Source organism: Patiria miniata, unplaced genomic scaffold (assembly GCF_015706575.1).
Source record: "Patiria miniata isolate m_02_andy unplaced genomic scaffold, ASM1570657v1 HiC_scaffold_20, whole genome shotgun sequence".
NCBI lineage: Eukaryota > Metazoa > Echinodermata > Asteroidea > Valvatida > Asterinidae > Patiria > Patiria miniata.
Genome location: NW_024037059.1, coordinates 4,754,651 through 4,806,327, shown reverse-complemented (window position 1 = coordinate 4,806,327; position 51,677 = coordinate 4,754,651). Strand labels below are relative to the sequence as shown.

At 39.3% G+C, this 51,677-nt stretch overlaps 5 protein-coding genes across 5 annotated transcripts; all 5 read right to left on the bottom strand.

Moving 5' to 3' along the window:
- Positions 1-821: 821 nt before the first annotated feature.
- On the bottom strand, positions 822-1,802 carry LOC119727252 (beta-1 adrenergic receptor-like). Its single transcript, XM_038199113.1, has one exon. It carries the CDS (start codon positions 1,800-1,802, stop codon positions 822-824), a length of 981 nt encoding a protein of 326 aa, XP_038055041.1.
- Positions 1,803-3,707: 1,905 nt separating this feature from the next.
- Positions 3,708-4,929, bottom strand: LOC119727251 (adrenocorticotropic hormone receptor-like). Its single transcript, XM_038199112.1, has one exon. The coding sequence runs from the start codon at positions 4,927-4,929 to the stop codon at positions 3,955-3,957; it is 975 nt and encodes a 324-aa protein (XP_038055040.1). The 3' UTR covers positions 3,708-3,954.
- Positions 4,930-15,054: 10,125 nt separating this feature from the next.
- Positions 15,055-16,029, bottom strand: LOC119727248 (adrenocorticotropic hormone receptor-like). The gene has a single exon (XM_038199109.1). It carries the CDS (start codon positions 16,027-16,029, stop codon positions 15,055-15,057), a length of 975 nt encoding a protein of 324 aa, XP_038055037.1.
- A 1,913-nt stretch (positions 16,030-17,942) lies between these two features.
- Positions 17,943-19,752, bottom strand: LOC119728874 (octopamine receptor beta-2R-like). The gene has a single exon (XM_038201305.1). It carries the CDS (start codon positions 19,173-19,175, stop codon positions 18,189-18,191), a length of 987 nt encoding a protein of 328 aa, XP_038057233.1. The 5' UTR covers positions 19,176-19,752; the 3' UTR covers positions 17,943-18,188.
- A 5,387-nt stretch (positions 19,753-25,139) lies between these two features.
- LOC119728868 (kappa-type opioid receptor-like) lies at positions 25,140-27,733 on the bottom strand. The gene has a single exon (XM_038201300.1). The coding sequence runs from the start codon at positions 26,247-26,249 to the stop codon at positions 25,260-25,262; it is 990 nt and encodes a 329-aa protein (XP_038057228.1). The 5' UTR covers positions 26,250-27,733; the 3' UTR covers positions 25,140-25,259.
- Positions 27,734-51,677: the final 23,944 nt, after the last annotated feature.

The following is a 51,677-nucleotide window of genomic DNA, read 5'->3' as shown; positions in this document are numbered from 1 at the left end:
GTACATTTCCGCGTCGTTACCAGTGTTCCTAGAAATGCGCATGAGAGACTCCTTACACCTGCAAATATTCTTAAAGTCCGTTGCTTATCCCGCTTGTTCATCTTCAGATCTCGACCGTCATTTTTAATGATGTTGTCATCTTGATTGTATTTAATCATTTACAATTATACCTGTATATGTACAAGTTTATCGAAAAAGTAGCATTTACGTAACCATTATTGAACAGCCTTCTTAATTATATTGCAAATTATAAGCAGTGGGTGATACAAAGTTATGCGCCTTACAGTACTTAGAGCTAATTCAGGGGCACTTGAATAATGATGCACTCACTAACTTTAAATATAAACAGTTTATAGGACTGGTGTAATTGCTAAGAAACTTTGGGTCAATACTTCAATAGATATAGAAGGGGCTGGTACTATGGTACATGTCTTTACAATGAACAGGTGTATTTAAATGAGGAACTTGTGAAATATGACACATTTTTGACCCACAAATTTCAGAGTTACTTGTATTAAAAATTTAAATAGTACATGCATGCACCCTTATGTACTGCAAATCATAGTACTCTCCCTGCAGCGAAGGTCTTCCTTGTAAATTGTTTATAATAAGACACAATTGAAACAGTGCGTAAAGACATTACAACATGGATAAAGCCAGTATCAGCTCACGGTTACGTGGTGGCACCATTTTATTCAGCTGATGCATCAGCTGTAGCAAAGGGTCATCTGATTCTACAGTGTTCTTTGACAATCTAGAGTCTCGTTGAGCTGGCAAATAGTTGTAAGCATTCTGTAATGCATTCCAACTGTGTTGTAAAGTTAATGCAAGAATCTTTGTTGCAGACTTTGATGCCAGTCAGATACTAAAGTGCGCACTGCCTGACGAAGATCCCTATTCCTCAGGTAGTAAATGATAACATTCAGCCAGCCATTGCACAACAGCAGAACATTCGTGAACATCATGGCCAAGTAACTGTCATAAGGCTCCCATTGGTTTTGTGAATCGATCACTAACCTGATCACTGATGGAATCCAGGTGATGATTAAAGTCCCTGTTATGATGATGATGGTGGTGGTTGATCTGGTGTTTATTCTCTGCCCACCTTGACCATTGCCTGCTTGGTTTTCAGCAGCAATGCGTCGGGCTTGATTGCGAGCTATCACAGCAATGTGTGCATACATGATGAGTATTGATAGAATTGTGAAAACAAGTAGTGTAAAACTTAGATATTGTCTCCAGTCAAATCCTGCCAGGCAAATGTGATAACGGGTATCCAGTGAGACAATACGACTCCCAGGAATCCCAAATCCCAAAAGGCAGATAATGCTCTGTGCTGCCCATGTGCTAAACACAATTATTTTTGATCTGAACTCAGTCATGATTGAAGGGTATCGCAGAGGATGGGAAATGGCAATATAACGATCCACAGTCAGAATGAGCAGACAAAACATAATCAAACCAGGAAAGAGGTAACTAGTTACAATGTATATTACACAAAGAAAATCCCCCAGCAACCAGGATCCAGCAAACAATTCTGTTAAAGGAAGGATCCAGCATAAACTGTTGCACAGATCAGACAGGGTGAGAGAAGCCATGAATATTTTGGTTGTTGGCTGGATGCTGGTGACACGGCGTAAGGTGACAAGCATCAGTGGATTCAGTAAGACACACAGAAAGATTGCAAGTACTGCCAAAACTTTTACGAAAATCAACAATGTTGTTGAGGTAAATTCATTCTCATCTCCTGTTGTGTTGGTAGTGACGGTTATTCCTTCGGTGGATGACCATGTAGTTTCCATGATGAGTAAGGCGTTGGGTCAAAAATGGAAGTCTTGTTCTTCTTTCCTTTTCAAAAACTCAATATGATGAAAAGCCACTAAAAAGTTTGTTTCCAGCAGATTTTGTCATATATGTCAACTCTTGCTTGAGTGATGTCACCGCATGTTTTGTAGAAATACATCATCTTCAAGGATTCACCATTATCTCTTGCTACCGTACATGTTATTACTTTTTATTAGTCACACTTGTTTGTTGATTGTCCAACTGTCATCAATTTCTGCCTCAAACAGACATGTAGCAAGATTGCCGACATAAACATTAGGTGATGTATATCTAACCATCAGTTGGCTTTTAACTTGGCTGTTCACCAATTGCTGTCATTCTGAACAGTATACATATATTGTACAATACTCCACAGGCATAGCCAGGAATTTTAAACAAAGGGGGGGGGGTGAGTCAAGTCCAGCTAGCCTTGTAAACTCCTTTGTGTACGGTCTTTGTGATTAATAATTTCGTATTGGAGCGATATTGTTCATCATGTCATGGCAACAAATTATAGTCAATGAATGAATTTTGCGGAAGCTGTTTAAACATTCAACAGTGCTTCCTCCATGTACATGCAAATTATTACTGATGCTTTGTGCCTCGGTTTTCATCTGTGCATCTATGTACATAATTATCATGTGCGTAAATCGACGGGGGACAGCTGGAACCCCCCCCATTTGAAGCGGGGGACATTGTTTGGTCCCCCACTTTTTCTTCCCCGAATAAAAATTGTAGCCTACAATAATGATTCTATTGCTCAGAATACATGTACCATAGCTGATTCAATTACTCCAAACTCGAAACTTTAAAAGATGATCTTTTGCTCAAATTGGTTTTAGTGGTCAGAAATTGCCTCAGATCACACCACAGAAATTGCCTTTCCATAACTGCATGTCTCCCCAACTATATCCCCCATTTACATTTAACTCCCCACATTTTCATCCCCAACACTACGCCCTACCCGATCTATGATCGGGTAAATCAGCTTGTTTAATATAGTTCCACATATTCTGAAAATTCTGGTGAAATTACAGCATAGGGGCAGTTGTTCGTCGAGGTCTAATGCGAGCGTGGAGAACGAAGCCCTTGTGGCATGGGAATTCCAGATGCTCTGTGGTGCAATCTGAGGCGTTTCCTGGGCACTTTCCCTCGACTTTTTTTAGCAAAAGTTTTCAAAGTTATCAGGAGAATTCCTTTCATTGGTTTACACTTACTCTTATAAAGTTTTTTATATGTACTCAAAGTTGAGAACCATGTATTTCCATCTCCATATTAAAAACAAAATGGAAAAGGGATTAAATATGTATCACATGATTTGTAAATTGTTGCAAGGATGCTTCTGATGTTTACTATCCCTTCTGCAGTGTTTTTTCCCTTCAAAATTGAAAGTTTAAGTTGCTCAATATCAGGTACGAGTAGAACAGAACCATTAGGACGATGAAATAAAAGTTGAACCCTTAGGGCGATGAAATAAAAGTGTCATCCATTTACATGTAAATAATCGTGATAAAAGCTTCAGAGCTTCATTCGAAAAGTGTCGCATATTATAATTGAAAGCATACTAAGTTAATATAAAGGAATTAAAATAAAAATCGGTCATTTTGCTGAAAATGATGACACTTGGGCTATTTATTAATGGTACTAGGATCATTCGCTCTTTGTCCTTTTTTTTCCATTTGAAGCAACAAAACTGCTCAATATCTTTAGTAGGGTGCATTTTAATAAATAACCTGATGAACTTTTACAAAATATAGCTCACTGGCTACCATACACTTTGAGAAAACATGTACATCTATCCACAATCATTGTGGCTTGTATCTGGAATCCGTTGTTAATGCACATAAAAGTGTGCCCGCGGGCAGACTTTTTAAACCACCTTGAACAGGCATGCAACTTTGCCTCTGATCAGCTTTTAGTGCAGTTCCTTGATGGAGTGCAATTGTTTCTGTTGAAACTCAAATGCAAAGCAGATGTCGTGTATCCATTTTTCCTTCTATTCTTTCAGAAAACATTGGCAATTTGTTTTTATGGTACTAGCAGAAGACGCAAAGGGAATAACATGTGTTTTTTTTTCTTTTGCTCTCAGCATCCAACCAAATGGTTTTGTCTTACGCATATTTTTACTGCTTAATGCAAGAATCTTTGTTGCAGACTTCTATGCCAGTCAGATAGTAAAGAACGTATTGCCTGACGAAGATCTTTATTCCTCAGGTAGTAAATGATAACATTCAGCCAGCCATTGCACAACAGCAGAACATCCGTGAACATGCCTGCCAGGTACAGCGTCCGTGTGTTTTGTTGTATCAGCATCCCGATGACTGTTGGAATCCAGGTGATGATTAAAGTCCCTGTTATGATGATGATGGTGGTGGTTGATCTGGTGTTTATTCTCTGCCCACCTTGACCATTGCCTGCTTGGTTTTCAGCAGCAATGCGTCTGGCTTGATTGCGAGCTATCCGGGCGATGCATGCATACAGGATGAATATTGATAGAATTGTAATAACCAGAAGTGTAAAAGGTAGATAAAGTCTCCAGTCATATCGTCCTAGGCAAAGGTAGTAAGGGGTATCCAGTGAGACAACACGACTCCCATCAATCCCAAATACCAAAATGCAGAAAATGCTCATTGTAGCCCATGTGCTAAACACAATTATCTTTGATCTGAACACAGTCATGATTGAAGGGTATTGTAGAGCATGTGAAATGGCAATATAACGATCCACAGTCAGAATTAAAAGAGAACAAATGCCCAGTCCATTAAATAAGTTAAAAGTCACACCATATACAACACAGAAAAAATCCCCCAGCAACCATGATCCAGCAAACAATTCTGTTAAAAGAAGGATCCAGCATAAACTGTTGCACAGATCAGACAGGGTGAGAGAAGCCATGAATATTTTGGTTGTTGGCTGTATGCTGGTGACACGACGTAAGGTGACAAGCATCAGTGGATTCAGTAAGACGCACAGAAAGATTGCAAGTACTGCCAACACCTTTACCAAAGTCAACACAGCTGTTGATGTGAGTTCCTTCTCAACATTGTCTTCTGTTGAGTTTGAATTGACAATTATCCCTTCATCAGATGACTGTGTGGTTTCCATGATGACTAAAAGCAAGAGATGGTTTGCTCTGAAGATAAGCGTGCAATTTTTTGTGCGAAAAACACACACAAAAGTGTTAGTGAACTGTAGAATTTGTCATTAAATACCAACTTGTTTTAAGGTGATCTCATCGCTCGTCTTTAAGTAGAACAAATTCTCTTCCAGGATTCAGCAAAGTCTCAGGCTATGGCACATGTTGGCCACACTGTTTGCTGATTGTCCAACTGCCATAGTTTTTTTTTCAATCAAAATCTGTAGCAAAACTGCTGACAAAAATATTACATGTATGTGCTGAATCTGCCGAACATCTGTTGGCTATTAATGTAGCTGTTCACAAATTGCCGTCTCAGGCCCCTTGTGCTGCTTGTCATTCTGAGCAGGTTACATAAAGTACTCAAGCATCTTTGTTTTTAGGAGTGGGTCCTGCGTGAATGAAGTGTAATGTTTCCGCACAGTGTAGACACCAGTTGTCAATTGTGCCTTTTATTCATGCAAACACAATTCACTTTCTGCGCCAGACACGTAGGAGTGAGGTACAGTATCAACTTTGTCTCCAAGCAATTTGTCTCCAAGCAGATTTGATAAAGAAATACACATGACGGTCCAAATATCTTTCTTTCCTTTTTGATTTACCACCATCAAATGACCCATGTTTCTTTATGCCTCAGTGAAAAGATCCAGGGTTATAGGATGGAGTTGTAATTAAGTCACACATACCCCTTTCTTATTGCCAATGATCATCCACGCTCACGTTTTCAATAGCACTTAATTCAAATATAAGTACATGTTTGTGCCTGTCAATACAGTCACAATGCAAGAACAGTGAAGATGAGAGGTTTACTCTATTTCTGATTATTGAACCATTAGGGCGATGAAATGAAAGTTGAACCATTAGGGAGATGAAAGAAAAGATCCAGGGTTGTTTGATTGGGTTGTTATTAAGTCATGTACATGTATTTCCCTTCTTATTCCCGACAATGGTCCACGTTAACATTAACAGTGTCTCCAAGCATATTGCACATGACAGATCTAACATCTTTCTTTCAGTTTGTGAACTTGATTTTCTTTTTCGTATTCCCAATGGTTGCTCAGCACACTCACGTTTTCTGTAGCACTTCATTAATTATGCATGTATGTATATGTGCATGTGCCTGTCGAATCAGTCGCTATGCAAGAACGAGGAAGATGAATTGTTTACTTTAACTTCTCTTGTTGAACCATTCAGTGAATGGCATAAGAGAGTCTTTCCTTGAACCAATCTTGATCAAAGTTTCAGGGCTTCATTTCAATAACTAGCGTCACTTACATAACAACATACTAGCTATTACATTGTGCATCAAATATAATGGAATTTAAAAATAATTGATTATATTATGTCAAATTTATGAACTTGAGCACCTTCATTGGGGTCGCATCTTTGCTAACTGAGCACCGTTGATTTCAAAACAAAAAGCTAAGAACCTACTTTTGCCATGTTAAGCATGAGCTGTTGATAATGTGTTGTTGCTGAGGACTGTGTGTTGACAGGAGATGTGTTCAAGATGCCAGAAGCATTAGTGTATTTTAGACGGAATCCTTCCACCCTATTTCTTTCATTTGTTTCTTTCTAAATTAGCCATCCCATGTCAACATGCAGCAAGATGTGCATACAGTTTGGTGTCCGTTTGAACCTTCATTTGCTTCGTTGGGTGGAACAGGAGAATACCTTCTTAAACACGTCTGCCTCCCCTTTGCAAACAGTCTGAGTGCCGTGAAGGAATAAAAACCATGAAATTATCTATGCCCTCTCTTTGTGTTTGGTTATCTTTACAGAGCTTTGAGTTGCCGCTGGTCCTCGATGCACTTCAGCCAAATCAAAGGGACATCACGTACCAATACAAGCCGGACACAGGTTGTCCTGGATCTAGAGAACTACACAGGTTACTGCACCTGATGTGCGGTGAGGTGGTGAACTGGAGCCAGTGTTACTGATGGACAATTATAGTCAGCTTGGAAGCTTCAACCGGTCGAAGAAGGTGAGACATTTCGCAAATTCAAGCAAATCACAATCTGCTTTAAACAAAGTTGCCTGCTTTACATAAACCTGCATGAGATCTTGGGTTTAAGTCTTTCCCACGCAGGGTAGTGAATTGTTTCTCAACATGCTCAAACATTTCAGAGTATTCAGTGCTTATCATAACAAAGAGCCAGCGATTGCACTGTTAAGAGCTGAGTGTTCAAGTGTCAGTATTGATATTTGAAAGTTTCCTTCGAAACTAATGCACAAATCTTTGGTTGAGACTATGATACAGTACCAGTCAGATAGGAGACCTCGTAGTGCCTGGCGAAGATCCCTGTTTCTCAGATAGTAAATAACAACATTCAGCCATCCATTGGACAACACCAGAGCTTGTGTGAACATGGCGGCCAAGTGACTGTCATAAGTCTCCGATTTGTTTTGTGAATTCATCCCTAAGCAAATAACTATAGGAATCCAGGTGATGGTTAAAGGTCGTTATAAATAATGAAGCAACAAAATTGTTTAAAATCTTTAGAAGGGTGAATATTAGTAGCTGACTTGTGAAAGTTTTAGCTCACTAGCTGCTAGTACCGCACACATTAAGGCTCAATCTGTTGGGTCTTGTATCTGGATTCCAATGCTAATGCACAATGTAAAAAGTGCGCCAGTGACTTTTTAAGCCACCTTAAACAGGCATAAAGCAAGAACAGCAAAGATGAAAGGTTTACTCTATCTCCTCTTGTTGAACCATTAGGAGGATGCAATAAAAGTGCCATCCATTAAAATAATCTTGATAAACACTTCAGGGCTTCATTTGAATAGCGTCACATATTTTAATCAACTACCACACAGTTTGAGAGAACATGCACAATCTTTTGGGTGTATATGAATTCGGTTGCTAACGCACATGTTATAAAAAGTGTACCCTCGGATAGTTTTAACTACATGTACCTTTAACAAGCATGCAACTTTTCCTCAGATCAGCTGATATACTCATTTTTAATTTCACTTGTATGCCATTAAAACTTGAATAACACTGTATAAAAGTCTAATAAAGATTGGATTTTTCTCTCTTTTTTTGGACTACTTCCCAGTTGCACGCCTCCTTTAATGATTGTTCTGGTTTGGGTGATAATATTTCAGACTGAATAATGCGATTGGATACTTAGTACCAGTCCTTTTTTCACTGTGAGTAGGGTTTTTCACATTACATGTAAATCAGGCCAAAAAAGTATAGTTCTGCTTCCGATTACATGGATTACGAAATTAAGGTAGGTAGGTAGGGAATTTTTTTTTTTATTTGGGCATTTTTGTGTGTGTGTACAATCATTTTGAGGCGTCTGCGTGTAGTTGAGGGTAAAAGGCAGTTTTTTTCTCCTTTTTCCTATAAAAAAAATTAGGGTAGGGGCTGTCAGAATAGGCTAGGTAGAGAAACTGGAAGCAGAATTTTTAATTTTTTTTTGGCCTCAGTTTATCTCCGTAATTACTAATGTTTCTAGAAATGCCATTAATCCTTACTGTACATGGGTGACTACTTACACGGTACTGGCCTTGAACCACGACCTCCGGATAACCGTTCCGGTGCTCTAAGTACCAACTGAGCTATCCTCAGCAACTTTTCATTTTTCTTTTCAATTTTCTTTCATCATTTACACACTTTATATACATGCACATGTTTATCAATTTACGTAATTCATGATTGAACATCTTTCTTAATTATTGCAAATTATAAGCAGCACTTGGGTGATATCAAGTTACATTGTACATACATTTTATGTACGAGCATTGGGGCTAATTCAAATTAGCACTAAAAAAATGATGCACTCACTAACTTTAAATATGAACAGTTTGTAGGTCTGGTGTTTTGCTAAGAAACTTTGGGTCAATACGTCAATAGATTTAAAAGGGGCTGGTACTATGCTATTTACAATGAACAGGTATGTTTCAATGAGAAACTTGTGAAAAATGTTTGGTTTTTTTTACCCACAAAATTGCAGAGTTCATTTAAAAATTAAATATTACGTGCATGCATTGCACCAACTTTTTGAAGCTGATGCATTGGCTGTAGCAAAGGGTCATCTGATTCTACAGTGTTCTTTGACAATCTAGAGTCTCGTTAAGCTGGCAAATAGTTGTAAGCATTCTGTAATGCATTCCAACTGTGTTGAAAAGTTAATGCAAGAATCTTTGTTGCAGACTTCGATGCCAGTCGGATAGTAAAGCATGCAGTGCCTGACGAAGATATTCCTCAGGTAGTAAATCATAACATTCAGCCAGCCATTGCACAACATCAGAACATTTGTGAACATCATGGCCAAGTAACTGTCATAAGGCTCCCATTGGTCTTGTGAATCGATCACTAACCTGATCACTGATGGAATCCAGGTGATGATTAAAGTCCCTGTTATGATGATGACGGTGCTGGTTGATCTGGTGTTTATTCCCCACCCACCTTGACTATTGCCTGCTTGGTTTTCAGCAGCAATGCGTCGGGCTTGATTGCGAGCTATCACAGCGATGTGTGCATACATGATGAGTATTGATAGAATTGTGAAAACAAGTAGTGTAACACTTAGATATTGTCTCCAGTCAAATCCTGCCAGGCAAATGTGATAACGGGTATCCAGTGAGACAATACGACTCCCAGGAATCCCAAATCCCAAAAGGCAGATAATGCTCTGTGCTGCCCATGTGCTAAACACAATTATCTTTGATCTGAACACAGTCATGATTGAAGGGTATTGCAGAGGATGGGATAATGCAATATAACGATCCACAGTCAGAATGAGCAGACAAAACATATTCAAACCAGGAAAGAGGTAACTAGTTACAATGTATATTACACAGAGAAAATCCCCCAGCAACCAGGATCCAGCAAACAATTCTGTTAAAGGAAGGATCCAGCATAAACTGTTGCACAGATCAGACAGGGTGAGGGAAGCCATGAATATTTTGGTTGTTGGCTGGATGCTGGCGACACGACGTAAGGTGACAAGCATCAGTGGATTCAGTAAGACACACAGAAAGATTGCAAGTACTGCCAAAACTTTTACCAAAATCAACAACGTTGTTGAGGTAAATTCATTCTCATCTCCTGTTGTGTTGGTAGTGACAGTTATTCCTTCGGTGGATGACCATGTAGTTTCCATGATGAGTAAGGCGTTGGGTCCAAAATGGAAGTCTTGTTCTTCTTTTCTTCTCAAAAACTAAATATGATGAAAAGCCACTAAAAAGTTTGTTTCCAGCAGATTTGTCATATATGTCAACTCTTGCATGAGCGATGGCACCGCATGTTTTGTAGAAATACATCATCTTCAAGGATTCACCATAATCTCTTGCTACATGTTATTAGTCACATTTTTTTGTTGATTGTCCAACTGTCATCAATTTCTGCATCAAACTGACAGAGCAAGATTGCCAACATAAACTTTATGTGATGTATCTGCCCATCAGCTGGCTATTAACTTGGCTGTTCACCAACTGCTGTCATTCTGAACAGTATACATACATTGTACAATACTCCACAGGCATAGCCAGGAAGTTTAAACAAAGGGGGGGGGGGCAAGTCCAGCTAGCCTTGTAAACTCCTTTGTGTACGGTCTGTGTGTTTAATAATTTCGTATTGGAGCGATATTGTTCATCATGTCATGGCAACAAATTATAGTCAATGATTAAATTTGCCGGAAGCTGTTTAAACATTCAACAGTGCTACCTACATGTACATGCAAATTATTACTGATGCTTTGTGCCTCGGTTTTCATCTGTGCATCTATGTACATAATTATCATGTGCGTAAATCGACGGGGGACAGCTGGAACCCCCCCCCCCCCCCCCCCCCCATTTGAAGCGGGGGACATTGTTTGGTCCCCCACTTTTTCTTCCCCGAATAAAAATTGTAGCCTACAATAATGATTCTATTGCTCAGAATACATGTACCGTAGCTGATTCAATTACTCCAAACTCGAAACTTTAAAAGATGATCTTTTGCTCAAATTGGTTTTAGTGGTCAGAAATTGCCTCAGATCACACCACAGAAATTGCCTTTCCATAACTGCATGTCTCCCCAACTATATCCCCCATTTACATTTAACTCCCCACATTTTCATCCCCAACACTACGCCCTACCCGATCTATGATCGGGTAAATCAGCTTGTTTAATATAGTTCCACATATTCTGAAAATTCTGGTGAAATTACAGCATAGGGGCAGTTGTTCGTCGAGGTCTAATGCGAGCGTGGAGCACGAAGCCCTTGTGGCATGGGAATTCCAGATGCTCTGTGGTGCAATCTGAGGCGTTTCCTGGCCACTTTCCCTTGACTTTTTTTAGCAAAAGTTTTCAAAGTTATCAGGAGAATTCCTTTCATTGGTTTACACTAACTCTTATATCACGTTTTTTATATGTACTCAAAGTTGAGCACCATGTATTTCCATCTCCATATTAAAAAAAAAATGGAAAAGGGATTAAATATGTATCACATGATTTGTAAATTGTTGCAAGGATGCTTCTGATGTTTACTATCCCTTCTGCAGTGTTTTTTTTCCTTCAAAATTGAAAGTTTAAGTTGCTCAATATCAGGTACAAGTAGAACAGAACCATTAGGACGATGAAATAAAAGTGTCATCCATTTACATGTAAATAATCTTGATAAAAGCTTCAGGGCTTCATTCGAAAAGTGTCGCATATTATAATTGAAAGCATACAAAGTTAATATAAAGGAATTAAAATAAAAATCGGTCATTTTGCTGAAAATGATGACACTTGGGCTATTTATTAATGGTACTAGGATCATTCGCTCTTTGTCCTTTTTTTTTCCATTTGAAGCAACAAAACTGCTCAAAATCTTTAGTAGGGTGCATTTAATAAATGACCTGTTGAACTTTTACAAAATATAGCTCACTGGCTACCATACATGTACACTTTAAGAAAACATGTACATCTATCCACAATCATTGTAGCTTGTATCTGGAATCCGTTGTTAATGTACATAAAAGTGTGCCCGCGGGCAGACTTTTTAAACCACCTTGAACAGGCATGCAACTTTGCCTCTGATCAGCTTTTAGTGCAGTTCCTTGATGGAGTGCAATTGTTTCTGTTGAAACTCAAATGCAAAGCAGATGTCATGTATCCATTTTTCCTTCTATTCTTTCAGAAAACATTAGCAATTTGTTTTTATGGTACTAGCAGAAGACGCAAAGGGAATAACATGTGTTTTTTTTCTTCTTTTGCTCTCAGCATCCAACCAAATGGTTTTGTCTTACGCGTATTCTTACTGCTTAATGCAAGAATCTTTGTTGCAGACTTCTATGCCAGTCAGATAGTAAAGAACTCATTGCCTGACGAAGATCTCTATTCCTCAGGTAGTAAATCATAACATTCAGCCAGCCATTGCACAGCAGCAGAACATCCGTGAACATGCCTGTCAGGTACAGCGTCCCTGTGTTTTGTGGTATCATAATCCTGATTACTGTAGGAATCCAGGTGGTTAATAAAGTCCCTGTTATGATGATGATGGTGGTGGTTGATCTGGTGTTTATTCTCTGCCCACCTTGACCATTGCCTGCTTGGTTTTCAGCAGCAATGCGTCGGGCTTGGTTGCGAGCTATCAGGGCGATGCGTGCATACAGGGTGAATATTGATAGAATTATGACAACAACTAGCATAAAAGCTAGATAATTCCTCCAGTCATAATGTCCTAGGCAAAAGTAATAAGGGGTATCCAGTGAGACAATACGACTCCCATTAATCCCAAATACCAAAATGCAGAGAATGCTCATTGTAGCCCATGTGCTTAACACAATTATCTTTGATCTGAACACAGTCATGATTAAAGGGTATTGCAGAGGACGGGAAATTGCGATATAACGATCCACAGTCAGAATTAAAAGAGAAAAAATCCCTAGTCCATTAAATAAGCAAAAAGTCACACCATTTACAACACAGAAAAAATCCCCCAGCAACCATGATCCAGCAAACAATTCTGTTAAAAGAAGAATCCCGCATAAACTGTTGCACAGATCAGACAGGGTGAGAGAAGCCATGAATATTTTGGTTGTTGGCTGGATGCTGGTGACACGACGTAAGGTGACAAGCATCAGTGGATTCAGTAAGACACACAGAAAGATTGCAAGTACTGCGAAAACCTTGACCATAATCAACAATGTTGCTGATGTGAGTTCCTTCTCAACATTGTCTTCTGTTGTGTTTGAAGTGACAATTATTCCTTCATCAGAAGACTGTGTTGTTTCCATGATGACCAAAAACAAGAGATGATTTACTCTGAAGACAAGCGTGCAATTTGTTGTGCGAAAAACACACACAAAAATGCTAATGAACTGTAGAATTTGTCATTAAATACCAACTTGTGTTAAGGTGATCTTATCACTCGTCTTTAAGTAGAACAAATTCCCTTCCAGGATTCAGCAAAGTCTCAGGCTATGGTACATGTTGGCCACACTGTTTGCTGATTGTCCAACTGCCATAGTTTTTTTCAATCAAAAGCTGTAGCAAAACTGCTGACAAAAATATTACACGTATGTGCTGAATCTGACGAACGTCTGTTGGCTATTAATGTAGCTGTTCACAAATTGCCGTCTCAGGCCCCTTGTGCTGCTTGTCATTCTGAGCAGGTTACATAAAGTACTCAAGCATCTTTGTGTTCAGGAGTGGGTCCTGCTTGAATGAAGTGTAATGTTTTCGCACAGTGTAGACACCAGTTGTCAATTGGGCCTTTTATTCATGCAAACACAATTCACTTTCTGCGCTAGACACGTAGGAGTGAGGTACAGTATCAACTTTGTCTCCAAGCAATTTGTCTCCAAGCAGATTTGTTAAGGAGATGCTCATGACGGTCCTAACATCTTTCCTTCCTTTTTGATTTACCTCCATCAAATGACCCATGTTTCTTCAAGCCTCAGTGAAAAGATCCAGGGTTATCTGATGGAGTTGTAATTAAGTCACACGTACTCCTTTCTTATTGCCAATGATCATCCACGCTCACGTTACAATAGCACTTAATTCAAATATAAGTACCGGTTCATGTTTGTGCCTGTCAATACAGTCACAATGCAAGAACAGTGAAGATGAGAGGTCTACTCTACTTCTGATTATTGAACCATTAGGGCGATGAAATGAAAGTTGAACCATTAGGAAAATGAAAGAAAAGATCCAGGGTTGTTTGATGGACTTGTTATTAAGTCATGTAGTTCCCTTCTTATTCCCGACAATGGTCCATATTAACGTTTACAGTGTCTCCAAGCATATTGCACGTGACGGATCTAACACCTTTCTTTCAGTTTGTGAACTTGATTTGCATTTCTTATTCCAATGGTTGCTCAGCACACTCACGTTTTCTGTAGCACTTCAATAATTATGCATTTATTTATTTATTTTCATGTTTGTATTTGTCTGCTTGCTTTTCAGTAAACTGCATTCTAGCTGCCTGTTTATGTACATATACACATAATGATAAAAAATAAAGAACATTTATAATACACCAGATCAACCGCAATGGGATGTTCAAGGCACAGAGAACCAAAGTGCAACACCAAAAAGGAGGAAACAATATTAAGATACACACAAATCTAATTTGAGCATGTAATTGTTTCTGGCTGCATGCGTGTAAGCATACCATTCTACATTCAATAATCTAATAGAATATTCATCAAACTCTAAAACTCTCAAGTCCCTTGTCAAGTTATAATGGCTAGGCTCTATACCTAGGTTTACAACTAAGGTACATGTTCACTGTACATGTACATGTAGCAACTACTTGTACTTTGCCATATGCCCTGTTCCCCTCATTCCTTTGTCATGACTGCTTTGGCCCATCTTCCAATTGTTTGTGCTGTTTAGCTTACCGGTCAATGACTTATATATTTGATATTAGTACATGTAATAGGCACAAGAGACTCATTCATGGTCATCACCAAAAAATTGATGTGCAGTGCAATGATGATGCTGCATATGTGGTTAATCTGGTGTTTATTCTCTGCCCACCTGGACCATTGTATGCAAAGGGTGAACTGATTCCTCTGGTGTTCTTTGACAATCTGAAGTCTTGTTGAGCTGGTGAATTGGTTGTAAAGCGTTTTGTATAAAAAAGTGTTTTGAAACGTATTCTTACTGCTTAATGCAAGAATCTTTGTTGCAGACTTCTATGCCAGTCAGATAGTAAAGTGCGCATTGCCTGACGGAGATCCCTATTCCTCAGGTAGTAAATCATAACATTCAGCCAGCCATTGCACAGCAGCAGAACATTCATGAACATGACTGCCAGGTACTGTGTCCATGTGTTTCGTGGTATCAGCATCCCGATGGCTGTTGGAATCCAGGTGATGATTAAAGTCCCTGTTATGATGATGATGGTGGTGGTTGATCTGGTGTTTATTCTTTGCCCACCTTGACCATTGCCTGCTTGGTTTTCAGCAGCAATGCGTCGGGCTTGATTGCGAGCTATCCGGGCGATGCATGCATACAGGATGAATATTGATAGAATTGTAATAACCAGAAGTGTAAAAGGTAGATAAAGTCTCCAGTCATATCGTCCTAGGCAAATGTAATGAGGAGTATCCAGTGAGACAACATGACTCCCATGAATCCCAAATACCAAAATGCAGAGAATGCTCACTGCAGCCCATGTGCTAAACACAATTATCTTTGATCTGAACACAGTCATGATTGAAGGGTATTGTAGAGCATGTGAAATGGCAATATAACGATCCACAGTCAGAATTAAAAGAGAAAAAATCCCCAGTCCATTAAATAAGTTAAAAGTCACACCATATACAACACAGAAAAAATCCCCCAGCAACCATGATCCAGCAAACAATTCTGTTAAAAGAAGGATCCAGCATAAACTGTTGCACAGATCAGACAGGGTGAGAGAAGCCATGAATATTTTGGTTGTTGGCTGGATGCTGGTGACACGACGTAAGGTGACAAGCATCAGTGGATTCAGTAAGACGCACAGAAAGATTGCAAGTACTGCCAAAACCTTGACCAAAATCAACAATGTTGTTGATGTGTGTTCATTCTCAACATTGTCTTCTGTTCTGTTTGAAGTGACAATTATTCCTTCATCAGATGACTGTGTAGTTTCCATGATTCATAAGCAAGAGATGATTTGCTCTGAAGATAAGCGTGCAATTTTGTGTGCGAAAAACACACACAAAAATGCTAGTGAACTGTAGACTTTGTCATTAAATACCAACTTGTGTTAAGGCGATCTCATCGCTCGTCTTTCAGTAGAACAAATTCTCTTCCAGGATTCAGCAAAGTCTTAGGCTATGGTACATGTTGGCCACACTGCTTGCTGATTGTCCAACTGCCATACTTTTTTTCAATTAAAAGCTGTAGCAAAACTGCTAAAAATATTACATGTATGTGCTGAATTTGCCGAACGTCTGTTGGCTATTAATGTAGCTGTTCACAAATTGCCGTCTCAGGCCCCTTGTGCTGCTTGTCATTCAGAGCAGGTTACATAAAGTACTCCAGCATCTTTGTGTTCAGGAGTGGGTCCTGCTTGAATGAGGTGTAATGTTTCCGCACAGTGTAGACAATTGTGCCTTTTATTCATGCAAACATAATTCACTTTCTGCGCCAGACACGTAGGAGTGAGGTACAGTATCAACTTTGTCTCTAAGCAATTTGTCTCCAAGCAGATTTGATAAGGAAATGCTCATGACGGTCCTAACATCTTTCTTTCCTTTTTAATTTACTACCATCAAATGACCCATGTTTCTTTAAGCCTCAGTGAAAAGATCCAGGGTTATTGATGGAGTTGTAATTAAGTCACACATACCCCTTTATTATTGCCAATGGTCCACGCTCACGTTTCAATAGCACTTAAATCAAATATAAGTACCAGTTCATGTTTGTGCCTGTCAATACAGTCACAATGCAAGAACAGTGAAGATGAGAGGTTTACTCTACTTCTGATTATTGAACCATTAGGGCGATGAAATGAAAATTGAACCATTAGTCACGTAGTTCCCTTCTTATTCCCGACAATGGTCCATGTAATGTTAACGTTTACAGTGTCTCCAAGCATATTGCACGTGACAGATCTAACATCTTTCTTTCAATGGTTGCTCAGCACACTCACGTTTTCTGTAGCACTTCAATAATTACCGTATGCATAGTATATATGTGCATGTGCCTGTCAAATCAGTCGCAATGCAAGAACGAGGAAGATGAATTGTTTACTTTAACTTCTCTCATTGAACCATTCAGTGAATGGCATAAGAGAGTCTTTCCTTGAACCAATCTTGATCAAAGTTTCAGGGCTTCATTTCAATAACTAGCGTCACTTACATAACAACATACTAGCTATTACATGGTGTATCAAATATAATGGAATTTCAAAATAATTGGTTATATTATGTCAAATTTATGAACTTGAGCACCTTCATTGGGGTTGCATCTTTGCTAACTGAGCACTGTTGATTTCAAAACAAAAACTAAGAACCTACTTTTGCCATGTTAAACATGAGCTGTTGATAATGTGTTGTTGCTGAGGACTGAGTGTTGAATGGAGATGTGTTCAAGATGCCAGAAGCGTTATTGTATTTTAGACTGAATACATCCATCCTATTTCTTTCATTTGTTTCATTCTAAATTAGCCATCCCATGTCAACATGCAGCAAGATGTGCATACAGTTTGGTGTCCGTTTGAACCTTCATTTGCTTCGTTGGGTGGAACAGGAGAATACCTTCCTAAACATGTCTGCCTCCCCTTTGCAAACAGTCTGAGTGCCGTGAAGGAATAAAAACCATGAAATTATCTATGCCCTCTCTTTGTGTTTGGTTATCTTTACAGAGCTTTGAGTTGCCGCTGGTCCTCGATGCACTTCAGCCAAATCAAAGGGACATCACGTACCAATACAAGCCGGACACAGGTTGTCCTCGATCTAGAGAACTACACAGGTTACTGCACCTGATGTGTGGTGAGGTAGTGAACTGGAGCCAGTGTTACTGATGGACAATTATAGTCAGCTTGGAAGCTTCAACCTGTCGAAGAAGGTGAGACATTTCGCAAATTCAAGCAAATCACAATCTGCTTTAAACAAAGTTGCCTGCTTTACATAAACCTGCATGAGATCTTGGGTTTAAGTCTTTCCCACGCAGGGTAGTGAATTGTTTCTCAACATGCTCAAACATTTCAGAGTATTCAGTGCTTATCATAACAAAGAGCCAGCGATTGCACTGTTAAGAGCTGAGTGTTAAAGTGTCAGTATTGATATTTGAAAGTTTCCTTCGAAACTAATGCACAAATCTTTGGTTGAGACTGTGATACCAGTCAGATAGGAGACCTCGTAGTGCCTGGCGAAGATCCCTGTTTCTCAGATAGTAAATAACAACATTGAGCCATCCACTGGACAACACCAGAGCTTGTGTGAACATGGCGGCCAAGTGACTGTCATAAGTCTCCGATTTGTTTTGAGAATTCATCCCTAACCAAATAACTATAGGCATCCAGGTGATGGTTAAAGCCCCTGTTATGATGATGATGGTGGTGGTTGATCTGGTGTTTATTCTCTGCCCACCTTGACCATTGCCTGCTTGGTTTTCAGCAGCAATGCGTCGGGCTTGATTGTGTGCTATCATGGCGATGTGTGCATACAGGACGAATATTGATAGAATAGTGATAACAAGAAGTGCAACAGCTAGATGATGTCTCCAGTCATATCCTGCTTTGCAATGGTAATAATGGGTGTCCAGTGAGACAATACCACTGCCATCAATCCCAAATACCACAATGCATATAATGCTCACTGCTGCCCACGTGCTCAACACAATTATCTTTGATCGGAACACAGTCATGATTGAAGGGTATTGCAGAGGACGGGAAATTGCAATATAACGATCCACAGTCAAGAGTAAGAGGGAAATAATGCCCAGCCCATTAAATAAGTAAATAGTCACACCATCTACCACACAGAGAAAATCCCCCAGCATCCAAGATTCAGTAAATAATTCCGTTGAAGCGAAGATCCTGAATAAACTGTTGCACAGATCACACAGGGTGAGAGAAGCCATGAATATTTTGGTTGTTGGCTGGATGCTGGTGACACGACGTAAAGTGACAAGCATCAGTGGATTCAGTAAGACGCACAGAAAGATTGCAAGTAGTGTCAAAACCTTGACCAAAATCAACAATGTTGTTGAGGTGAATTCATTCTCATCTTTGTCTCCTGTTGTGTTGGTAGTGACAGTTATTCCTTCACTGGGCGACCATGTAGTTTCCATGACGAGTAGAGTCTTGTTTTTGTTTACTTGTCCGTATCATCAGTATGATCTGAAGCCTCTAAAAAATGTATATCCTGCGGATTTTGTCATCAATGTGAACTCTTGCTTGAGTGATATCCTCACTAGTCTTGTAGAAATTTAACGGCTTCAAGGATTCACCAAAATCTCCTGCTACATGTTAGTCACACTGTTTGCTGATTGTGAAACTGCCACGAAATTTCTCCATCAAGCACTGTAGCAAAACTGCTTTGTCTGGTCTCTTGTGCTGCTTTCCATTCTGAACAAGTGATAGAATTATCATCTTGTTTAGCATTATCAGGAGTGTGATTGAATAAAGTGAACGACAGTGTAGACACCAGTTATCAATCGTGCCTTTTATCCTTGCAAACACATTGGCCACACAGGATCGAGATACTGTATCAGCTTTGTTTCCACGCAAATTTGATGAGGGATATGCAAAATGACAGTCCCTAATCGCTTTCTTTCCTTTTTGATTTACCACCATCAAATGACCCACATTACTTTATGCCTCAATGAAAAGATCCAGGGTTATTTGATGGAGTTGTTCCTGTCTTATTCCCAGTGATGGCACACGCTGATGTTTACTATAGCAATTAGTTTATACATGTTTGTCCTGTCAATGCAGTCACAATGCAAGAACAGTGAAGATGAGAGGTTTACTCTATCTCCAATTGTTGAACCATTAGGGAGATGAAATAAAAGTGTCATCCATTTAAACAATCGTGATAAAAGCTCCAGGGCTTCACTTGAAGAGTGACACATATTTTAATTAATTTACCTGGTACCATGCATTTTAAGAGAACGTATGCACAATCTTTCGGGTGTCATATCTGATATTCTGTTGCTAATGCACATAAAAACCACTTTTTAAACTACTTTCAACAAGCATGCAACTTTTTCTCAGATCATCTGATTGAATTGTTTTGCACTTCACTCGTACGGTATGTCATTAGAAATTGAAAAACACTTTATAAAATCTCGTAAAGCTTGGCATTTCCTCTTTATTGTTTTTGCACAACTCATTTATTTAAATTTGTTGTCATTTGGACGATACCATTTCAGACGTAATAATTTCATGGGATACTTAGTATTAGTACCTGTCCTTTTTTCACTTTGAGCAAAGTTTTTTACATGAAATCCGTACATTTCCGTGTAATTATCATTGTTCCTACAAATTCTGTTCATCCTTTTTGTTGAAGGAAAACAACATGCAACGATGACTCTGGGTAACATGTAGACCACAAATATGTATTAACAATAAATGCAAACCGCTGTTACATGTAGATAAAAGAAGTGTTATAGCCCTTAGCAGAAGGAAGTGTGACGTTATGGTGGTGGCAGTTTTAATAGTTTTTCAAATAATAGCTTTGTGGATTAAAGTTCATACAGTATCATTTATTGAAATGTTAATTATGTAAGAATCTTTGATTGAGACGGTGATACCAGTTAGAAAGTGGACCTCGTAGTGCTTTGCGAAGATCCCTGTTCCTCAGGTAGTAAATAACAACATTCATCCAGCCATTGGACAACACCAGAGCTTGTGTGAACATGAAGGCCAAGTGACTGTCATAAGGTGATTTGTCTTGTGAAACTGGCGCTAACCTGATTACTGTAGGAATCCAGGTGATGATTAAAGTCCCTGTAATGATGATGATGGTGGTGGTTGATCTGGTGTTTATTCTCTGCCCACCTTGACCATTGCCTGCTTGGTTTTCAGCAGCAATGCGTCGGTCTTGATTGCGAGCTATCCGGGCGATGCGTGCATACAGGATGAATATTGATAGAATTATGACAACAGCTAGTGTAACACTTAGATATTGTCTCCAGTCATATGATTCTCTGAGGCAAAGGTTATGTTTGCTAGCTAATGAGACAACACTTCTCCCATGTATCCCAAATCCCAAAATGCATATAATGCTCACTGCTGCCCATGTGCTCAACACAATTATCTTTGATCTGAACACAGTCATGATTGAAGGGTAACGCAAAGGACGGGAAATGGCAATATAACGATCCACAGTCAAGAGTAAGAGGGAAATAATGCCCAGCCCATTAAATAAGTAAATAGTCACACCATGTACCACACAGAGAAAATCCCCCAGCAACCAAGATTCAGTAAACAATTGTGTTGAAGAAGTTATGCAGCATAAACTGTTGCACAGATCAGACAGGGTGAGAGAAGCCATGAATATTTTGGTTGTTGGCTGGATGCTGGTGACACAGCGCAAAGTGACAAGCATCAGTGGATTCAGTAAGACGCACAGAAAGATTGCAAATACTGTCAAAACTTTTACCGAAATCAACAATGTTGTTGAGGTGAATTCATTCTCATCTTTGTCTCCTGTTGTGTTGGTAGTGACAGTTATTCCTTCATCGGGTGACCATGTAGTTTCCATGACGAGTGGAGGTGTTGACCAGTTAAAAATAGAAATCTTGTTCTTCTTTTCTTGTCATAAACTCAGTATGATCAAAAGCCACCAACGAAATTGTGTCCTGCAGATTTGGTCACAAATGTGAACTCTTGCTTGAGCGATGTCATCACTTGTCTTGTAGACATTTATCATCTTCAAAGATTCACCAGTATCTCTTGCTACATGTTAGTCCAACTTTTTGCTGTTTGTCCAACTGCCGTCAGTTTCGATCAAGCGCTGTACTGAAACTGCCAGCTTAAACACAACACAAATGCGATGTCTGCTCAAGTCAGTTGGCTATGAACTCGGCTATTCACAAATTGCTGTCATTCTGAACAGGTTACATTCAATACCCCAGCTGGTATGCTATTATCAGGAGTGGGTTCTGCTTGAAGGAAGTGTAGTTTTTCCTTTCTAAAGTGAAAGTCAAATCTGACCGTCCGACAGTGTAGACAACATTTTATCAAATGTACCTTTTATTCTTGCAAACACAATTCACTTTCTGTGCCTGACAAGCAGGACAGAGGTGCACGTGTCAAATTTGTCTCCAAAGATTTGTCTCATAGCAATTTTTTTTTTTTAAGCAAAGTTGATTAAGGAAGCGCATATAGATGGTCCGACATATTTCTTTTGTTTGTAATTTACCACCATCAAATTAATGGCCAACTTTTATTGCCGCGCTGAAAAGAGCAACACTGGGTTATTAGCCAAAAATGTTATTCATTCACACATATACATGCTTTCTCATTCCCAATGATGGCTCATGCTCACATCCAACGGCACTTAATTCAAAGAAGTGTGGCGGTTAGCGTTTGATTCAGTCACAAGGCAATAACAGCGAAGATGAAAGGTTTTTTATCTCCTATTGTTGGGCCATTAGGGGATGAGACAAAAACGTCAATTGCTGATCCACAGTCAGAAGGAACAGATACAAAATATTCAATCCGACAAATAGGTAGCTAGTCCTATACTGAATCATACATGGGTGTGTGGCACTTTTAAAATGAGGAACCGGACAATGTTCTTGAGTAGATATCGGCAACAAATTTATTCTGTATTGGCAAAGACAGAAAATGACAAGACAATGTTAGCTGGTCTTCGACAATGAGTGAATGACCTTTAAATATTTACAAAGCATTAATAAAACTAAATGAAAGGTAAATAAAGTGCTTGTTACATTAACTTGACTACTTAATCATCGTTCTGGACAAAAAATGATAACGATATGTCTAAACAATTACCCCATATTTCCCGCCAAAACTTTTTCGGGATCCGCCATATTGGATTTTTGCCCGTAGACAAATCCAAGTTTCAAAACATTGTAAAATTAAATGAATGCATCATCTACACTATAACTAAATCTAGTAAATGAAAGTTTGACGTCAGTGTCAATGATTAAAGACTATGGATCCGCTAAGTTTTGGGCTTTAACTTATAAGCCAATCTACTGGAATTAGAAAAATACAACATTTACGACCTTTTAGGCAATGGAAATATTAATCAAAAATAATGATGAAATACTAATGGAAAAAAGGAATACAAGAAATCGCAGTGTAATCTTAAACTATTTTTAAATTAAGATAAAATGGATTAAACGTAATAATTACCTGTATTGGCGAAGACAGAAAATGACAAGACAATGTTAGCTGGTCTTCGACAATGAGTGAATGACGCAGCAAGGAGTGCCCGAAACCTGACGTTGAGGGCGCTCAGCTAATTTGAATATAAATAGCCTAAAGAGTCAAACCCAATAGGGATAAACCAACAAAATAGAGGGGGGGGGGTATTTTTACACTCGTCACAGGTGCATAAAAAATAAAGGAATTTCACAAATAGTTGGTTTGTACATGGGCAATTCCACATTAAAGTTTATGGATTGCATACTAGTAAAGGGTACAAGATGAGCAGTGTTTTAGACTAAATCTATTTTTTTACCCTATCTTTTGTCCTTTTAAATAAGCCATCCTATGTGAAAAATGCAATTAAGATTTGCATACAGATTGGCATCGGTCCAAACCTTCTTTTGCTGACTTGGGCGGAACAGGTGATTATGAAAAAGGGGCCATTCAGAATAACCAATGTTTAAAAATGATTTTTTTTTTTTCAAATTGTTTTGACCCCCAACCCAAACTTTGATTTTTAACATATTGAATGACTTCTCAATAGGCCTATATGCTATACACTGAAGAACAAATAAATGCTTCAAATGCAGCAGATATTTCAGCTCAGTGCTCTCCCACTTTAGGGGTTTTCAATGGCTTTTCTAGGCTTTTCCATGAAACTTTGTAGTTAAAACAGAAGAAGAAATTGCCAAGCACACAAAACTATTGGAGAGTAGACATGTTGTACAAACGAAATGACAGTGTGTTACGGAACAGCACCGACATGACAGATGATCTCGAAGAGGCCCCTGGGTATTTTGGGGGTTTTTCCCCTTCCTCTTTTATAATTTTGTTTCTATTACTTTAATTGAAAACTGATTTTCAATGTTGGATATTCAATTTTGAGTCCTTCCCATGCAACGTTGTTAATTGTTTCTCAAAATGCTCAAGCACTTCAGAGTATACAGTGCTTATAAGGTAAAGCCATCGTCTTCAATCTCTGTATCAGCAAGGCTGACAATGGAAGGCAACCTGCCAACGTTGTTGCGCCTGTGCCCCAATGTGACCAGGCTAAATCGTGCTCATCCTCAAAAGGTTCCAATCAGTGGCATAGCCAGGAATTTTTCAGTGGGGGGGCGCGCTGGGGGGCTGGAACATTTCATGGGGGGCGTCAATCGCTTCTCAAAAGTGGGGGGGGGGACATACCTTGAACATAACTGATGCAAGCGCGAAGCCCTTACGGCGTGGGGTTCGGGCCCCGAAAAAAATTGGATTCTAGATGTTCTGTGGTGTGATTTGAAGCAGTTTCTTACGACTTTCCTCCATGCTTTAACTAATATTTTCTTGGCAAAAGATAACTATTTGAACATCGTTTTCGAGGTTGGAGACATTGAATCAGCTATCGGTATTCTGAGCTATTGGCGTGGGGTTCGGGGCCCGCTTAAGGGCCCGAAAAAAAATGGATTTTCGATGCTCTGTGGTGTGATCTAAGGCAATTTCTTACCACTTTAACCAATAATTATCTTAGCACAAAAGATAATAATTTAAACATAATTTTCGAGGTTTTTTCTCAGCTAAAGGCATAAGAAAATTTTGTGAACATTGTTTTCGAGGTTGGAGTCATTGAATCAGCTACCAGAATTCTGAACTATAGGCGTGGGGTTCGGGGCCCGCTTATGGGCCCCGAAAAATTTTGGATTCTAAATGCTCTGTGGTGCTATCTGAGGCAATTTTTGACCACTTTAACAAATATTTTCTAAGCAAAAGATCCATTGTAGTACATAATAGGGCCCATGGCATCATGTAGATCAATGATATTTTTTTTAGAAACTCAAAATCTCAGTGGGGGGGGGGGCGACTGGGGGGGCGACAAGGTTTTATGGGGGGCGGTCACCCCCCACGCCCCCCCCGGTGGCTACGCCACCGGTTCCAATGCAGTCACATGGCAACCGCAAAGCGCCAGCGTTTGCACTGTTAAACGCTGAGTGTTTAAGTGTCAGTTAAAGTGCATACTGAACAAAGTGCTGATATTTTGAAATTTTCCTTCAAAACTAATGCACAAATCTTTGGTTGAGACTATGATACCAGTCAGATAGTAGACCTCGTAGTGCCTGGCGAAGATCCCTGTTTCTCAGATAGTAAATAACAACATTGAGCGATCCATTGGACAACACCAGAGCTTGTGTGAACATGGCGGCCAAGTGACTGTCATAAGTCTCCGATTTGTTTTGTGAATTCATCACTAACCAAATTACTGTAGGCATCCAGGTGATGATTAAAGTCCCTGTTATGATGATGATGGTGGTGGTTGATCTGGTGTTTATTCTCTGCCCACCTTGACCATTGCCTGCTTGGTTTTCAGCAGCAATGCGTCGGGCTTGGTTGCGAGCTACAAGGGCGATGTGTGCATACAGGATGAGTATTGATAGAATTGGGATAACAACTAGTGTAAAACTTAGATATCGTTTCCAGTCATATGATTCTGCTATGCAATGGGAAGAACGGCTATCTAGTGAGACAATTTGACTACTATTAATCCCAAATATCGAAATGCAGAGAATGCTCATTGCAACCCACGTGCTAAACACAATAATCTTTGATCTGAACACAGTCATGATTGAAGGGTATCGCAAAGGACGGGAAATGGCAATATAACGATCCACAGTCGAGAGTAAGAGGGAAATAATGCCCAGCCCGTTAAATAAGTAAATAGTCACACTATCTACCACACAGAGAAAATCCCCCAGCAACCAAGATCCCGCCAACTCTTCTGTTAAAGCAAAGATCCTGCATAAACTGTTGCACAGATCAGACAGGGTGAGAGAAGCCATGAATATTTTGGTTGTTGGCTGGATGCTGGTGACACGACGTAAAGTGACAAGCATCAGTGGATTCAGTAAGACGCACAGAAAGATTGCAAGTACTGTCAAAACTTTTACCAAAATCAACAATGTTGTTGAGTCGAATTCATTCTCATCTTTGTCTCCTGTTGTGTTGGTAGTGACAGTTGTTCCTTCATTGGGTGACCATGTAGTTTCCATGACGAGTGGAAGTGTTGACCAGTTAAAAATAGAAGTCTTGTTCTTCTTTTCTTAACTCAGTATGATCAAAAGCCATTAAAAAGTTTCTGTCCTGCAGATTTTGTCTTAAATGTCAACTCTTGCTTGAGGGATGTCATCAATAGTCTTGTACCGTAGCAATAAATCGGCTTCACGAAATCACCAAAATCTGCTGCTACATGTTAGTCACACTGTTTGCTGATTGTGAAACTGCTACCATTTCTCATCAAGCGCTGTAGCAAAACTGCAGATAATAAGCATTATTGATGTCTGCCCAACGTCAGTTGGCTATTACATGTAACTTGGCTGTTCTCAAATTGCTGTTCCATGGTCTCTTGTGCTGCTTGCCATTCTGAACAAGTTACATAGAACTCAAGCTTGTTTTGAATCACCAGGAGTGGGCTTGAAGGAAGTGTAATGTTTCCGTTCTCAAGTCAAAACTAAAGTACAGTGTAGACACCAGTTATCAATCGTGCCTTTGATTCTTGCAAACACAATTCAATTTCTGTGCCATGAATCAAATTTGTCTCAAAGCAATTTGTCTCCAAGAAAATTTGACAAGGAAAATACACACGACGGTCCTAATACAGTATTTTCCTTTCCTTTATGATTTACCACCATCAAATGACCCACAATTATATGCCTCAAATCAATGAAAAGATCCAGGGTTGTTTGATGGAGTTATTATTCAGTGACACAGTACTTTCTTATTTCCAACGATGGTCCACCGTGACGTTCCTAGCATCTTTCTTTTAGTTTTTTATTTAATTACATTTCGTATTCCCAATGGTTGCTCAGCACACTCACGTTTTCTAAAATGTTTACTCCAACTTCTCTTGTTGAACCATTAATTGGATGACATAAAAGTGACTTTCCTTTAAGCAATCTTGATAAAAGTTTCAGGTCTTCATGTCAGTGACTAGCATCACATACACACTGTAAATTAAATTAAACTAACTAAATTATACATGATGCATCAAAAATGATGGATTTCCAAAAATAGTTTGTTAGTTTGTCAAAATTATGAACTTGAACACCGAAATTGTGGTTGCATCTGTGCTGACTGAGCACCATTGATTTCAAAACGATTGACAATTGATTTTTGAAAACGTTGATTTCAAGAGCTAAGAACCTACTTTTGCCATGTTGAGCATGAGCTGTTGATAATTGCCGAGCAGTGAGTGTTGAAAGGAAATGTGTTGAAGATGCCAGAGTGTAGCGTGGAAGTGTTCATCATTATTGTGTTCTAGACTAAATCAATCCTTCCATCCCATTGTTTAATATTTTATTTTACAATTTTAAATCAGCCATCCCATGCCAAAATGCAGTCAAGATTTGCGTACATATTGGTATCAGTCGAAACCTTCTTTTGCTTACTTGGGTGGAACAGGAGGTTTTGAATAATTCGTAATCACGTCCTCCTTTTCTTTCCAAACAGTCCGAGTGCCAGGAATGAATGAAACCATCCAATTATCTATGCCATCTCTTTTTGTTTGGTTATCTTTACAGAGCTTTGAGTTGCCGCTGGTTCTCGATGCACTTCAGCCAAATCAAAGGGACATCACGCACCAATTCTAGTCGGCATACACAGTGACAGGGAGTCAAGAAATTTCAGTGGCATCGCTGATGAAAGTTTGGAGTCACTTTGATTGACAGGGACATTATATCCATGGCATTGGCTTGGCAATCGGAATCATCTTGGCAGGACGCAAGCTGCTCTTGGTCTGAAGAACTACGCAGGTTACTACACCTTCTTTGGTGTGAACTGGAGCCAGTGTTACTGATGGACGACTGTGGTCAGCTCGGAAGCTTCAACTCATCAAAGGAGGTAAGACGAGTGACAAATTCAAGCGATTCACAATCTGCTTTAACTTAAGTTTCCTGCTTTACATTCTCATGAAACCTGCACTTGTGGTCTTTGGTTCGAATCCTTCCCAAGCAAGGATTGATTTTTTTCCCCCACAAAAAATGCTCAAACAGTTCTGAGTATCAGTACTCATAAAGATTACGTCAGGGAAAGGTCAAACCATCATCATCAATCGCTCTTTATCCTTTGTTGGAACATTGAGCCAGCCAGGCCGAGGATGGGATGCAGCCTGCCAAAGTTGTTGCACCTGTTCCTCAGTGGTCTCAAAACCCATGAGGGGTACAGCCTACCATTAGAATAGACCATTATCATGATGCCACCATTTCAGTCATGTTCCCTGTATCCAATAACAGTACGGAATGATACTTTTTTTGTGCAAAACGGAACCAAACTATTTTTCCTTCCATCCTTGCTTTGATTACATTGATTTGAATGGGACAAAAATCCAAATGGCTGCAATATGATAATGATCTATTGTCGCAGTTCTGGAGGTTTATGTACAAAGGGCAAGTAATTTGCAAAAGTTAACAGTATTCACATGCAGTTACAGTGTGTGATACACTGTGAACAATTGCTGCAGTAACTAAGGTGGTTCACCTGTTTCTCTGTGTTTCCTACAGGGCTGTTACACCTGAAATACATGTACTACTGGCAGCAGGCTATCAGACTTACCTGGAAAACTCCCATTGAAGTTCAAACCTGGATACTGCAACTCCAGTCGTGGATTGGTTGCTTGATGTGATTGAAAACTACTGACATTGATTGAGCCATGAGGACCATATACATCCATCCAGCAGGAATGATCTGATGCACATGAAGCTGGCACAGGATACCGCAACAAAGATACAAGAAACCCATTTGATTGATTCCTGTACATGGATGCCACTGGAACCGACTTCACCAATTGACTTTTTCAAGTGCAATAAACTTACAACTCACTCTGCATGGGACAGTTATTATTTAACTGAAGGAACTCTCGCAGTTATTGAGGTCGTTCTGATGACCACATTTTATGAACTGTTTTGTGTGTTGGACACTAATGTGATGAAGGACTCTGAACTTTTGAGGACAATTTGTGCCACAAAATGTGGCCAAAACATCATGCAATATCATAACCAGGCCCCTGCAGAATGTCTGACCTTTTAAAAAGCTGGATTTTTTAGAAGCTTTTAAGAATCGAACGTGCTGAAGATCACGTTTTTAACTAGAATTCATATAATGCAAATGCTATTAAGTGTTGAAGGATTCATATTAGAAAAGTTATTGAAAAAAAAGTAGTGTAGTGCTTTTGTAAAAATATATAATAACAGACAAATGCGCTAAGTATTGCCTTCAGAAGACCTTCAGAAACAACCTCAAAAGTAACAAAACAGATACCCAGCATTCTAGTAGGGGCTGGTTGTTCTTAGGGTATTTACTGTTTACTCCATTTTTTTTCTAGTCTTGTGGGATGCCTGTTGGGATCTGGGTACTGGATTGGTAAAAACCTCTTCATTGTCGGCAGTCTACTGTCACAACAGTTCTTAAACTTCCTTATGGAACAAAAAATCGTCACAATTTTATTCAAGATAGTAGTTGTTTTCAGAGTTGCGCGCTGTCAATTCATATGCACTCATTATTGTGTCAAAGCTAACCCTTTTAATCAAAACGCCATGTCGTTCCACCAATTTTGTAATATTTTGGGCTTGTTTTGTTTAAGACATGCATATCCGAGCATTTAATCTATTCTTTGGTTTTGGCAATAGCCCACTCAAAAGATGACAAGTTACTTCACTATTCTGTATTTACCAATCCTGTACCTAGTATCTTGAGTATAATCAGCACTGGCACACTAGAAGCAGTTTTGTTTCATTAGAATTAGGCTTTGAGAAACGTCAGACCTTTAAAAATTTCATGAATTTATTCTCAATCTTCTCTCAAATGTTTTAAGCAGATCAAGTTAATTTAAAAAAACAATCGTTTAAACCCCGTACCCATACCATTTTGATTTTATGACAGACTTTTTGACTAGCAACATTTTTTTATGTACAGTTTTTAATTCAACTAAGTTAGATATTTGATCAAGTTACATGCAAAATCAACAATTTAACCCGTGTTTAGGTACGGGATAATTACTTAACAACTTTCACATTTTTATCAGCCTTACAATAATTCAGGCATATCTTTTTATTGATTTACGGATGCATAGCATTCTTTTATCTGTTTATATAAAACATTCAAATTCGAAATTTGTTTGAAGAAAAAAACTGAATACGTTGATGAGCATAGGTAGAGCAACTTTCACTTAAAAAAAAAACAATTTGGTGCCAAGTGCTGATTATACATGTACATACATAAAACCACCCTGTGTATTAACGCAACATTATAATTGTTGTTTAAACCAACAGGCAATGTAAAAGAAAACCATTCTAAGCACCCCGGTGCATACAAGTCCTCCCTGGTGTGGGCTGCGTGTTCCCCGTCCACGGGCGCCGACAGGTTCCGGTGGGTTGCTCCGCTGCATTACTCATGATCAGTGTGTTTGGGATGTGTACAGCATCTGGATCATAGATGTCTAAGTCGACTGCAACATGGTAAGGATCCTCTGAACTTTGACAATCGGTTTATTTTCTACGAAGCAGATGTCGATGTATCCACAACTCCAAAAGTTGCAAATCAAAGGAACTGTTTTTTGCACCAACTCAAAAATGCTCGCTTGATACTTTGGAAATTCGCAGGAGATCATGGTGTCTGATCCAAAAAAAATGAAAATGTTGACAAATGGTCACTTTTGTGCGATTTCTTGGACATTTTGTTTGAAGATTTTAGGGCGGTTTTCTGGGTCCCATGTTGTGGGTACCTTCCGCTGTATAACTTGACAATCTTTTGCCATTGGTTGTATTTACTTGTTCCACAGTCAGATCTCTTTTTTAAAAGGTTGACATTTAATCAACCGGAAAAATTTATCAGCCAAAGTAATTGAATTCATGTATGCCAGTATATCAGTGACAATCTGCACCAGATCAAGATTATAGATAGGAATTAAAATTACTCTACGATATTTTTCTTGAAAAGTGACAAAAACCACTTCATAAAAATAAAAAGGGAAGAGATAATTACCAAGACAATAGAAAAACTTGCTCCTTTTTATAGAAAGCAAGTTCTTTAAATGAAAAAAAAAGTATTCATGCTTCCTTTTAGAAAACCATAATAAAACCTTTATGTGAAAACCAAAAGACAAATAATTGAGTTTTTAGAAACGAAAAAAAAACTGTACAAAGAAGTCGGAAAGAAGAGACGAAAAAAAATAAAATTATAGCTAAATTTTACATGTGAAATAAGAGATGCTGTTGTGCCCAGTTTGGAAATCAAGGGCTCCTAATAAAAACCAGCAAACTACCATTTGCAGTTGATGCCTTGCTATCTAAAGACAGAAATTTGTCAGTCATGGAAATCAGGGAGAAATAATCTGTCCTGACATTTAATTATTGAATCCTGATTTTGAAGCAACTCTCACTAGTATCAAACTGAACCTTCAAAAAAAAATTAAAAATTCAAATATTTTGCATTCTCTCAAAATTCCAAATCGGAAAAAATTAATTTAGTAGCAGTCAGTTGAAAAGTTTTCATTGTTTCAGCACTTGTAACATTGCATAATAAAACCTCGGGTAAAAACATGTACAAAAAGATGGAGCCCAACTCTTGAAACTGTTGGAGAAGTCCTGTTGTGCAGAGAAGGGAGAACCATTCCGATGGGCTACTCGGTGGACGATGGATTCAGGCCATTCACTCCAAACAGAAAGGAGCCTCACACTCGCTCAAAATTTGTCCTAGAAAGAAGGAAATTAGAAGGTTTGGGGAAAATACTGTACATGTTCATCCATTGGAGGTTTCAGTGTGTGGTTTGTAGGCAAAAGTGTCAGAATGTTATAAAAAAATAGAAGAAAGCTTTCATGGCCCTTTCTAAATCTGAGGAAAAAATCAGAGTTTTAAACCTTTGCAGCAAAATTTGATTCTTTGCTAGCAAGGAGAATACTCACTGGACCACTTTTAGGAAAATGGCACTTTCAAAATGAAGTATTTCATTCAGGAGATTGTGTAGACGTGTCTCCTACTCTATTCCTACTCCCTAAAAGGGGGACAGTATTTTGTGGGACAAACTAGAAAATGGTGTGTGGCCCTATGAAAAATGGAGTGAATGGCCAGGAAAATTGGGTCGTAATCTGCCTGTGAGTGTCCTACCCAGAAACTGTGGCATCAGGCACGGGGGGCCAGTCCCGAGAACTCGTTCCATGGTAAGTTTAATTGAAGTTTGTAGAATTAATTCATGCACTTTTGATACATCCTCAATGTGTTGCTTGATAAACCCAGGGTATATATCTCATGGCTAGATTTGTACGCCGTCTACATAAACCAAAGCAGTATTGCACAGATAGTCTTCAGTCTCAGGCAATATCAGTACACTTGATCAAGGCATTGACCCAAAGGGAAATCATCTCAGATTTTTGACTGAAGCTTGCAAATATTCTTAGTTGCTGTGAGTGAGGAACTATGGTTGCCAGAAGATAGTGGACAGTGCCTTAAGTGACATAGTTTAGTTATCAAAAATAAGCAAATATTTCAGTTGCTTGCCATCAAAGATGGCATAACACTTGTAATCTTAGCCAGCCTGACCCATGAGGATGATGTCAGAGACAACGAGATTGTTAAGTCCCGTCCTTAAACCACAAGCAGGCATAACCCCTACAGATACCCACTGCAGGTTGGGTGTTGCTCTGGTGCCTGTCGTTAGACCACCATTTTACAAAATAGCAAGTTGTTAAGTGATATTAACTTAACTATAACCAGGAAAAGTAACCACTGTATTCCACATATGGAGAAAGGTAACGTTGGTCTAAACAAAAAAGAGGGTCATTTGACCAAAAAAGAGAAAGCCACGTTGCTGGCTGTTTTGCCCATTGGCAATCAACATACAAATATTCATTCTGATACTCAGTGTGCAGCTATTTGAAAGAGGTCCTATTTGAAAGAGGTCCATGAGATGACACATGTAATTCGTCCATGAGATGACACATGTAATTCCACAAGACAAAATATGGTTACCTCCTGAAACTCTCCACACTTGAGCATCGCAACCTCACAGCTGTCCTGTTTTTTTTCAAGTTGAGTGGATAATCAGCAAACTGCAGTCTTAAAGCCGTTAAGTTGAAAATCACTCCAGCCTTACAAGGGCGGTGTGTATGCAGGTCTGTAGCTGTAAAGCAGGTGAAGGATTGGTCAATGCCTTGATCAAGTGTACATCAAAATATCATTAGTGTACCAGTACGTGGATACAATTCCATTCCTACCTTTCTTTAAATTAAAAAACTTCAAATTAGCAGGTTGGACAGTCTAAAGCAACAAATAGAAAAGGTATACTTACTGGGAAAAAAAGAGTCATCTGCAATTCAGTGTTGTTTAAATTGCACACCGTGGTGGAGGATGTATACGTTGTTTTCATATCCACCTTTTGTAACCACACGCAGAGAAAATATATTCTCTCCTCTCCCTCCCCCCCCCCCCCAAAAAAAAAAAACTAGCACTCACGTGGAAAATATTGTGAGAAATGGAAATATGTCAGGTGTCAATTAAATGAATGCTAATGAATGAATTGAAAATGAATTTTTCGTCAGAAAAAAAAGACTTGGGATGCCAAAGTCCCTTACTTCTTGATGCAAATTCCCATATTTCCTTCAACTCAGTTGGCCAGAGTGGTCACTTTAAATCCATGAACGAGAAGATGTATAAAACACATACTTTGCCACACTCACACATGGAGGGATTCAAACAACTTGGCTTATGTGGCAGGAGTAGACAGTTCTTACTCCTTGGCCTGAGAATGCCAAAAATGCCAAAAAGTCTTGAAAACATCAAGATCATAGTAAATCTATGGTTGATCTGTATGTCAAACCTTTCAGTGGCCTGCATTTAACATGCACATAATCTGTGAAAAGTCCTTGAAATTGAGTCCTGTCTTCTTAATCTTCTAACAAACCCTTTGCCATGAGGTATCAAAGATATGCTTTGTATCTGAAAACAAAATTGGCCAACGATAGTTCTCTGAAACGTTCTCGTCTGTCTCGATGTAGGAAAGTTTGAGTTTCGCTGACAGAATATTTGGTATTGCCTGAGACTGAAGACTATCACGCTCCATGCATAATTAAATTGTCGTTTCCCGTAAAGGTTTGTGTAGGAATCACCTGGTTTTGTCCAGTATTTGAAGTCAAAGGTTAAAAAACCAACAGAATCCACCTCTGTCAAGATATTTCAAGTGTTTATGTTTGTGATTACTAAAGTGCAGGGCTTTTAGTTAAATTTGCTGAAGTTGTGGGCTTTTAATGTGGAGTTCCATGATAACTATGCTGACCAAAGTAGTCTGCAGTGTGTCCAAAAGACACCCCATTTGTAGAATCGTAGGACAGAAACCTAATTTTTAAACCCTATTTTGATTATTCCACAAAATGAAAGCCAACGAACGTTTTCCGAGCCTTAAGATGTAGGAAAGAAAAGTGCTTCTTAGCAAACCTGCAGTATATTCGTTTATATCAATAAGAAATACTTAAGAACAAGTAACCATTTCATGTTAATCTAAAGCTGTAATTAAGAATGATTAAACATATAATCATTGGTGAGGTGGCAGATTTCAAGCATACTTCCAATATTTTGGAACCAAAAAATAAAATTTGTTTAGAAGTGATTACATATTTTTTCTTCAAACACTTTCTCTTTCTCAAATTTGACACAGAAGTCTTAGCACGTCTTGCTTTCTTTGTAGGATTCGCCCTCTCTTAGCAAATTTATAACCAGGAAGATTTCAATTTATACACGTAGACAAGTGATTTATGCACACAGCTAAATAGGAAAGGTGCAGCAATCAATCAAGTAAATTGAGTGTTCTGTCCTCGCTAGAAATGATAAGCTGCAGTTCACGTCTTAGAGATAAAATGTGCTTCTACGCTAATAGGAAATTCAATCTTGTAATCTTCTAAGGACTAATCTTCGAGGCAGTAAATTCATTGGCATGAGTCACTTTCTTGTCAGCACTTCTTTTTGATATACGAGGAGTAGGAACCTACACGTAACATACATGTACATGTATGTAGATCAAGGTTTTTGTCTGCCACTGATAAAAAATTTGTTGTACGAATGTATAGCCCATAGCCATAAGCAAATTAGTTAGGCATCGACAGGGTGGATGCTCTTACATTATTTTTTTTTAAATTGGTCTTACCATTTCCTAGAGTATTCATAAATGAAACGTTGGACTAAAAACAAAGGTGTTATTGGTCAAAATGCGGCAATGTCTGATTACTTGAGCAGGGCCCAGGAAAATAAAACAACGAAAAAGAAATCCATTTCAATTGTTTCTTAGCACGTGGGGAACTGCATGTTTCGACAACTGAGCACTGGTTTAGTCCAAAACATTCTTAGTGGCTTTTTGGTTTTGCATCCCTTTATCCTTCAAGGATTAAATTGACATTCAAATGTACATGTACAAGTACATGTACACGTACATGTACACGTACATGTACACGTACATGTACACGTACATGTACACGTACATGTACACGTACATGTATGTACACGTACATGCACACGTACATGCACACGTACACGTACATGTACACAAGTCAAGTCCTCACTGCGCATGGTTAACGCTGTAATAAAGATACTTATAATTTAGACTTATATCTTGTCGTTTGGTTTACACAAAACAAACGAACAATGATCGCCATTCAGTTGGTAATTTGTATCAACACGTTTCCCTGATGTGCAGTTTTGTGGAATGTAAATAGCTGACCAGCACATACAGATACGTGCCAGCTCGTCTGGTTATTCATAGGTTTTAAACGTGCATGGTAAATTCCCGAAACCTTCCAAATCCAACGTTTTTGGAGTTGAGATCCGACTCTGTAAATACCTCTGTAAAACACATTAATGAAAGCGAAATGAAGCCATACTTGTGTGTCTGAACTTGGACAATTTCTCAGGCATGATACCGTATTGTTTTTCCTGGGCCCTGCTTAGGTTAGCATGTGAGCATGTGCAATATCTGTGATTATGTAGACTAGCGTACACCAAACTGCCATGAGAATATTAGGGTTTATCTGAGCAACACATGAGGATGTAATTGTATTTGTGCATGAATTAATGAAAACTTCAATTAAACTTAGCATGGAGTACGGGACAGGCTGACCCGTGCAGCATTGGATGGTCACAGTTTCTCTGGATGCTGACAGGCAGATTGCTACCACATCGTCCACCGGGTTAGTGAGCAGAGTGGTTCTTCAGAAGGGCACGCCAGGACACGACAGAATATGCTGCTCAAACATTGCGAGGCACAAACATCTGAAAGCAAATCTACGGCGTCACACCATTTTAAAATTTCACGAACCTTTAAAAGGTTCATTGCATAGTATCAATGCATTGATTTGGTCTCTGACAAATTGTGTTGATGTCACTAAAAAGATTTGCCTCGCATTGTTTGAGCAGTGTGGAAGAGTTTGGCCATTTTCGGTTAACCCAAACGTTCAGGTTTTGGGACGAAAAGCAGAGGAGCTGCACATCAAATTGGAGCCCTTGGGCTAATCACTTGACAATTTCCGAGGCAAGCTACTCAAGTACAAGTCAGCTGACTTGCCACTTAAAAGATGTAACCATAAGAAAATGGTTGCCCAAAAAAGACGCAATGTTGTACAAGTGCTGAACTGTGAATAAATAATCTAAAAATTGTGCAGGCTGTATTGAAATGTACTTTTCTGCTCATTAAAAAAAATCAGACACGTTGTGTTTGTCCTACTTAGTTTGTAGGTCTTACAGTATTGGGCGTTTGTCTAACGTCTCAACCCTTCCGATTAAAATGTTATTCAAAGATAACATTGATAAAAACTTTAAGGATGTCTTTGATGTACAAAGTCACATGTTCACGAAAAGTGTTCAAGGTGTGACACCAAGGATTGATTTGCAGCGCAAAATTTTTAGACAGTTGCTTCAAAATGGGAATTTTTCAAACACAAGGCATGAAAAACAAGTTAAATATTTGCATCTGAGATAACTTAAGGTTTGTCTCTTCTTTCAAGTGCCTCGCTAATAACATATCTTTAAATGGTGTAAATTACACAATTTGACATTAAGCACAACTATTGAATGGATGTTGAATTGAAATGGGATACATTTACACACTTTTTAAAACCCAAGTCATCTACATTGTATAAAAACCCAGGTAACTTTAAATTTAACAGATCTCAAGCTAAGATAGGAGTCGTTAGGCCTCTTTAAAAAGTACGTACATGTAATTAGTGATTGGGTGCAGTTTGTCACTTTGCAAAGAACCATGCTCTTTGAAGTATGACCGTTCGACACCAGATGCACTAGAGTGTGAAATCTGATAATTTGAAACTGCTGGCAATTACTTTTGAGCCTTCAGAGGCCATTTTACCTTACAAACAGCGTCGAAAACTTTGCTAAAATATTTTGGTTAGGGAATTTGACTGTGGAACTGTGAATTCAACAATTGGCAAATATTTAAGAGTTGTACGGTGGAAGTTATCCGCAATAAGAGACTCAGAAAACTAACTTAGAATCTGAAAAACAAAAGTCCGAGAAATAAAAAACGTTCAAAGTGTGACGCATTTTGTTAAACGTTTCATTTAAAAGGATCATTACCATGAATCAACTGCGAACAACTGAAGTATTAAAGTGAGACATTGCGAGTTGGGTGTGAAAATCGTTCCTTTTATTTGCAATCATTGGAGTTATGGAATACATTGACATCTGCCAAGTAGAAAATAAACTGATTGTCATAGTTCATTGGATCCTTCCATGTTGCACTTGACTTAGACATTTTATGATTCGGATGTTGTACACATCACGAACACAACTGATCATGAAGTAATGTAGTGGGGCAACTCACTGGACCTGTTGGCGTCCGTGGGCGGGGAACACGCGGCCCACACCGGGGGGACTTGTATGCACCGGGGTGCTTTTTTTTTGGTCATTTTTTTCTGTAATTCTAATGGATTCTAACTGATTCTAATGGATTCTACGAAATAAATGAAAATGAAACCAACTCTTGAGGGCGCTGTGTCTTTGTTGTGTCCCCTGATCTCTGTCCCCTGATCTCTCTCCCCCATCTCCCCAACCCCTCCCCCCCCATCTCCCCCCCCCCAACTCCCCCCCCCCCAATCTCCCCCCCCCCAATTTCCCCCCCCCCCCAATTTCCCCCCCCCCCCCAATTTCCCCCCCCCCCCCCCAATTCCCCCCCCCCCAATCTCCCCCCCCCCCAATCTCCCCCTCCCCCCCCCCCCCCCCCCCCCCAAAGGACAAAAATGGCCCTGCTGTCCATTTCGGGCAAGTTTGCAGCAATTTTGGGGGTTCTTTTTAAGTCCAAAGTTTTGAAAATGTAATAGAAGTTGCGCATACAGCATTTTAAACAGTTGATGAGTTCTGTACATATTTTTTAAATGGTTGTTTGGGTTTTTTGGCAAATAAAGTTAACTGTGTCTATCGAAAAGTATGTGCGTACAAGTTGCACAAGTATGTGCGTACAAGTTGCACAAGTATGTGCGTACAAGTTGCACAAGTATGTGCGTACAAGTTGCACAAGTATGTGCGTACAAGTTGCACAAGTATGTGCGTACAAGTTGCACAAGTATGTGCGTACAAGTTGCACAAGTATGTGCCTACAAGTTGCACGAGTATGTGCGTACAAGTTGCACGAGTATGTGCGTACAAGTTGCACGAGTATGTGCGTACAAGTTGCACAAGTATGTGCGTACAAGTGGCACAAGTATGTGCGTACAAGTTGCACAAGTATATGCGTACAAGTTGCACAAGTATGTGCGTACAAGTTGCACAAGTATGTGCGTACAAGTTGCACAAGTATGTGCATACAAACTGCACAAGTACAAGACACAATTCAGTTGTCAAATCATGAATTAATGAACATGTAAATAAATGTACAGTTCTCACCAAAATGTTTGCGAAATAAGCTGGTACATACATGCTTTTTGGGTGCGACACCCAGAAAATAAGATTTTCAAATTGAATTGATAATTTTCTAGCATTACATTAGTTATGAGCTTTCCAATGAAGCCAGCAGGACTAGTTACATGTACGCATGCGTTTTTACGACAGCAGTTTATGAAGAATAATCTCAACACCGCACATTACAAGTACAAATGTACATGTACACGTTCAGACGTGTGTATGTGCACGGTGTGGTCATACTGTGTTGCGGCCAGCAGGACTGGTTACATGTACGCATGCGTTTTTACGACAGCAGTTTATGAAGAATAATCTCAACACCGCACATTACAAGTACAAATGTACATGTACACGTTCAGACGTGTGTATGTGCACGGTGTGGTCATACTGTGTTGCGGCCAGCAGGACTAGTTACATGTACGCATGCGTTTTTACGACAGCAGTTTATGTAGAATAATCCCAACACCGCACATTACAAGTACAAATGTACATGTACACGTTCAGACGTGTGTATGTGCACGGTGTGGTCATACTGTGTTGCCGGCGGCCACAGGTTTTGCAATCCTCGTAAGAGGCAAAGACGCAAAAGGAGCACAGATTCTGATAGAACGTAGGATCTGTGGTGCAACCAGGCAGATCAGGTCTACCTTGATCGCAGAGCAGTGCCATGAACCGGCCACGATCATTACGTAGCAAGGATCGGGCCAGGCGAATACAAAATGCATCATTCCAAGATAAGCATACATGTATTACATGGCTACATCGCTAGAATATTTATAGCGTTCACTCAAAACTTTTTGAACTGGAGCGCGCTATTTAAAACCAATTTTTAAACCTGTATGAAAGGCCTGCAAACAAGTGAAACAAATCTGTTACAGGACATTGTATTCCTTTAAAATTCGTTCGGAAAAGACATTTTTAAAAGCATGTATGTACCAGCTTTAATCTACAAGAGCGGGAATTTTTTTTGCTGCAAAATTGTGAAATGGACAGCAGGGCGGGGACAATTAAAATTGAAACACACCACAACAAACTAAAACTTTATTAAAGCAAGAAAGACAATCTACACTAGCACATCATAATCGTTTTAGAGCTATATTAAATTACTAGAGCGCTAACTCACTGTACAAATGAAGCCTACTGGGCACATCTTTGGCCAAGTTCGCGCAAGGACTATAGTTGACCAATGGTTAACTAACGTTTGCCCAAACTCTGTCTAGTCGACAGTGGTTGACTACGCTAGTCGACCATTTGGAACCAGCCTACTGGGGTTGGTTGCTTCGCTGGTAACCAATAGCCGCGCGCATTCATAACGCTAGTAGAGAGCCAGGATCATGCCAGAAGTTTTGCGATGACATTTTGACCAGCGTTTGACGAGAGACGTTCGCACGTTGCTATCAGTGCACAGGCGTAAGGTACGTCACAAATCAAACACTAGTCGACTAATGGTCCTTGCCCGAACTTGGCCCATGTTTGTGCCCAAACCTATGGGAAATTCAAAATTGTGTAGACTTGAGTACGGCTATTTGCATACCTGCATTTGTATTCACGTACCGTACCAGTGCGTTATCGAAGCCGATTATACCCAAAACCAAACTGCACAATTAGTAAACAAGTTTCATTTTGCTCTGCGCAAACTTACACAAATGCAGACACGTACGCGCTGCAGACACGTACCCGCTGCAGATGATTTTTTTCTGTGACTTTTTTAACCGTCATACTGACAGAAAACTGGCTTACATGTATGTTGTTCATTGTACATGCAAGTTTGATTGTAGGGTACACTATACGAAATCCGTTCCGTGTGGTTTTATTATGTTCCACAAACACGCACATAAGTTCAGAATGTCCGCACCCCGGACGGCTTTAAAGTACCGCCGCACAGGGGAAGGAGGGGCTAGCGCTCTAGCAATTTAATATAGCTCTATGGTCATAACTCCCAAACGTTCTCTAACTTCAGCTGAGAACATACATGTACCTTTCAGTGTTTCGAGCAAACCAAACATTTTTTCATTTGTTCGTGTTTTACCTCTTTTTCTTTTAGTTTTCACAGTAGAGAATTACTGACTAGTTAAAAGTGTCATGTTCACAAAAGAAGATGGCCACGTATCAAACATCCTTGGGTGAACCATCAACAAAAGACCAACCTTGTCCCACTTTGGCTAATATCAAGGATGATACCGTGCTTTTACGGCTTGGAAAACAGTGTATGTCTATACAAGAGGTAAACATAAATAACAAATTTCTTAAGGTGAAACACCAAGTACATGTTGCATCTCTGTCAAACCTTTGTTTGATAAGTTACAGTCAAAAATTCAATCCTGTTCCCCTGCCATGCCATTTATACAGGCTAGTCACCAACAGTCAGGTCATATTTCTTGTAGGCACTGTGACAGTCAAATTCCATCAACAGACAAAAACAGGTGATTGGTAGGCACAGCTGACAATGTCCTACAGTCAAAGGTTTCACAACAATCACAGCCATTCAATCCTGCTTTTTAAAGGCAGGGAGCACTCAACTGTTAAAAACAGTCACTTGATTCATTTTGACTGCTGAGCTGGCCTTGTTAAAATTGCTAGCCAGGCAGGGGAATTCAGGATTGAAACGAGATTTCAGAATGTCAAACTGAATGAGTTTCTAATTATGATGTGCTAGTGTAGATATCCATACGGTTCAAGTACAATATACATGTACATTGTATTAAAATACCACTTCAAGACAAAGTAAAATGATGCTTGTATCTTGTTTTAAATGTACTGAGCCAGGCACATGTCTTTCTTGCCTGTTTAACTGTTTAACTTTTACAGTACAAGGCACAAGTTTGTCTTTTTCATACTTGTAGTCTATGGATTTTCCCCTTGCACAGCAAGGGTCTATGATATCCGAGCAGATTCGGCGATTAATTATACAAAACAAGACTGCGTCTTGACCTCGAGATTCTGACCATTCAGCAGGCGCCTTCTACTGGGTCTTTGGAAACCCATTGTATTACAAAACATGGCAGCTAAACGGATTGTCCGCAGCTAATTAAATCCACATCTCTTATTAAATGACTTGCAGTGTGACGTACAATTTTGCATTGCTCAGATATAAATCAGACATTGGTTGCGGAGAGGGCTCCGTTGAACAACAGGTGATGCTCAGGCTAATAATTTCCATCAATTGAAATGGAAAATCTTTACTCAATATCGTTTTTCAATTAATCACGAGTAATTGTGCCTGGCTCAGTACTTTTTTGCAATGAAGTAAAATGCATGCTAAATAAATTGGGCAAATCCATGGCATTTACAAAATGTGAAAGTCGTCGAACATTTGTTTATAATCACTACCAATACCAACTTTTTATGGATTAGTTTCAGTGGAACTTGATATCTTTGGGCAATTACTTCACAACTTCTCCTGAACAGCAGATTTGTTGTTTGGAAATATTCCAAAATATGGACATTCTGAAAGGCCTGCCCACCTTACAAAATAACTGCCATTTTATAGCGGCATTATTTTTTTTTATCAAATTGCATGAGATACATGCACAGTATCCTCCTATTGCCATGGATTTGCCCTAAGATGAGCTGTTCCAATCTTGAGGATGAGAGACTGGCAGGTTGGAATCAGACTCAGGCATTCTCGCAGAGTTCATGCTGTATGCCCAAGGATCTCATCCCGTCTTGAAGATGAGTGTCCCCAGGCTCGCATTAGACCGAGGCATCACTGCAGATGAGTCTCCTCCAGATGAGTGTCCCCCAGGTTGGCATCAGTCCGAGGCGTCACCGCAGATCTGGAGTTTGCATCTTCAGATCACGCAGAGTATGCCAAAGGATTGCATCCCGTCTTGAAGATGAGGTCCCCAAGGTTGGCATCAGACCGAGGCATCACTGCAGATGAGTTTCCTCCAGATGAGTGTTCCCAAAGTTGGCATCAGACCAAGGCATCACCTCAGATAGAGTTTGCATCTTCAGATCACGCAGAGTTCACGCTGTACCGGTATGCCCAATGCTCGCATCCAGCCTTGAAGATGTGAGTCCCCCAGATTCGCATCAGACTGAGACCTTATCAGATTGAAACATCACCGAAGATGTCGGCGTCAGTTGTAGGTTCACGCACCTGCACTTGTCAACATGAAAAATTAACTCAAGAAAACAAAAGGCATAAGTAAGGGTTAACCACATCTTGTTTTTTTTCAGGCAGGGTACAGGACAGGATCTCATACAAGTTCTTTTTGTATAAATATAAATTTGTGAGCCCCAATTGGGTGGTAAAGATCTTGCAATCATTAGAAATCAGCAAAAGTGCAAATACGGAGCTCATCAAAGTAAAACTGTAAAAGCATTGCACAATGTTCATCTTCGAGCTAAAATCATGCATGTGAACACCCTTTCAAAATATCAGTCATTTTGAAACCTGCAAAAATCCATCTACGTATCAGCTTCACATTTCACATTCCAAAAGAATTTTGCAACTCAGAAATTGCATTATTTTATGAAAACATACAATACGGGCTACTTTAACGACGTCGAACAGTCCTGTACCCTGCCTTTTTCCTGCGTTTTGAGATTGTCAATATAATTGCAGTCAATTTTTTTAAAGTCCTTGACAAAATACACACAGCAACAACAAGTTTCTTTTTTGGGCAACTTAAAGATCATTTTGATCCAGCTGGGGCAAAAGCTTGCAAGGAAGCTCCTGCAGACAAGTGGGCAGACCTCATAATCAATGACAACATGACAGTGGTACCGGTATTATTTGGCAGTATTTTCATTGGCAGTATTTGTATTAATTCGCAGAATTTGTCAGAAGTTTGTGCTCACAAAGAATTTCTCTGCTGTCAACAAATTTCAAACCAAACAAATCCAACACGACGCATGGACAACATAGGTGTGGAGACTGTTACAAGTCCCTCACACACTGTAACTAGTCCTTCGCTAGTCTAACGAAAGGCGATACATGTACATACCGTACATGTTCATGGTTATACAAGTAGAAAAATCTGTTACTTTTAAGGAAGTTATTGCATCAGGCTTGATTATTATTTTTACGCATTACTTGTTTCTCTGATTTGCATCTACATTTTATACCATCTAAAAGCAATGTGATTAATGAAGCCCCCCCCCCCCCAAAAAAATGCAAAGAGAAAAAAATAAAGAAACAATGTAATTAACAAGTTTAATACACCGTTTTTTGCCATGTGTACACAAGTGTATTATTTAAAAACTATAAACTACCATCCTGTGTTACGTGTTACATTGTTCAGTCTAACTTCAAACACATTATACATGTATCATACATAATGAAGTACCTGCAAAAAAGAAGGGAAAAACTCCATCAAAAATATTTGATGTGTCATACATGCACATGTTTGGTAAAAAATCCAAAGTGCTCAGAGTTGAGACTTTTTCCATGCATCTAAATGTTGGAAAAGAATATTTTGAAATGTCTGATTGTATCAACACCAAGAAAACGTTACTCGGCAATAACTGTCTCCTAAAAAAAGTGTTCATGATGTCACTTATGTGAATAAGTCAATAAGAACTGACTCTTTCTCTTCATTTTTTTCTGAACAGTTCACTAATTGGAAGAGCTTCAGATGAGTCATAACTGCAGGGGCGAATGCAAGCCAATTTTGAACTTTAAATTTGAAATAGGTAAATTACAAAGGACAATTATTCTGATCTCCTAGCATTTTCAAACAGATGCTTCAAGGTTGCAGGATGAAATCCCTAATTGATAACATAATGTACTAGGCCTAAATAAACAAAACTATCTCTTGCGGTAGAGATACACATACTATTTACACTGTATCCGTCAGCTTGGGTCTGCTTCCCAGCTGACACCCTGATGTGAGGCCATTCCAGGGATCCAGTGCATTAATATGCATGGCATCCCCCATCCTCATAAGCTGCCCCATCCCCATTCTAACAACCACCCCCCATTTTTACCCCAATAACACCCAACCCACACTCACCCCCCCCCTAAAAAATTACATTGAAAAGTCAAGTGTTAAGTGTGCTTTCAGAGAGGAATATAGTATACATCACTCTCTCAGTACTCATAGTACTTTCATATTATATAGAGTACCGAAGTGTAGTGCAAACAAATGGGAGTACGCGCGCATGTTGGTTCACGGTCTGAATCGCGCACTTTTACACACACATTGTGTGCGTGATGTAATCGCTTCGGTATTCTATACATAAAACGTTGACACAGAGAGAGAAACGTTTTCCTGGAAACCTTAAAAAAGAAACCATATTGTAAGATTCATTTTTTGTATCAGGATCGGCATCATAATTATTGCAATTTGCTATCCAGTTGTTAATGAACGAAGATAAGAGTGCTACTTGGTGAGAAAAACATCATTGTCATGAAATGTCACAGGCTTCCATTTGATTCTGGGTCACTGTTATCAACTGTCACAGGTTTTATTTTCTATTTGGCAGAGACGTCATGTGATGATCTGTCACAGGTCTCCCCCTGCTACTGGCTGGAGCGATTCCATTGTGATGAACTGGTCTACATGCAAGTCTCCATCTGGTACTGGCCGGAGAGATTTCATAAAAATGATGAATTGTAACTGGTGTCCATCTTCAACTGGGTGGAGCTAGATGTCGTCGTGATAAACTGACACAAGACTCCATCTGCTACTTTGTGGACAAATGCCATTGTGATAACTGTCACAGATTTCATACGGGCTGGAAAGATGCCATTGTGATGAACTGTCACTAGTCTCCATCTGCTACTTTGTGGAGAAAGGCCATTTTGAAAACTGTCACAGGTGTACATTTGATACGGGCTGGAGAGATGCCATTGTGATGAACTGACACAAGTCTCCATCTGCTACTTTGTGGAGAAATGCCATTGTGATAACTGTCACAGGTGTACACGCGGGCTGGAGAGACGTCATTGTGATGAACTGTCACTAGTCTCCATTTGCTACTGGGTGGAGAGATGTCATTGTGATGAACTGTCACAGGTCTCCATTTGCTACTGGTTGGAGGAATGGCACCATGAGGAATTGTCACAGGTGTCCATTTGATTCTGGCTTGAGAGATGTCATTGTGATGAACTGTCACATGTCTCCATTTGATACTGACTGCAGCGATGTCACTGTGAAGAATTGGTCTAAAGTCTCCATCAGCTTCTGACTGGAGAGATATGATGAATGACTGTCAGAAGTTTCAATCTACTACTAGGTGGGAAATACCACTGTGATGAACTGATACAGGTGTCCACTTGATATTGACTGAAGAGATGTCACTGTGATGAATTGGTCTAGGCCTCCATCAGCTTCTGGCTGGAGATATGTGACTGTGATGGACAGTCACAAGTTATGATCTGCTACTAGGTGACGAAATGCCACTGTGATGAACTGACACAAGTCTCCATTTGATACTGACTGCAGAGATGTCACTGTGATGAAGTGGTCTAGGCCTTCATCAGCCCCTGACTGGAGATATGTGATTGTGATGGACTGTCACAAGTTGTGATATGCTACTAGGTGAAGAAATACCTCTGTGATGAACTGGCACATGTCTCCATTTGATACTGACTGCAGAGATGTTACTGTGATGAAGTGGTCTAGGTCTCCATCAGGTTCTGGCTGGAGACATGCCACTGTGATGGACTGTCACAAGTTTCAATCTGCTACTGGGTGGACAAATACAACCGTGATGAAATGGCACAGGTGTCCACTTGATACTGACTGGAGAGATGTCATCGATGGTGAACTACCACAGGTCTCCATTTGCTACTTGGTTGAGAGATATTATGATAAACTGTCACAAAACTGCATTTGCTTCCAAGTGAGACATCAATGACATGAACTGTACACAGGTCATCATATTCTTCTGGATGGAGTCATATGAAATCAATGTAAACGAACTGTCACAGCTCTCCAATACTTTTAGGTGGAAGGTAGAGATGCCATTATGAGGAACTGTCACAGGTCTCCATTTCTATTCGGTGGATGTCACGTAGTGAGGAACAGTCACATATCTCCATTTGCTGCTCGGTGGAGAGATGTCGATGTGAAAACCCTGGATGAACTGTCACAAGTCTCCTTGGCAACTGGATGGAGAGTCGTGTTGTGACGCCGTCTCTGGATTCCTTTAGCTTCTGGCTAGCAAGGTGTGTTATGAACTGTACATGGCCTCCAGGGCCATGTCCTTCTTAGTGGAATGACCTTACTGCCATGAACTGTGACAAGTCTTCATTAACAACTGGATGAAGAACATCACGAGCACGAAGTTCTCATCTACTTGTGACAAAACCCCAAAGGTGCTCAATATTCAAGCTAGGTTCTATGACCATTGTCATAAGAATTCAAGTTTAAGTCTAACCAGTCATTTTTGTTAATATGAACTGCAAACACAGGGACTGCTTAAAACATGGTTTCGTTTTCAAGGTTTCCAGAATGAAATATTAACCCTAACCGCCCTGAATCCTCCAAAATCCTTTTTGCAAATTGGAGGAATTTGCAGGATTGAGGTTACATGGCCAAAGTGCGTTGCTGATTTCGGAGTACGCACTGTGTCAAGGTCTTGGGCCGGACCTTGTGTTGTTTATGCTCAGCCGTGCATAAATTTAGTCCTTGATTTTACTTGAAATCCTCCGCACTGCTCCAAGATGTCACTGCCTCTGCCTCAACCTATTGACAGTCATAGACGGAGGATTTTGCAGGATTCAGGCAGTGGTCATCCCTCCATGGACCATATATACAAGAAATAATGGAGGAATTTGCAGGATTGAGGCTATATGCTATTTTTCCATGAGGCCAATTGGAGGATTTTGCAGGATTGAGGCTACATCCTAGCAAAAAGGCCTAGGGAGTTAGGGTTAAAAAAAAATTGCTACTTAGATGCACTAACTTAACAGGAATGTGTTCTTGTATGCATTTTGGGCTCTCTGTAAATTTTATTTAAAAAAACGCATAAAAATACCCCCAAAAACACCTATAAATTGATATAGAATGCCATCACACAAATTTGTAAACTGTACATGTACTAGTGTTCCCGAGTACATGTTTGGTACAGTCCTTGTTGATGTGAACAATATCTAAAAAGATACTCAGAAAAACCTTTCAGGAAAATATTTTAAAACCAAAAGTGAATTTAAGAAACAAGACTCTGAGGGAATTATGCATTGAATTTCAAAAGAAAATAAGAACAAGTGTTGTACTTGACAAACTCCACAGAGTTTATGATCAATAATTTTGGAAACTCAATGCAGTTTACTGGTAACAAACAATTGGTAATTATAAGTTTCAATGAGAATTTTTAGTTAGCTTTTGAGAAGTGTTGGCATTCTATTATTTTCTAGGCAACTAAGTGAAATATATATCACTCTTCATTTTCTCAAATTTTCATGCTTCCCTCCCACCCCCACCCCCCCCCAAAAAAAGATTGTGGGTCTTCATAAGAAATTTTGATCGATTCCATGTGCATTCAAATATGCAATATTTCCAAAATTAATGGCCAAAAAATGGACGGGAAAAAAATTTGAACGATACGGACAATTCCCAAAACAGCGCACCACCAAGAGTCAACTTTTTCGCAGTGTATTGTGGGATACTTAAAATTGCTAGTTTGTCCGGTCAAAAGTTTCATATGTATATGATGCGAGCATGTTTTTTTTTTTTTCGTTACTTGTTATCAAAATGGTGTTTTTTGTGAGGCGGCAGAATGCTACGCCCAGATCTATCATTTAAGTTCTCTACTAAAATTTGTTCAAATCGCAGTAAGTCGGCCATTTTTTTTTCGACCGTAAACTGGTAAAATGGACTCTCCGTGGCAACCTCTGGATGGCGCACTCTATTGGAATCACCAATATTGCTCTTTCTTACTGACAAACCTTTTGTCACTGCACACAAAAAATACATACAAACATTCCTTTTTATTTCATAAGAGTGAAACTCAAGCCACTGAAAGTAGGGAACAGATGACTAAAGCCCGCCCTAAACTTTTCTGATTTTACCGGTTCACCGGAACATTGAGACATCGTACAGAGGCGTGCGCTGAAAATCGGACCGATCTGACCATACACCAGGCGACATGATGAAGTCCAACATTTTTTTCGCACCCGATTTCACCGGATCCGATTTCACCGAACACAATATTGATGTTAACCAATCAGATTCACTAAGGAAGTCATATACATGTACGATTCAAAATTGACCGCTGCTATTCTGTCATCATGTGACTGGTCATCATGTGACTGGTCATCATGTGACTGATCATCATGTGACCATTAGAGAATAGAATCGGCATGTGTGCAGGTAACGTTGCGGCCTAACTGCAATGGTGAAAAACTGTACTGGTGATGGGGTGATTCGTGAACCAGTAAAATCGAAAAGTTGTGCGCCGGGCTTTAGAGTGAAAACTTACTCTTTCAAATTAAAAGATTTGGAAAGAACACAGTGGAAAATTATGTGAGGAAACCATAGAGCTATATAAATTACTAGAGCACTAACTCCTCATTCTTGCGCGCTGAGACACTTTGAAGCCGTCCTGGGCGCAGACATTTTGAATTCATGTGTCTGTAGAACTAATGAAATTAGATGGATTGAATTTTGAAAGTGTACTCTACATGCAACACGCAAGTAGAACATACGCAAACAACTTAAGCACGTCAGTACGGTTTAAAAAACGTCATGGTTAATCATCTGCAGCGGATACGCACATACATGTACGTTGCGCTGTTTGCATAGAGCGAAACGACACGCTCATTTGCTGATCGTGCGTTTAGGTTTTGGGCGTATCGGCTTCGATAATGCACCGGTATGGAATACAAATATGCAGATATGCAAATAGCTTTACAAAAGCCGAACACAATTTTGAGTTTTCCATAGGTTTGTGCACAAACATGGATGTGCCCAGCAGGCATCACTCTGTACATGAGTCAGCGCTCCAGTAATTTGATATAGCTCTATGGAGGAAACCCATCTACAGTACATGTATACATGTGTATCCGATTAAGCACATGACTCTACACATTTTGTCACTATTTTCAGTTGGATAGGCTGAAATTTCACTCTTTAGATACGGGAGATTTGTAAAAAGAATCAATCATCTACATGTACCTACAATTAGTAAATGACTTAATTTCATGGCACAGCTACAGATTTGCGCTTATGAAATGATTACCTCTCTTTGCACAGGCATAAATTAAATGCTAATCCTCTTTAGCACACAGTCCCTAAATACCGGTTGTTTCCATGCATAAAAATCCACATTTAAATTCCATCTTATCAAATGTGCTCCATAAGAAAAGTACCTCTACTAAAAAAAGGAACAGAACATTCCCACATGTTTTATGTACCGTGTAGAATTTCCTCTTCTTCTTAGCAGGGGTATTTGTCGTATGGCACAAATACATACATGTATAATGTACATGTACACACTGAGCCATGAATTGTGCAGTGTATCTCTATCAGTATACTTGTTTGTGTTTAATTATTTTAATGATTATCACTTCAGTACGCGTATTCCCATTCATGCCCCAAAGCAAAAAAAGAAAAAAAATACGATGCCACTGATGAAACGAGATGGGTAATGGGAGTGATAAATTATATATTTTATAAAAATACATTATCATAGAATGCAATTTTAATGAAAACTGATGTAGGGCCTTGAGCACCAATAATTCTATATTGGATGGCTTTGAGGGGGATATAAGAATATATACAATGCACTGCACGAGATATAACAATATTCAGTGCAATATTGTTATAGCGAGTGCAAGATATTCTTGTATCTCCCGAAAAAAAAGCCATGCAACATTTTTGCTATTATTTATATTAGGCTGACTAGCTTGATTCACAAGAAATAAATTTCAGGACACAGCCTTTATTTCTCAAATTTTGTTGAATTATCGCAACGTTTGAAGCTAGTTGTGCATGTGGCTATTGACAACAGTGCGCGTATATCCTGCAAGTGCTGCGCACTGCGTCCGCGTGCCGCGCGCTATGCTCTGTTGACAGGTTGGCTGTGACTTTTTATGCTCTAGATTGTGCAGTAACCAGCGAAAATGCCTGAATGACTGCAATAACATTATTATTGCAGTCATCCAGGTACTTTTCACGAAAGCATACATGTACAATACCCTGATTTAGTGGATATGTGCGCTTTATAAAAACCCATATTATTAACAAACATGTACATGTACAATGGACTCCAAACCAACTTTTCCTGTTATTTCAATATAAATTTTACATGAAACTGATGAACCAGGAAAGGTCGGTATAAATTTGATTCAAATTTAGATGGACAGTGTCCAAACAATTATTGAGTCCATCCTACCATCAAACACATTGCACTTGTTTTTAAAAGAACATTCATTTCCAATGACAGGGTTTAAAAATGCTAAAATGCTTCCCAATCCCATAAAAGTAAAAACAACCCACCCAAATAAGTTCGTAATTTTTTTTATCCCATTCAAATCTAAAGGCCCTCCCAAGTCATTTGAAATGAACTCTCCACCAAATCCATCTACATGTCATGCATGTACTTAAAAAGATACATATATACATTGTGCATTATGACATGTGACC

Excerpts from the sequence above, each read along its gene's own strand:
- LOC119728868 (XM_038201300.1), bottom strand. The coding sequence starts at position 26,249 with ATGGAAACTACATGGTCACCCAATGAAGGAACAACTGTCACTACCAAC.
- LOC119727248 (XM_038199109.1), bottom strand. The coding sequence starts at position 16,029 with ATGGAAACTACACAGTCATCTGATGAAGGAATAATTGTCACTTCAAAC.
- LOC119728874 (XM_038201305.1), bottom strand. The coding sequence starts at position 19,175 with ATGGAAACTACATGGTCGCCCAGTGAAGGAATAACTGTCACTACCAAC.
- LOC119727251 (XM_038199112.1), bottom strand. The coding sequence starts at position 4,929 with ATGGAAACCACACAGTCATCTGATGAAGGGATAATTGTCAATTCAAAC.
- LOC119727252 (XM_038199113.1), bottom strand. The coding sequence starts at position 1,802 with ATGGAAACTACATGGTCATCCACCGAAGGAATAACCGTCACTACCAAC.